The sequence below is a fragment of the Acomys russatus genome, chromosome 3, assembly GCF_903995435.1.
Source record: "Acomys russatus chromosome 3, mAcoRus1.1, whole genome shotgun sequence".
Classification (NCBI taxonomy): domain Eukaryota; kingdom Metazoa; phylum Chordata; class Mammalia; order Rodentia; family Muridae; genus Acomys; species Acomys russatus.
In genome coordinates this window covers 7,611,728-7,683,130 of record NC_067139.1, presented here as the reverse complement: position 1 = coordinate 7,683,130, position 71,403 = coordinate 7,611,728, and the positions used below count along the sequence as shown (strand labels likewise).

The window sequence follows — 71,403 nt, the reverse complement described above, 5'->3', positions numbered from 1 at the left end:
TTTGCTCCTTTTTGCTGTAATATTAATATTTAATATTACGATTATTAAAATAATTTCTTTATTATTTTTTGTATTTTAATGAGTTTTAACACTTACTTTTACTAAATAGTTAATTATTAGCTTATTAGGGGCTGGATCTTAGTTCTGTGGAAAATCTCTTGTCTGGTGTATATTAAGCCTGTATTTAGTTCCCCAACAGTGTGAAAAATAATACTAATTTCATCAATGACCCTAAACACAGAGAGGGCATCAGGTATACAGCAAGGGAATGCGAGGGCAGTATAGAGTTGATAATATTAATAATAATAATGCATCTGTTTGATTCATTAACTGTGACCAACATACCATGAAGAAAACTGGCACTTTTTTTTCATACATGATCTTAGTCTGATAACACTGTCAGGATTCTTCCTAGGGAATAGTTTTTCCAGCTTCTAATGTTCTTTCAAAAAGCAATAAATCACGTCATCATACCTGTTCAAACAACACTTACTACATGTGTATGCATAACTCAGATGCATACATTTATTGTTTCTCATATTTCTGATAGTCTCAAATCATTGTGGGGATTAGTCGTTCTTTGAATATTTGATAAGATTATTCATTAAACTGCCCATGCAACTCCTAAGAGATAGACTTAAATACCCAATTGCTTTAAAAAGAAATTATCAACTGAATTAAACACTTTCTTATGGGAAGCCAATTTTGTTATTTCTCATAAAACAAAAAGTTAGTGTAGATTTAAGTCAAACTATGAAAATATTCTGCTGTTTTCATCAAGTCAATATGTCCGTTTATGGTGATTACTGGCTGTTGATAAGCACTCGTTCTTGTCAATAGATCAATAAAGGGCACGCCATGATTTGAAATCATTACAAACTTTTTAAATGTAAAAGTACTTCTAGAATCTAAAAGACGACAAAAATTTTTTATCAGATCCCAATGATAAGCTAAAATAGTTAGATATCTTATTCAAAAAACTGTTTCTGACCATGTATCCTCAGAGTCTAAGGGAAATATACCATTGAGTTTTTTTAGCTATGTCCCACTGGTCCTTCTGTCTGGACAGAACAGCAAACTTGTCTAATTGCTACAGTGGAACGCATATTCCCAACGGCCTCAGTGAAGGGAGTAGAGCATTTTTAGTTCTCCAATCTGTGTTTTATGAAGATTTTAGATATAAATTGTCTTTACTGCTGCAGTATCTTTCTTTAGGAGTCTTTGGGTCACCTCCCAGACTCCTGGTGTGGAGCATGTGAAGCCCACACAGGGCTTCAGGACTGCTCCGCCAATGAGGGAACTGACTTCATGAGAATCCTGCTCTGTGCCTGGCCCAGCGTCCTTGAGAATGTAAAGACCCTGAGGTCGGGATGCAGATGGGAACAGTGCATCTCTTTGGTGACTGGTTGCTCACTACACTGACCATCTTGTAAGATTTCTTCATGCAGGTTGTAAAGTGACGTCACAGAAGAGAAGATCCTCAAGAGCAGAGACCACTGGCAAGCTTCCTAGGACTAGACCTAATTATCAGAAGAGGAAAAAGGATCCAGAACAGAGAAGAAGAAGAAGAAGAAGAAGAAGAAGAAGAAGAAGAAGAAGAAGAAGAAGAAGAAGGAGAAGGAGAAGGAGAAGGAGAAGGAGAAGGAGAAGGAGAAGGAGAAGGAGAAGGAGAAGGAGAAGGAGAAGGAGAAGGAGAAGGAGAAGGAGAAATAAATGCTGACATCACTTCCTTATGGATTAGAAGAGGCAAGTAGTAAACAGATCCCTCATTGCTTTCTTTTCTAAGAGTAAACTAATAGTTTCTCTTATTGTGGCTTACTTATCTATCAACCATAAAACCGTGTCTGACAGCTGTGCTCGCCTGTGCTATTATGGATGTCTGGTCCTCTGAAGTGGCTAGGGAAGGACGAGAGAGATGGTAGAATGGAGTATAATGGCAGCAGAGTCGGCCTAGATGGTCATGAAGCAATAAACAAATTCATACTTAGGAGTCTCCAAGCGTTAGAACTCAGAGCCAAGGCTACCGTACAGAAGGTCAAGACAGCAAGTCCTAGGGTGCTGCTGTGTGAGTTCAAGGTCAACGAACCAGCAAGGATTTACATAAGATACCATACTCTCCTCTTTCTCTCAAATACAACCCCGCCACACACACACACACACACACACACACACACACACACACACACACACACACCACATACACTTTAACTTTAAAAAATCAAGAATTCTGCACACCCATCAGCTACAGATGGTGATCCCAGGAGCACAACTTTATACTAAAATTCCCTAACTTTCAAGTTTATGTATCATGAAAAGTATATTAAATAGCAATGTTTTGAAAAGTTGGAGATGAGCTGGGCATGGTAGCTTACTCATGTAATCCTAGTACTTAGGAGGTCAAGGTAGAAAGATTGTCATGAGTTCATAGCCAATCTGGGCTACATGGTTAAGTCCTAAACTAGCATGAGTTACAGCGGGAAACCCTGTCTCAGAAAGATAAGAGCCCCGCAGAGATGGCTCAGTGGTTAAGGGTGTTTGTTACTCTTCCATGGGACCTGAGTTCTGTTCCCAGTACCCACAAGGAGGAGTTCATAATTGCCTATAGCTCCAGATCCAGGAGATCTGAATGCCACAAGCATCTACACGTGCATACACACACACACCCTTGCACACGCGCATGCGCACGTGCACACACACACACACACAAACACACAATCATACAACTAAAAGGAGAAATGACTTTTTTAAAGTAAAGTAAAAAATGTTACAAGAATCTAGACTCCCCAAGATGCTTTGTACTCTTCTTGGAGCACAATTAACCTCATTATTACCCAAAAGTTAGGCTTTCCATTTTCCTTCCTGTGTACACACCTCATGCGACGTCTGTACAGCGGCCAGAGACAAACCCAAAGACCTTCTCTTCTTCCCGAGAAATGCTCCTGGCTGTGGATTCTCTTTCTAGCACGGCTTACCCACCTAGACCCTTAGTACCTGATGCTGGGTCATAATTAGTAGGAGGGGAGATTATATTACTGACACTTGCTCACTGACTATACAATGTATATGATATATCTAAACTTCTGACTTCGTTCAGCATGCCCACATATCACCGATAAAGATTCAGATTAGTGACTATCTTTAGAGAAAACTCTGAGCACATACTACTCAGTACATCTAAAGAAAACAGGGGCCCAATAAGCGAAGAGAACCAGTAGTGTATACTACACTCACTCTGTGTATCCCTCTGCTGCCTGTGATACGTATTCTACCTGCAGCTGTTGCTTGGAGGTATTTGTAAATTTCATCTACAGGGGTAGTAGTTAAGCTGCAAAGTGCCTGTTGCACATAAAGGCCTGGACTCAAAACCCAACACTACAAAAAGAAATGATCCCTGGAGATTTTACATTTTGACCACATTTATTTATTGCATTGGTGTGAGTGTGTACATTCCACACGTGTCACAACATGCGTGTGGCGGTCAGAAGACAACTTGTGGCAGTCAGTTCTCTCTTTCCAGCATGGGAGGGTTTTTTTTGGTTTTTGGTTTTTCATCGTCTTTAAATCCAGAAATTTTAGACTTAATGAATACTGGTGTATCCTTTATTTGCCTTAGAAAGCCAAGTTCTGGAGACAATTTGAAGGAACCATCAAGTGAAGTGCTCGGAGTCCTCTGCTCTCCTTAGTGAAGCCCAGTACTGCAGCTGGAGGCCTCTAATTAAAACGTGTTCTTTCTGGCTTAGCACCTTGTGATTTGATACTCAGACAGGCCTGTGTTCAACTGCCACAATTAAAACTTCTAGCTGTATACACATTGGTACATTGCTTACCATCTGTGTCCTATTGTGAGTCTTGATAAACATTTTTCTCCCACAAATCTATACATCAACGAGGTCAGTTGCTATCTATTTTAATAATTATTATATCACTAAGATGGAACACATGTTTAATGTGTAACAGGAGATTGATAAATATTTGATGAATATTTATATTTATCAATATAAATCTGCTCATAAACTGAATTGTATATTTGTAGGATACTATTGATTTCTCTGACCTAAGGCTGTATCAATACTTAACCTGCAGAGACCTTTTGAAGTCATTCAGAATGTAACTTCCACACAAGGCTTTCTTCTCTGACCTCTTACAGTTGTAACTAATTTGAGCTGACCAAGACCGGTTAGTCTTTGCTGCTCTCTCTGCTCCCTGTACCACAGGACAGAGCCTCCTGCTGATAACCGGTAACACAGACCTGGCATGTCCTGTTTATCATAGTCACCACAGGTAGCTGTAACATTGTTTATCATGTGCAAGACACTTTACAAATATAAATAACGGTGTGGAAACATAGCAGCATGTGTGAGACACTGTATCAAGGTGGGTCTTTCCCTCTGACCGGACTCTCCGTGGTGCTTTTTATACTCACATGCCTAGAAATGATGGCTTTTGCAGAAGGAACTAGTCATGACTACTAGTTAGCATAGTTACTGGTGGGACCATAAAGTCCTTTACCTGGAAGAGACCTGGCACTGAAAGCGCAACCTTACAAAATAAAGTAATGAACTTGTGGTTTAATTTAATAGGCTGTTGAACCAAATTCTTCTGGCTTCTGCCTCACGTTCTGTGCTTAGGAGCCTGAGAAGAACTCTTCCAAACACCAAGTGAATGTGTTGAGTAACAACTCATATGTCAAGCCATTGACTTGTCTTTGTCTTAAATTATCTGATTTAGGCCATTTCTTTGACATGTTCAAAGGAACCTAAAGCTTTCATGTCTTCTATTATGTCATGCAACCAAAGAGACGCTTGGTTCCTGTGAGTACTGAATGGATTTAGAGATTTCCAAAATCTAGGTCCACAGCTTTGGATTAGCCTCCATTTTTAAATATGCAAGAATGATTTCCCTGGATTTTTTTTTTTTTTTTGTTCTGTTTATTTTTTGACAAATAGCTCTCTCTTCATGGAAAAGGCCTGTTATTTTTCAAGGTAACATAATGGAACTCTCCAGCAATGTATTAAAATCTCTAATTCAAGCTTATTTGGGAATGTTTGTCATTTTAAAATTCAAAGATAAGGCAAGTCATGGCCGTACACGGCTTCTTGCCGGGCTCTCAGGGGCAGAGGCAGGTGGACCTCTCAGTTAGAAGCCAGCCTGGTGTATAAGGTAAGTTCCAACCCAGCTAGGGCTACACAGTGAATTCCTGTCTCAAAAAAATTCCCATGAAAGTAAGTGTATATTTATAAGAAAAGAAAGATAAGAATTTTATAGGAAAGGTAAGATAGAATTTATCACATTCAGAAAATTTTATATATTGCTGTGGATTCAACGGGCAAATAACTGAAGGGTCGTGCCTTCTACTCCAATAAATAAAATTAAATCAGACATTACTCCTGGTTTCATTATGCCAAAAGCAGCTTTTGAGCTTGGTTGGTAGACTTTTATAGAACCTGTGACACGCTAGTTCAATGATGAAATAGAATGTTTTCTCAGATACAAAAAGCAAGTAGGCATGAAGAATTTACACACCTCTCCACAAACAATTTCACGCTGAAACAGTGTATCTCTTTGATTCAAATACTTGCCATATATTTAAGAGAAAGGGCACAATAAAATAGGCACATCCAGCCAGGTGTGGTGGCACACGCCTTTAATCCCAGCACTCGGGAGGCAGAGGCAGGTGGATCTCTGAGTTCGACGCCAGCCTGGTCTACAAAATGAGTCCAGGCCAGCCAGGGCTGTTACACAGAGAAACCCTGTCTCAAAACTCCCCACCCCACCCCCACCCCCTGCCACAAAAAAAAAAAAAATAGGCACATCCATAGACTATTCAGATATCTAATACACATGAAATATTGACAGTGACCAACACCAAGAAAGAGTAACACTGTGAAGGAATTACCAAATACTGTTTTTTGCAGAAATTTAAAACTAAAGAAAACTCTGATACAATATTGAATAAAAGAGAACTCAGACATGGAGCTTCAGAGCTGGCTCAGCAGTTAGGAGCCAGGTTGCTTTGGTTCCCAGTATCCACTTGGCAGGTCACAGTTGTTTGTAACTCCAGTCGCAGGGACCTTATACCCTCTTCTGAACTCAGAGGGAGCTGACATGGATAGTGCACTCACACACACATGCAGACAAACATTCTCTCTCTCTCTCTCTCTCTCTCTCTCTCTCTCTCTCTCTCTCTCTCACACACACACACACACACACACACACACACACACACACACACACACACCCCTCCAAAAATAAAATCAGATGGTAAACTTTTAAATATACTCTTGTTTAGGGGTGTGTTATATGTGCACCTAAGAAATGGCTGAAAGGATATGCATCAATAATGAAGTCGTGGTCTATTCTGAAGCATCAGCCATCTTTTCCTGTTCTTTCTACACAACTGTATTGTTCAAATATTCTATACTGCTCTGTACATCTTTGGTATCCAAAAATACAGAAACTAGGCCAATGAGAAGATTTTCTCCCACAGGTGTTGTGTAGGTCTTCTCAAGATGTTGAAATGTGTAACTCTTCGGGGTCTTGTCCCTCTGCAGATGACTTAGCTTGCCTCTCAAGAACTTGATGTATTTCCCATGGCTTTCCCACAGGCGTGTACCGACCTTTGATGCCATGAGCAACCAGAGCTGCCAGGAACAGTTCATCTTGCTGGGCTTCTCGGACAGACCCAGGCTGGAATCTATCCTCTTCGTGTTTGTCCTCATCTTCTACCTGGTGACTTTAGTAGGCAACATCGTCATTATCTTAGTTTCCCACCTGGACCCCAGCCTCCACACGCCCATGTACTTCTTCCTCACCAACTTGTCCTTCCTCGATCTCTGCTTCACCACCAGCTCCATCCCCCAGTTGCTCTTCAACTTAGGAGGCCAGGACAAGACCATCAGTTACATTGGCTGTGCGGTCCAGCTGTTCATGTTTCTAGGGCTAGGAGGCACTGAGTGTGTTTTGCTGGCCGTCATGGCTTACGACCGCTTCACGGCCATCTGCAAGCCCCTTCACTACTCAGTCATTATGCATTCTCAGCTCTGCTGGAAGTTGGTGTCTGTGGCCTGGAGTGTTGGGCTCCTCAACTCCCTGGTCATGTCTCCCGTGACCATGAAGCTGCCGCGATGCGGGAGGTGCCGGGTGAGGCACTTCCTGTGTGAGATGCCAGCTCTGATAAAAATTGCCTGTGTGGACACTGTGGCTGTGGAGAGCACTGTTTTCATTTTATCCGTGATAATTGTGCTGGTACCCTTGACTCTCATCCTCATTTCTTACAGCTACATTGCTCTAGCCGTGATGAGGATCAAGTCCGCCTCAGGAAGGAGGAAGGCTTTCAACACGTGTGGGTCCCACCTCACTGTGGTCTCCTTGTTTTATGGGAATATCATCTATATGTACATGCAACCAGGACATAATGCTTCTCAGGACCAAGGGAAATTTCTTACCCTCTTCTACAACTTGGTGACGCCCATGTTAAACCCTGTCATCTACACACTGAGAAACAAGGATGTGAAGGGAGCACTAAAGAGGCTCATGACTAGGAAGTAAGGTGAAAGAGCTTTCCCTAAAGTTGCTCTTTTCACTTACTCAACACAAAAATATAACTAGTAGAATGGAAGCTTAAAACTCATCCGAACACTTTTTCTTGTCCAATAAAACCCCCAGTGGTGAGGCCGGAGAGTGTGTGCTGTACAACCTCAGGTAGATGCTAATTATTCCCTACATGTCAGGTAAGATCTCATCTATAGAGCACCTTGTGCTGACATGCCAAACATGTGTCCTTTGCCCTTCTAAGTTGGCTACATCTGCTTAAAACAGCAAATTCATGAGTCAGTGGTATGGATGAATGGATTACGACAGAAGTTAGACGGTGGCGGGAAATCACATTGATGACTCTTCTCATTACCCATTTGTGTACTGTTTGATGGTGGAACTGAGCCAATGGAATCCCACAACACTTACTTTTGTCTTCTATTAACTATAAATTTCACTGCATGGATAAGATAGAACATCTGTCTAAATGTGGCCCCTAGCATCATTTTAAGAGACAGCTGTATAAGTGTCCCACCCTAGCATTCAGTAAGACTAAGTGTTGGAGGCCAAGTTGAGCTATACAGAGAAAACCTGATAGAGATATGTTCTTAGATAAATTTATTTATTTGTATACATACATATGCGAGCATGTACACACCGCAGTATACATGTAGAGATTGGAGGATACCCTGCAGCATAAAGTTATTTTCTTCCACCACGTGGGTCCCAAGGATCAAACACTGGCCTTCAGGTCCAGTGGCAAATATGCTTATCCACTGCACAATATCCCAGCCCAGAATATTTTTTCCCATAATTTGTGAAATGGAGACAAGATAATCAGGAGGTCAGAATAAACCTGGCTCCATGAGCGCCTGCTTCATGAAAACAAAACAGAAAATTAAATACCGTGTCTTTGCTATGCTACATTAAAGTACTTATATAGTTTCCCAAGTTTGAAACGCAGAAATTCTAAGTTTAATAAGTATAGACCCTATTGTGTCATTAAAACTCCATGTTTGATTTTAATATGGACTTATATTTTAAAAATAAATAATCTACTTCATGTCATTTGATTTTACAGATTAGGAAGCAGCTACCCTAACACCACAAGTCACGATGCTAAGAATTTATCACAAGTGTTTTGATGTATGTGGGAGAGTTCTCATTCTTACGGTTTTGGTTCTAAGGCTAGCCTTGAACAGCTGAGCCATCTCTCCAGCCCAAGATGCCAATCTTTAAAAACCTATTTTATTTTATTTTATTTTATTTTTTGTTTTGTTTTCAACTTATATTTTCTTTTTTAATTTTCTTAATTTCTTCCTTCCTTTCTCTCTTACTTTTTCCTTCCTTCCTTCTTTCTTTCTTTTTTCTTCCTTTCTTTCTTCACTTTACATTCTACGCATAGCCCCATCCCTTCTCTCCTCTCAGCCCTATGCTCCCTCCCCCGTTTCTCAGAAAAGGGGAGCCCCACTTCCTATCCACTCCAGCTCATCAAGTCACATCAAGGCTGAGAGTGTCTTCTTTGCCTGTGGCCTAGAGAGGCAGCCCCACCAGGGGATCAAAAAGCAGAGAACAGTGTCTATGTCTGAGACAGCATCCACTTCCCTTACTAGAGGACTCACATGAAGTCTGAGCTGCCCAGGGGCTACATCTGTGTAGGGGGCATAGGTCCAGTCCATGCATGGTCCTTGGTTGGTGCTCCAGTCTTATCAAGCCCATCTGGGCCCTGGTTAGTTGGCTCTATTGGTCTTCTTGTGAAGCTCATGTTGCCTCCAGGACCTTCTGTCCTTCCCCCCACTTTTCCACAAGACTCTCCATGTTTTGCCCAATGATTGGCTGTGAGTCTCAGCATCTGTTTCAAACCACTGCTGGGTGGAGCCTCTCAAAGGACAACTATGCTGAACTCCTGTCTGCAAGCATAGCAGAGTATCATTAATAGTGTCAGGGGTTGGTTCTCTCCCATGAGCTGGGTTTTGGGTTGAGCCAGGCATTGGTTGAATAGTCCCTCAACTTCTGTTCTGTTCTCATTCTTTAAAAACCAATCTTCATTGAGGGACATTTTTAATATGGCAGCCATAAAAGTGAGTGTGAAAAGTGTGTGTGGAGTATACAAAGTAACAAGTGATTAATTTCTGTAATATATGGAAAATCTTAAGGTCTGATACTTTTCATACTAAGAGAAATATTTCTTATCTGCACCTATCACCTCACCGTTACCATCTTTAACACAAGGATCTAGGATGAAAAGAAGGCACAGCAGTTATAAGCATCTGCTGTTCTTGCCAACAGCATCGTTTGGTTCCAAGCACACACACTGGGCAGCTCACAGCTGCTAATATCCACTTGCAAAGGATGTGGTGCTTCCTTCTGGCTTGCATGAGCAGCCACATGAAGATTGTATGACAGACAGTCATACCAGCACACACGCAGACAAATAAAAAGTAAATATGTTAAGGAATTTTACCCTAATGAGTCTTTTTTTTAAAAAAAAAAACTATATTTCCATTAAAACCATTTCCAGCAGGTCAGTGAGTCTGAGGCTAGCATGGTCTATAAAACAAATTCCAGGAGAGCCAGGGATACACATAGAAACCCTGTCTTGAAAAACCAAAAATAAACAAATAAAGTCTTCAGTAGATATTACTGAATATACCTTTGACTTAATAAAAAATCTAAGTATTTTCTTTTTCTTAGAGGCATTGTTCTTCATAAAATGTTTATTAGATTGATATAATATAAATTTGCATCCCTTGTTAAAAAAATGGCAAGTTTAAACTAATAGAAAAACTCTTAAATTAATAGGAAAAAAAGGTTTTCTTGAATAAAGCTCAATAAGCAAAGTCAGTTTGGCTTTCAGGTCAGAAGATGTTTCTGTCTTTAGAGTGATTTAACGACCTCTCTACAGCCATTCGCACCCAAACGCCGGTCCTTGTGCCTTCGCATTTTGCCCTTATGCCAAAAACCTCCAAATCTAACCTGAACTCTAAATACACATTCCAAATACTGTGCGTTTCATCCCCAGACACTTTCTGGTCTAAATTTGACCTTTATAAACCCCACTGGGGTAATTCCTGTGTTCCATACCTTAGGTTGATCACTCACCACACTCACCTACAGCTCTCGCCTGTATGATGGTCTTTGTAACTCCATATGGCTGTGGGCACAACAGGAACCAGGAGGAAGAGATAAGAGTCTAACTGCTTGCATCATGTGATCATTTTCATAATAAAAATTAGGAGTAGGCATATGTTGGGTATCTCTGCCAGTGGTGGGCTAACTCATTTCCATTGCAGGATTCCAGATGAAGAAAAAGGCAGGAGCCAAAGTTTCTCTTTAAAACACAATTAAACGTTTTATCTGGAAAAACAAAACAAAACATGTGGAGCAGTTCATGACTTTATCTGTCATCTTTGCATTGGGAGATGCTAATCTTTAAACTGTTTCAGCTTTGTGTGTGTGTTACTGAAGAGACATCAAAAGGCATTGCTAATGTGAATTTTTCTATATCCTTTCTATTGGAGGAAGAAGATAAATCAAGAAAAACATGTTGCTCTCTGTACGATAAGTTCGAATGTGGTGTGTGTGGTTGCTTTGTGTGTGTGTGTTTGTGTGTATATTATTTGTGTGTGTGTGTGTGTGTGTGTGTGTGTGTGTGTGAATTTGTGTGTGTTACTAGTCACTGAACTATGAGCCTCATTTGGGATAGGCAAACACTACCACTAGATTATATCTTCAGGTTTTTTGTTTTTTTATTTGGGATATGTCTTCACTAAGCTCAAGGCTGACCTTGAACTTGCAATTTCCCTGAGTAACTGGAATGACAGTCCTGCTTACCTGGATTTGACTTATAAAAGTCGAAAATTTCCAAAATGTACATAAGTTAGACCAGAAAATGTCTGGGATGCACTGCATGGTATTTGGAGTGAGGTTAGACTCCAGCTTGCATTTGGAGGGTTTCAGCACAACGAGAAATGTGCCTACTGAGTGTTCTGTCCTATGTACCTGTACCACCATGCCAAGCTTCTCCAGAGAACTCCAACTGCACATTGTCAAACTGTCAATGTTGGTATTTGTGGTACAACTCACACTATGCGGTCTGAGAAGTCTAAACAAAGAAAGTTCCAAGTCTAAACAAACAAAGTCATGTGTAAACAGATTTTATTTATACAGAAAAGCGTTATCTTCAGAAAGCATTCAGAGCCTTATCAGTAGCTCCCCTTTAAAAGCCAAATAAGAGGACTGCTGTGATGGGTCAGTGGTTAAGGACACTTGCCTCCAAATCTGTCACTCTGAGTTGATTCCCTACAACCCACACAATGGAGAGAACAGACATCTGCAATTTGTCTTCTGGCCTCCACAGGTGCCATGACATGCACGCATACAAAAAATAAATCTATTTTTTAAATGTTTAAAACCAATCCAGAATAATATCTTGAACAAGAATCAATCCCAAACTCCTTTTCACCAACTAATCCTGCCATCTCTCTTTATGCATTCTTCTCTCTTTGGGTGTTTTGTTTTCCTTGTTGCCCTGTTGGGCATTGAACCCAGAGCTGGTGTGTGAGGTTAGACCAGTAGCACTGAGCCTCAACTCCTGCTCAGTTCTTGGGGTTGTTTGTTGTTTGGATGGCATTGTTTTTGATAGCATCCCACTGTGTAGCCCAGGTCGCCCTGGTATGCACAGTTCTGCAGTTCAGCCCCCTTAGTGCTGGAGTTTCCAGGCAGGAATTGAGTACTTATGTGACTTATTTTAGATCTTGCTTAGCAATTACTGCTGTGACTCCTTTGAGGGACTTGTTCAGGCACTGTTGACTTGACTTAGATGAAGGGATGGTTCATGGAGCAAGCAGACATCTAACTGAATTCTTAAAGTTGAGAGTCCCATAGATGAGGAAGGAAGAAAGTGTGTGGACTTCTTCACAGGGCTGTGCAGAGAGGGACAAAGATCATTTCAGACAGAAAGAGCACCCTGCACACAGTGTGATTGCAGTAATCCAGTGAGCAGGGTCTTGGGAGCCTCAGGCTTTAACTATAAGACAGCAGCTTCACAGCCCCAGCCCATTGCCTGTCTCCTTCCAGCCTTCCTGTCCAGGGATTCTCAAGTAAAGACATTACCATGGCTATGGTCTCCATTCTGAAATCAGGGAAGATCTTCCAGTTCAGTTGAAGGAGAAATGTACATTATCATTTTTATAGAGTAAAAAGAGTCCTTAAACTATGGATAAGTAAATCAACAAAGTGTTTTGGGTTTTTTTTTGTTTGTTTGTTTGTTTTGTTTTATGTTTTTTGGGTTTTTTTTTTTTGTTGTTGTTGTTGTTGTTGTTTTGTTTGGTTGGGTTTTGCTATTGCTTTGGGGTTTACTTGCTTATTTGGTTGGTTGGTTTTGAGTCCTTGTCTTATCCAGCTCAGGCTGGCCTGGAACTCCTGACTCCCCTGACTCCACCTCCAAAGCAGGATCAGTGACCTGTGCCACCATGCTTGGCATCATTATTTTTCAGGTTTTTTTAAAATGAAATTTTGTCATTTGAAATAGTACGGATGGAACTGGAGATCAGGAAGTGAAAGGGCCAGAGGCAGAAAGGTGAGCACTGTAAGAAAAATGCAGAATCCAGAAATGGTGTTTTTATAGAAATGGAGACTAGAACAGAGTGGCCACCAAGGACTTGTCAGAGGCAGGACTTGTGAGAGACAGATAGAGCAGAGGGTAATGAGAGGACATTGGTCAGTAAATTCAAAGTTACAATTAGAGGGAATAGCAAGTCCCTTGACTGAAGGACATCTAGGTTGTTTCCAGATTCTGGTTATTACAAATAAGGCTTCTGTGAACACAGTCTCCCTATTCAGATCTAGCCAATGGGCAGCACCTTCTCCAGTCCTGTGGAGAATAGGAACTGCCTCTGACATGAACTCTGGTGCCCCCTATTTGACTGTTTCCCCTCGGTCGGGAGGCCTGGTGGCTCTCAGAGGAAGGGGAAGCAGGCTATCCAGATGAGACCTGATAGGCTGTGAACATATAATTGGGGAGGAAATCCCCATCTGTCACTGGTCTAGAGAAGGAGAATAGGGTGAAAAAGAGAAGAGAGGGAAACAGGAAGACACAAGTGAAGGAACAACAATCAGGATGTAATCTGAATAAACTATTTAAGTTTTAAAAATTAGAGGGAATATGTCCTGGTTTTCTGTTACAAAGAAGGGTAATGACAGTTAATATTAATATATTCAAGATATCTAGAGAACGAGAATTCAGTTGATCTCATTACTATGTCTGATCAAGATTTGAGGTGATAAATATGCTAATTACCATTGTTTGATCATTGCGTAATACACAGACATTGCAGCCCATATATATCTTGTCAATTAAAAGTAAAATTTATGGACTGGGTTCAGCCCATAAAGTGCAAACATACGGACCTGAGTTTGTATCCCCAGGACCCACATACAAGAGCTCCCAGATCCAGAGAGACAGACAGGAAGGCACCTGGGCCTGTCAGCCAGCATCTTGCCAAATAAGTGAGCTCCAGCTTCAACGACAAACCCTGTCTCAAAAAAACTAAAGTGGAGAACAAGTGAAGACGACACTGGGTGCCAACTTCTGCCCCAACCCTGCACACACATAGAATTCAGGCAGGCATTGCGGTGTTCAGTAATAATCTCAGCTACTCAAGAGGCTGGGGCAGGCGAATCAAGAATTCAAGGTCAGCCTGGGCAACTAGTGAGACCATTTCCAACAAGAAAAAAAAAAAAAATTAAAGTGCTGTGGTATCACTTCATATGAGAGCACAGCCCTAACACTCACAAAGCCCTGGCCTCAGTCCCCAGCACCAAACATAATTAGAATAAACCAATAAATATTTTGACATTTGTGCTGAGCAAAGAAAAAAAAAAAAAAAAAAAAAAACACAGGTAATTCTGAACCCAAAAAATGACAGAAAGAAAAGCAAGCTGTTAGCAAATAACATGACTTTTTGAAGGATGGGAAAGCACTGACATCAGACTACATCGAGTGTCTGCTCTGTGTGACAGGAAAGGTGTTAGAAGCATCACTGTAAGAACCAGGACCAGAGTAACATGCATAGAAATAATGACAATGGGATTTTTGTTGGGAGGAGAAGTGTACGAGTACTATTGCTTCTACTGAGAATCATAAGTCACTGGGTGAAGAGACCAAAGACAAACTGAATTGCGCTGGACACAGTGGTCCAGACCTCAGACCTCGCACTGCAGTGCTCTGACAGGGTGAGACAGGAGGATTCCCATGCATTCAAAGTCAGCCAGGACTCTATGTAAGAAACTGTCGTTTCAAAAAGAACAAAAGCGATCGGGTGGCTTTGATTCTATTCTTCTTGTCTGTTTCCTTAGTTTGACGGCTTGAACTTAGAGCCTCGTCGAACACGTGCTCTAGCACAAAAGTTCACATCCAGCCCCCTTTTTATATCGTTCTGATACGAGCTACATGAACATATTTTTGGCTGTGGATATATGGTTGGTGATGGTAGAGAGTGGACCAGGTATGACTGACTGGCAAGGTCTCAAAAAATGCTGGAAGACAGTGCAGTTGGTAGCACCATCAAAAACTTACTGGATCAATAGCACAAGCACTAAGTAATATGGGGTAAAGAACCAGATTTTTATACTTGAGGACCTCTTTCCTTTTATGCAGAAAAAACATTTCTGAAAGAGTTTAAAGGTTGACCCCTGAAGTGCAAACAATTACTCTAGATATGTCAGATAGAAATGGAACAGAGGAGATAGGATAACCACTAGTTTGAAAGGAAAAGATGGATTCTCTGTCGATGTCACCTCTCCTGAGCCTTCCGCTTTAGCTGCTCCCTGGAGGCCATCAAGCTCTGGATACTTGAATACCGGCTAATGAGTTACAGGGGGCAAGACACTCTTGGGACCACTGGAAAACAAGCACATCCCGATGCATCTCACTCCCCTAAGTGATCCTGGATCTTGGTGGCTCATAAAAAGATTCCCTCCAATACAAAATTGGCCCTTTTATTCATGGCCAGATTCATATTCAACTCCTGTTTGGTAGTTGGACTCTAAAATGTTTGGCCAGGCTTCCTGGGAAACCCAAAGGGGTGACAGAGGTTACGCCAACAGTAACTTTTGAAGAGGTTGCTATCAAATTCGAAGGCCTGAGTAGCATTTGATCATTGTCCATTTTCAAAGACCATCCAAAGGACAACATACTTGAAGCATACTTTCAAGTGAAATTTACATGAACTCTAAGAGTTCTATTTGACCTACCCCATCACGTAGCCCTGCCCTGCAGTTCCTCAGCCAAGCTCAGAGACTGGTAATCTCAGAATGTGCCATATTTGAAGATGTTATTTTATTTTGCCTGATATTAAATCTCAACTCAATACCAATCTCTGGAGCTCAAAGGCCATCTTTCTTCTTCTAGAAGGCAGCTGGATGTCTGCAACCTTTGTTACTTGTCTGCAGAAGAGTCCATATTTTTGATCCAACACGGCTCGGTTGCTCCCCAAGCCAGCTAAGGTTGTTCTTTTTGCTTTTAATTTAGACCCAATAGTATCCTTAGTGCTACCTGGAGAAATAATATCAGTACATAACTTTATTAATGGAATAATTTCTACACTAGAAAAGGAACTTGATTTCCAGATAATAAGATATCCTTGCATGCAAGAAGTAAAAGGGTATAAATATTTTCTATTCCATTCAAACTAAACTCCATGGGGAAACTTCACGGGTCTTAGAATGTGCACTCTGTATTGATTTCAGTATTTCAGTTATAGCAAAGATGTGTTTATGAAAAGATTTGGCTGGGTGTCCCTGGCAAGTGACTTTCATAATATGTGCACCAGAAGAAATAAATACTATCTAATTCATAGTGTCAGCAGTGGTCATGGTCAGTGTATCTCATTTATGAACTAATACCTTCAGCTTTCTTCTTCCACTGCTCAGTGGGAGTGAGTGTATAATTAGAAAGCACTGCAACTTGACATATGTAACTAAGGTATTTTCATGGGTTCACACTTTCCTGCCCCAGAAAAAGCCCAACAGAAATCAATTCTAAACTCTGCTCACTGTCTTTGAATTTCTAGATAAGATAACATTATAGTTAACTTAGTTAGCCTTAATCCAATATAACCACTAGACTTACAAGACAAAAAGAAAATGCAGTTCGACATGAAGACAGAGGTTGAAGCTCCACAGGTACAAATGACAGAACTCTAGGGAGTGTCAGCAAACCACCAGAAAGACAAAATGATGCAAAAAAAAAAAAAAAAAAAAAGATTCAAGTTTTTAGAGGTTTCCAGGGGATCCCAGCCCTCCTCATACCTTGATTATGGATTTATAGCCTTCAGAACCATGAAACATCACATTTCTGCCATGTTGAGTCCTCCTATTCATTATGGGCAGCCCTAGAAAAACACATAAAACTATATGGAAATATATCTTGAAATAGCCTATGCCAAATTTATTGTGTCTTATGATTACAACGAATTACATACATCTCATCAGAATGTATGCATTTCTTGATTCCGATTATCTTCTGTGGAATACTAGGAACAAAATCATCTGAACAACATGTTCTAGAGTAATTTAATGAGCCATTTAAGAAAATAATAGAAAAATAAGGGGCTCTACTAAAATGCTTTAAGAGGCTTCAGCTGGACATCATGGTAGGCAGAAGATGCTACTTCTTTTTTAAAATATCTTCGTATATATACATGTATATTATTACACATATATTAATAAGCTACATACAGCAAGAAGAACCGCAGAACAATCAGGAATTCTATTAATATTACACTCCTAATGCTTTGGCTATTTGTATTTGGTAACCTTGAAGAAAACATCTTTCCTATCTTGGTGAGTCTAAAATTCTGAATGTAAATCAATATCTATCCTATCTCATCTCTAGCAACTTAAAACATCTATCTAGACCTAGAAACATCTTAACTCCTAAACAAATAAGCATAATTTTAAAACTACCTATCTGGTCTTCAACCCCATCAGAGACTTGAGAAGGAACAAAATTAATTAGCTGAGTAAACAGGAAGTGCAGGTTAGCAGCTTGAAAAGTGTAAAAAAAAAAAAATGACACACTTTGCTGCCTGAAGAGTCACACAAAACCCTCTATAACGCTGACATTTAAAGGTAAGTGCCAACAGCGTTCACCAAAAATCAATTCTTAGGTTCACATTGTGTTTAGAATTCTGGATGTCTTGAAACGACTCCATTAATCTGAAAGAGAAAGAAATTATAAACCTGTTGTCACTGGAGAATGTGTTTTTGCTGATGAGTTCTTGATTGAGATAGGATGTGAGAGCTACTGAGCCTGCCCAGCTTTCAGTGAAGAATGAAAAGGCAGTGACACTGTCCCTTCTCTTCGGAAAGAGAAACAGCTGGGAAACAGGCGTGGGCATGCAGACTTTAAAATCTCAAGACTTATTAGTGGCAGATTTATACTTAGAATGCAAGCATTTTGCTCCCGTTTTATTGGATTTTAGAAGTAATCCCAAATTATTCTTTTTGTCATGACAGTACCTGCCACTAAAGAGTCACTGACGAGAGTCAGGGAGCCAAGAGGCCAACAAGAAAGGCACAGTAGACAAAAGGTAAGGTATCTCCTCTACCAGCCAGAAACCTTGCAAATAGAGAGATCTCATTTATAAAGGATTAACAGAGCTCAGTAGGATTCCACACAAAGCAGTAATAAAAACACAACGTAACCTTGACTATGCGCAATTGTTCATCAACATCCATCTCTAGTGTATGGGAAGAAATTGAAATGAAACCTCATCTTTCCAAACAGACTGAGCTTTGCAGGCACTGACCTTTCCCTTCTACAGGAGAACTTGCAACTACTGCTTAGCTATTATTGTTCATAGTTTCCCCCAAGACAGCTAAAACTTTCAGTAATGTTAACTTAGTTACCAATAATCTATGTCTATGTCTAAAGGCACAGCCTCATCTAGCCCCACTCATCCTTGGCTGTTCCATGCAACTGGAGATGGCTTTGAAAACCTAACCCTTCTACTCTCCGATTAGGTGCATGGACTACCATGGCGAGCCAGCCTATGACCATTTTTGAGATAACAGTTTTATTTTAATCTTTTTAAAATATTTTTTATTCTTTACATACACATTTATATTGTTACACATATATACAATAAACTACTTACAGCAAGATGAACCATGACACAATCAGGAATTATATACGTTACATTCTTAGTGTTTTGGCTATTTGTATTTTGAAGCCTTGAAGGAAACATCTTTCCTATCTTGGTGCATCTAAAATTCTGAATGTAAATCGATATCTATCATATCTCATCATTATCAACTTAAAACATCTATCTAGACCTAAAAACATCTTAACCCCTAAACAGCTAAGCTTAATTGTAGAACTAAACTATCTGGTCTTCAACCCCATCAGAGACTTGAGAAGGAATAAACTTGATTACCTGAGTATGCTGGGAGTGCAGGTTAGTAGCTTCCCAAATGAGAAGATGACAGAGACAGTTTGCTGCCTGAACAGTCACCCACAACTCTCTATAACATTGGAGCATCATCTTCAGCCTTCTGGCCCAATTTATCTGACAGACATATTTGTGAGGCATGAACTATTGAGGACTTGCTTACCCTGTCTTGGCAGAGTTTGGCTATCAACTCTGCATCCAATTAAGCTTTTTTTTTTTAATTTGCTCAAGAAATTTACCCAGATCCATTTCTTTTTATTTTCATGCCATGTTGTATTGAAAGCATTTTTAACTTTTTAAATTGTCATGAAAAGCAATTGGTTTCTTTGTGGCATCTTCACACATATATGTCATTGTATTTTGTTCTAATTCATCTCTCTCCTCTGCTGCTGCCCAGACCTGTTTGTAGGTAATAGCTGTGCTGCTGTTAGGGCTGGAGATGGAGCTCAGGGGTGGAACTGTTCAGCGTGCTGGAGGCCCTGGTATTATGTAGTATTAATTTGAATCATGGGAAGTCTGTAGAGGATGAAATGCATTGAGGGCTTCGGGAGCAGTTACTTAAATAGGGAAGATGGTTCTTTTAAGAAGCTGATATTAACGTTCAGCGTAATTTTTTAAATCATAACGTGAGAGAAAAGAACGAGCATTGGCCAGTCCCCAGCTCTTCATTGGATGGATGGCACCAATGAGGAGCCAAGCTTGGTACCCTGATACCTAAATCTACTTGCAGTAATGGCTTTCCAATCGTTAAAATTATTCTAGGTTATGGGACTTGTCCTTGTTCATTCGCATATGGATTAAAATGCATTGCTCTGCCATAAATTGCCAAATGCCATCTTTTCTATGTATTTTCAAAAAATAAATGTTTTCTTTGGGCAGAAAAGAACTAGAAACCCTATTCTAAAATATTTCAGGTCTCCAGTGAGACCTAAGACAAAATTAAGACAAAAGCAGATTTGTATCTTACTGAGGAAAATTTGATTTAATTTTGAGACACTCAATGCTCTTTAAAGTCTATCCAACCACAAAAAATATGCAGGTCCTTGCCAGTCATGAGACTGTACTGTAAATTCAGAATAAACCCTTCCTCTGCCATTTATTAGGTGACTTGACCCAGATAAAGAGCTGAGCCTGTTAGAGCGTAACACACTCACATTCTCAGCAAAGGTAGCAATGAACACACAAGAAAACACGTAGAACATGCTGCTGCTGCTGCTGCTGCTGTGGAAAACAGCAACACAGTAGCTTGTGACGTGACGAGTTTCCCAACGAGGCTGCATTTGTTCAGGAGTAGAAGACGACAGAATAGCCTCCAGATGAGAGCTGGCTCTCTTGCTTCCCGCAGGCCGACTGCAATGGACAGAGCTAACGGCAGCATCTTTTCTGGGTTCATTCTTCTGGGCTTCTCCAACAGGCCTCAGCTGGAAACAGCTCTCTTCGTGGTCATCCTGATCATCTATTTCCTGAGCTTCCTAGGCAACAGTACCATCATACTGCTGTCGGTTGTAGACCTTCACCTCCGTACCCCCATGTATTTCTTCCTTTCTAATCTCTCTTTTATGGATCTTTGTCTGACTACTTGTACTGTCCCTCAGACCCTGTTCAACTTCAAGGGGAAGGACAAGACCATCACTTACGGTGGCTGTGTGACTCAACTCTTCATTGCCTTGGGACTTGGGGGAGTGGAGTGTGTGCTCTTGTCTGTGATGGCTTACGATCGCTACGCCGCTGTCTGCCGCCCACTGCACTACCTGGTGATCATGCACCCACAGCTTTGCTTACAGCTGGTTATAACTGCCTGGCTCACGGGATTTGGCAATTCCGTGGTACAGACAGCATTGACCATGACCCTTCCCCTCTGTGGCAGAAACCAATTGGACCATTTCTTCTGTGAAGTTCCGGTGATGCTGAAACTAGCCTGCACTAACACCTTCCTCAATGAGGCTGAACTCTTCGCTGTCAGCGTCTTTTTCTTGGTGGTACCACTCTCACTCATATTAGTGTCCTATGGCCACATTACTCACGCAGTTCTGAAGATAAAGTCAGCCCAGGGGAGGCGGAAGGCCTTCGGAACCTGCGGCTCTCACCTTCTGGTAGTAACTATCTTCTTTGGAACACTCATCTCCATGTACCTCCAGCCTCCCTCCAGTTACTCCCAGGATGTGAACAAAAGCATTGCGCTTTTCTATACGCTGGTGACTCCTCTGTTGAATCCCCTGATTTACACGCTGAGGAACAAGGAAGTCAAGAGCGCCCTGAGGAGACTGACAGGAAGTACAGAGTCAAGAAAGAGTTAAGGCAAGGCTGCTGTCCTAAACACTTAGGCTTCGGGAGACTTCTGTGTATCTAGAAACTGGTTTTAAGTTAAGCTAATAAATAGTCATGAATCTTCTATGTACCAAGCACTGTTTTGGGAGCTCGATTGGGTTGATAGATGAATAAATGACAAGAGATAGATGAGAGGTAGTTAATTGAGCGATCAAATCAGAGAGAAGTCTTGTCACAATGAAGTTGCCTTATGGAGAGATATAAATAAGATAGGGTAACATAAATTAGATATATCACAGACTGCCACAGGGAATAAACAAATTATAAGTATATATAATTTCTGTGTAATCATGTGGATCTTTTTTCCAAAAATGCAGTCTGTCATGTGTTATGGAACATGACATGGCTGTGATCCCAGCACCAGGGATTGCAAGTCAGAAGGATCATTAAGTTCAAAGCCAGAAAAAAAAAAAGTTCAAAGCCATCCTTTGGCTATAGAGTGAGTATCAAGCTAGTCAAAGATTCATAGTAACCCTATCTTTTAAAAAGTGCAATCCAGTCGGTAAATCCTGAAACAAAAAATAGAGTGAAATGTTATCATTTTTAAATTAAAATTTTACTATTTTAATTGCCATGAATTGACTATATAATTTCTTAAAACAATACTTAATGTCTGTGTTTGTATGTCACTATGTGAATGAATATTTTCACAAAATCAAGATGTATTAAAAATTTAAAATTATTTTAATTAATCAATGATTCTAAGGTATTTAAACATTTTACATATATAAGTACAGTACTATATACTGAAACAGATTTATAAAAGTTAAAAAAACACAATCAAATCCTTTTGAAAACCGTGTTTATAAATATTTTTCTTGAATGTTTCTTATTATGACAACAGCAACTTTGAAGGTTTGATATTATTACATTAATTAAATTATGGGACGAAGATTCCTTTGTATCAATTAAAATCAATTAGCAAATTGCTGAGTGAGTTCTGTAGTGATTTTTATCTCTGTAAAAGATAATTTAGTGACTTCTGATTTTTCTCAGTGTATGATACAAAAGACTTTTTTCTCTTAAAGACATTTTATTGGTTTTTTATTCTTAACAACTAGTTTCATTGAAAAACATATTAGTTTTATGATACAAAAGTTTCATACAACAATTTTTTAATTTATGGAGACACATTGCAAGACCCTTGGTGGATGTCAATTCACAGATGGAGCCTGAAGCAATGGCTGTGTTTTGACAAAAAGTATAACTTTGACATTTTCACTGACTCATCTATTGTTAGCAGCACTTTAAATTCCAAACTTTTCACCTCCACTTATTTTTTTTTTTTTTTTCATTCCTGGGATAAAGCTTTTCCATAGAGAGACTTCTGCCATCTACACTGTCTGGTTCTGTAGGCACAACACAGAGTTTTTATTTCCTTCCTTATTTTTTGCTGTCATGGTGGAGTTGTTTGTCTGTTTGCTTCTCTGCTTGTTTTTGAGACAAGGTATCACTCTGTAGCCCTGGCTGGCCTGGAACTCGCTATATAGACCACAGAGATTCTACCTGCCTCTGGTCCCTAAGTGCTAGAATTAAAGGCATTGCTACCACATCTGGCCAGAAATTTTATTTCTGAGAGCCTTTGCTCTGTATGTGTGTCCTGAAGCATGTGTCTTCATCCTACGTGACATCATCCTCTGTGCAGCATAGACACATAATATCAGAGCAAACCTGTTCCTTCCTCTCTCCTGTCCTTGTGCTTTCTTTACATTTATATGGTGCATTATGTTGAATGATGGTATTAAGGGCCTATTCTGCTACCCACCCTAGCTCCCAAATAATGACATGGAGACCTAATAGATTTATTCAACAAGCTTTAAGTTCTATAACTGGGCAGATATTCATCTACTCTGGCACAACTGTGCTATTCTGGCTACCTCGCACCCACATGCCCTTTTACTTGCTGTATCAGTCATGCTTTGCTTTCTGCTGTAATTCTCTATGCTCAGACTAGGAACAAAAGTCCTAGCTGCTCTCTCCTCTGACCATCGGCTCATAAGCTTCTTTATTAATCAATTCAAGAAAATTGTGGCGCAGTGTTTACACACCGTTGATACAGAAGACTCTTCAATGAGCGTGACAACGTCCACATCTGGACTGTAGCCAGATCCTCAGAACACAGAAATCAGCATCTGAATACACAGTCCACAGAAACTCCCTCCAATGCAATTAAACATCTTTTCCAGAACCGTCCAGTTGTACGACAGCTGAAGTCTTTGCTCTGTTGTGGGTGGTACCCTTTCTCAATCAATTTCTTCATCCCCCGAAATGTTCTCTCTGGTAAAAATCTATATTTCTCAGTTCAAACTTATTCTTGACTCTATATTACCATCTGTCACAGTAAGTAAAAGTGACTTGGTTTGGGGATCTTTTGCTGTCTTTACACTAGTGCTTTGGAGCATTACATTGTCATTGTAAACATGACAATCCTGTCTTTCCTTCTACCCACAAACCTGTCTTTCAATTTCAGCTCATTACTTAACACACATAATATAGCTCTATATTTTTTTCAATCCGGGGTGTAACAGTAAAACAAAAACAAATCTTCTTCATAGTTTCACCTGATTAAAATTGATTTTTATTGTAGAACCTCACCATACAGTTTTTTTTTTTTTATTAAGACCATAACTGTCAGCTGTAGTAGATGTAAACATGTTTTTGTTTTGATCCCAAGTGTGGGGTGGGGAACAGACTTGTGAGAGAACAGGTGATGTTTATCCACTAGAAGACTAAACCACCTCCTGTGGGGGCTTGGTTTTTGCCAGCTGAAACACATCTTAGTGCAGATTCTGAGAGGAGATATATATATGAGCCCAAAACAGGAGGTGGGGCTTTTTGGGTCTTGGCATTGTTTGCCTGTTCATCATTCCACTTCGAGACGCTCTTAGAGAGAATGCTTCAGGCTCTGGGTTCTAGCTGCTGTTCCAGGCTCCAGCAGCAACTTTAGTGGAATTGCTGGTCTGCTGAAATCCTGCTGACTACACGAGGGGAATCACTCCCAGGAACTGAGTCCAAAAAGGTCTACTTCTCCTGTTCCCATTAACCTCTTTTCTCTCCTATCTAGCGTAGGTGGGTTGGAAGGGAGGTGTAAGCATTAAAGAACCCCAAATGAAGTAGGTTTAGAAAAGGTTGAAGTGTACATTCAGCTTCTCACTTAAGGACTGTATTTTATAACTTATCTTTAGCAAGTCCCTCTCTCATATTGTCAGTTTGAGTACTCTTGAACTTTGAGACAATTGGTAAGTAAAATAGGGGTAGCTTAAAGACAAGCACTACAGTATTATGTCAGTCCATGCCATAACCAATGGAGCTATTAAGTGAACAAGGGGTTGGTAACACACAGAGTGTATACGCTTGTGGTGATTTGAATAGGTTTGGTCCCCATAGACTCATGTGTTTGAATGCTTGGCCCATAGGGAATGACAGTATTAAGTGGCCTTATTGGAGGAAACGGGTCACTGTGGAGGCGGGCTTTGAGGCCTTCTATATGCTCAAGCTACACCCAGTGACACAGTCTCCCTTTGCTGCCTTTGGATCAAGATATAGAACTCCCAGCTCTTTCCTCAGCACCATGTCTGTCTGGACTCTGCCATGTTTCCCTGCATTACAACAATGACAAACAAAGGTTATGTCTCATGCCAAGCAGGACACCATGAGACACAGAGAGATGTCGTCACTACTGATAATAGCACCAAACTGAAAACCTATGGATTGTTTGTTTCCACATCTTTTCCACTCATACCCTCAGACTATAAAACCTAAAATGACAGAAAGCAACCTGAATGTGAGTTGAATACTGGGGTTGATTCAGACAGACTGTCCTTGTCGTGAGAGTAAAAGTCAGCACAGCACCAGTAAGGTTAGCATGACAAATTGAACACTTAAGCGTTCTTAAACACATAGCCAATGTATATGGACGTTTGCTGAGCTCTGGAGATACATACGAAGCTCAGGTCTTGAGTAAAAGCTCTGCAAACTGAGTTGTTTTGTGTCTATGGAATAGAGACTCACTAGGGGAACGAGTCTTGTCTCTTTATTACAGTTTCTTCTATTATGACATTTGTATCTAGGGAGATGGCTTGCACTAAAAGCATGGGGAACTAAGTTGGTTTTCCCAAGACCGTGTTTCACATTAGCACAGCGGCCACAGAAATGGTCCGTTTCTATGATTCCAGTTTTGTAGGATGGAGACAGAATCCCAGGGTCTTACTGACCAGTGCAGCCAAAATGACAAGTTCCGGGTTTATGAAGAAACCTTGTCTATAAAGGAAAGAAGGAACAAACGAAGAAACAAACAGATAAGGTGGAGAAACAGCTGAAGAAGACATCCCGACTTTACCATCTGACCTCTACACATGAGCACACACATGCTCACAAACATACACAAAAAGACAGTTGGCAACATTTGAAGTCATGTGAATCAGAGGGCAAGACAAATAAGAAGACTGAGGAATAACAACAGAACCCGGAATTGCAGCGCATGTTCAGGTTCTGTTTTTACACCATTGTTGGTTAGCTTCCGGCTGACTGTGTCCCACTGTGTGATACCTTTCTGATGACTGCCCCATTTCCCCCTGTGCCTAGTGTATAAGGTGTTACACTTCTTCATATCATAACAGGAAGTTTTACTCATGGAATCTCCATTTCTGTTTTACAAAAGGAGAGCATCTTATCTTCATCATTTAGAAGCACTGAGAAAGGTTTTTATCGATGGTCTCCATTAATGTTTTTTCTGTTTTCAATTTCATTTCTTTCTACTCTAAATTGATTTGCTTGTTTGTTTTGTACCGACTTTGGATTTCAGTTGCTTTTCTTTTTCTAGTCTTCTAAGGTAAAACTTTACACTGTTGATTTTAGGTCCTTTTTCTTTTCTAGTGAGGCATCTGTATTTTTCCCTGTATGCACTGCTTTCACGGCATCCCAGAAATTTCAATAAATTATCTCTTCGCTTAGCTCACTTGTATTTCAACTTTCTCTTCACATTTCTTGTTTAGTATGGACGTTATTAGGAAGTACAGATTGGAACTAGAGAGATCACTCAATAGTCACGAGCTTTAGCTGCTCTCCCAGAGGACCAGGATTCAGTTCCCAGCAACCATGGCAGACAGCTCCCACAACTGTAACTATAGCTCCTGTCTAATCTATAGCCATGTGGGGCTCCTTCAGTTATTTTTTTTTTTAATTAGGTTCCAGTTTACACTTGTTTGTGTATGATTCCAGAATTCACATTGTACTACTTCTGTTTCTTTAATTTATGAAAGTATGTTTATAGTTGAGGGTATGAACTATCTCCATGGATGTCCCATATGAAATTTAACAGAATGCCTAGTCTCATATTCTTAGATAAAGTAGCCTTTATCCCTGTGATGCAGTCAACTGACAGTGCTGTGGAATTTAGCTTTCAACTAACTAGAACTGCCTTCTAGAACTGTCTGCCATGATATCAAGTATTGTGATTAACCTTGGTTGTCAGCTTGATTGTATGGAGAGAAACTTAGAAAGTGGGTAAAGAAAACTCCAGGGTATGTTAGTAAGGGTACTTAGAGAAGACTGACATACCAGCCAGTAAAGATGCACTCTCATATGGTTAGCATTGTCCAATAGGCTAGGGGTCTGGGTGAGTCAATGAAACAGAAGGGAAGACTTCACAGTCAAGCACACTTGGCCCTCCAGCTGCTACGCTTTTATAAAGTGCTGCTACAGGCTCCATGGATGTCTGATTCCAGCATCTTCAGCCTCTGAACAAAGTCTCTTCGGGCCTTCTGTCTTCCTCTTCAAGTTGGGATTGTATCATGGGTCCCTTTCAGTCTCTAGCAGCTCTCTCTCCCGCCTTTCGGGTAGTCATTGTAGAACTTCCCAGCCTCTAATCCTATGAGTCAATTTAATCAATTCCCCTCATAACTATCTATGTATTCTGTTGGCTCTATTCGTCTGGAGGACCTTAATACCATCAGCAGTAAAGATAATGAATTACCTGGCTATAACAGTGGATTCACCAATTTCATCTTACGGTTTGATCACTGTTTCCCTTGTGTATTTTAAAACCTTGTTGTCAGGTGTGTGCACTCCAAAGAGTTAGGTCTCCTTGGGTATTTCACCACATTCCTCGTTATTTCTGGTAATTTTTATGCTTTGAAATCTCTATCTGAAATCAACATAGTCACTGGAACTATGTGCTTCTATGCTTGAATTCATAATCAGTGTGGGATATTTATAGATAATATAGTTGAGTCTAATCTTTTGAGCCACCCTGGCAACCTTAGTATTTTCATTAGCATACTTATTCATTGAGGTTTAAAGTTATTATCCACATAGTTGGGTGAGTATCGATCATATTTGCTAATGTTTTGTCCTCACGGCCCTGGTCCTTTGTTATTGTATTTGTTTTCCACTTTCATTTTTCCTTGTATTTTTTAATTACACATTTTTATATCATGACACTGGATTTCAATAATAAACTTTATGGTTGAAATAGTTTATAATCTTCATCAGCGATATACAAGTATCTAATAATAACAAAATAGTCCTAATTCCTCCTTGCTGTCCCTGTACCATTGCTTTAATTCATTACACATACACATCAGCATGTATAATACATATGCTATGTGTACATATACATAGATACTATGTATATATGAAAGTAATCATTGTTGCTCAGTTGATAAAGCATGTACCTACCATGCATGAAGCACTGCATAAACTACGAAGGAGGGGCAGAACTATAATTCCATTACTCAGAATGTGGAAGCAAGAGGAACAGGTGTTCAAAGGCATCCCCAGCTACATAGTGAGTCCAGCATCAGCCTGGACTGCAAGAGATCTTATCTCTAAAAAATACATTGCTGATTCTCAAGGTATAAATAAATAGCCTGTATACTAAAAACTTAGCCATTAGCTATTAAAAAGTAAAGCCTAGAGGGAGAAATTTAGGTAACTAGAGAAGTTCTTTGCAGGAGTTATTGAAACACGTATACTCTCTCTTCCCTCCTTCCTCCTCCCTCCTCCCTCCTCCCTCCTCCCTCATGTTTCTCTCCCTCTCCCTCTCTTTCTCTCTCTCCCTCCTCATCCTCCCTCCCTCCCTCCCACTCTCCCTCCTCTTTCATCATATGAAGATGCCCAGGTTATTCTACTAGAAGACAGGGGACAATATCAAGCAGACATAAGCCATCCAAGACCAGTGACCCCAAGCTGACCCTGTACCTAAGTCATACAAATAAAACAAAAAGCAGAACTACTCAACTTTGTATAGCTCAGATTTTTGATGTACCTAATTGCACACTGTATAAGTGACTGGTGTTAAGCCATTTAGTTTTCCAGAGATTTGTTATACAGAAAACCACTTGATGGTGTAGACCTTTTGACAGTTAGAGCTATGCTTTATAAGAATAGCAGCAGCAGGGAAGCACCACACAAATTGGCCATCTTCCCCTGTGTATCCAGAATCCCAGAACAGAATATTTCCAAAACCATTGGTATTAGCCCAAGGAAAATCTATGCACTTAGCCTAGAAAAGCTCATTCCACTATCGCAATAGTGCCAGGAATAGAATATATGATAAAAATACATGAAGCCTAGCCACATATGCAAGTCCTCATCTCCTTTGTCACAAAATTGATCCTTGAATGTCAGGTACCATTGAGAGTTCAGGAATTTGTGAACTGGAGGAAGATAATGCTGATAGACTGCTTCAGTCATGGAGCAAGAACTCTACATTTAGGAGGTCAACCCTGCTAAAGAAGAAATTCCTCAAGCTGTTGGGATGGTTGTTGTTTGAGTGTGTCCTGGGAGTGCACAGACAAGCTACAACCTCCTTGGAAGCACACAAACAATCACTAGATACTTTCTCTGAGTCTCCCTGGAGAACCATCCTCTGCAGTACTGTCCCCACAGTTACAATGTGGAAAACCACAAAGGAGGTACAGTAATCATTTCTGGAGTTCTGGGACTTCGTCAAGATTGGGTCCCCACAGGGCTCCAAGAAGCTGTGAGCTTTAATACGGAGAACTCCTTTGGTCACTGTCATTCACACTGTACCATTTGTGACCCACTTAAACACTATCAATTCTCTGAACTGTGTGCATTCTGAGGAAAGGGCAACAGTGCCACATTCTGTATTTTTCATTACCTCCAAGTGAGACTTAGAAGTTAATTCACTGAAACAAATCATATGAGCGCCTGGTAAGTGAACATGGGAAACGAGCAGACCTGGAAAACAGGAAGAAAACATGTCATATTTTTTAGACAAGCACAGCAAGTTGAGACTGTAGGTAAGGCCTTGCCTAACCTATAGTTGGTACTTATGAACCACCTACAGAATTCATTAATCAAGTAGTGGATGCCTACCTCTAAAGATATGAAATGCAAGATCCAGGAGAGATGTAGCAAAGAATGGACTAGATTTCAAGTGCAGAAATTCTGTCAGAGACCGTAAGAATAGTATCTTAATGTCAGTGAGCTTGCTTAGCATGTGTGAGGCCCTGAGTTCAGTCTCCAGAACCCCAAAAGGAAGGGGAAGGAGGAGGGTGGGAGGGAGGGAAGGAAAGGAGGAAACAAAGGAAGGATGGATGGAAAGGAAAAAAATCTTGCTTCAGGTCCTGGCTCTACTAAAACCCATTGCCTACATAATAAGACCCCAATACACATGTGACGACAATGCAAATGAAGACATGATTATAAGGTTGCTGGGATGATTAGCAAGAGTTGAAAATGGGTGGCGTGGCAGAATGATGGATGGTGGTGACCACCACCATGTTTTACATCTTGGTGAAGGATTTATGATTTCCTGCATTGATGTAGAATTTACTCAGCTGGCTTTGTGTGCTCTTAATTGCTTTATACTTCTAGTAGAAAAAGATACTCTTTCTTAAGGAAAAGTGAAAGGTGTGGTGCCCTCAATGGACTGTGGTCGCTGTTCCACCCTTTATGTCTTGACATGGCCATATATGACTATGCAACAGAAGTATCTACAGCGTAGTTCTGCCTCTTCTTGTGCACCATGAATTTCTGAGAAGCTGCTTTCATTCCTTGCAGGAGGATATGGTTGTAGAACAGTCCTTTTATGCATGCTTTGCAACCACCTGCTTCGGTATTTAGATACATCCTTTCATAATTGAATGAAGGAGACTGTGTCTTTAGAACTAACCGGAATTGGAATCTAGTTCAACATGGCATGGAGGTCAAAGGCACACAGAGAGATTGAGGCATGAGGCATGGATGATGCACATACTGTAACTTTATTCTCTTTTTCTGTAAATCTATTTTTCCTCCCTCTCAGTAAGCAGGTGTCATCTCTTGTACAGTTCACACAGCATAAAGTGACCATAGTTTAAATCCTAAATATTCATACTTGCTCTATCCAAGAACTAACCCCACTTCACCTGGCTAGTCCCTGCCTACCACAAAGTCTCCCAGGCAACAGAGCAGAGACTTGTAAAAATGAAAGAGAAGACAGAAGTTGTATTCTCTTAGAACTTTCTCTTTTAAGTTGAACTGAAGAATTCACATGCTGGAAGTAGCTATTCTCAAGGCAGAGAATACTAAAACCTATATCCCAGGGACTGGTGCTGTGGACAACAAAGATCACAAGGTTGCCTGTCAACCATGTACGTGGAAGGAGTGATGCCACTGGCATTGAGATTACAGAAGCAGGCCCTGGCAGAACAGTAGCAAAGAGCAGCCTGGATTAGAATAGTGCAGATAACAGGTTCCATTACCAAGAAGAAGGCAGGGAGCTCAAATGAGAACTCCCTGGGACCATAAATGAAATTACAGTAAGAGGTAAAAGCAGCCATTTCTCTTGGGACAATGTGATGTGAAAATGGAGCAAGGCACAAGGAAAGAGGTTTTCGAGGTTAATATTTTATTAGTTCTGTTTCCTAAAAAGCTCATAGCTTGCCTTTTGCTTCATCTGTGGTCTCCTGAGAATCTATTACAAAAATCATATCCTTTATGCTCTTGACATATGCTAGAGAATGTGTATTCAACTGAAATTTTAAGTGCTGCATGGGGAAAAAAAACTGCCAAGTGATATAATTCTATCTTACCTGTGTTTCCTGAAATCATATCTGTCTTCTAGCATATGAGCACTTATAAACAGTAGGTTGGAATTTTATCTACTATGTTAAGTCTTCAGACTATGGAAAGATGTTCTAATCATTTCTGGGAACTCCTCCAAAATTCTCCCTTGATCTGTGTGTTCTCTGGAGTCCAAAGCCCCAGTGCTCTCTTGCATTCAGATTCCCACTTCATGATTCAGCCAACGGCAAGTGATCTGGGAGAGTCACTTCATTTTCTTTAGCTTTCACCAACAGACTTCAACCCTCTACTGCAGACACAAGGCCGTGGACTGGGGTAGCAACCCACAGTCCAGCAAAAGAGTTTCCTATGGTTTTTAACTTACCTTCTGTGGCACGCAGTTCATTCCACTAGAAAAGACCTTAGTCTGATTCAATTAGTAATAAAAAAAAGTGCTTATAAAACTTAGTGTCTTTAAAAAGATGAATAAGATTCAGTTTATATGCTTTCCAAAATCCACTATAATGAAAACAAAATGACTCTATAGTACATTGCCAGAGAGGCAATCACCATAGATGTACACTAGGGAACACATTTCTATCTAGTAATAGCAGAAAAGGCTCCTGAGTCTTAAAAAAATTCATTGATTTATTCAACAAATACATATTAAAGACCTATGCTAGATACTATTCTATGTATTAATAGTTTAATTTTTATGCATATGAAGTTTACATTTTACATGATCAGGTTCAAATAAAAAGAATGGAGAGAAAAGAGTATTCCAGAAAATAGAGTTATATGAAAACAGCGTTGTAATTCAGGAAAGTTTTAGATAGAGTAGTCAGAAATTTCCAAAATGGAAAAAGTCATAGAGAGATACAATTTCAATGTGTGTCAGAAAGTTCTAAGAGCAAAAAGTGCTCACAGAAAGATATAAGGCTTGAGAGGCAAGGAAGGAAATGGAAGAACACTGAGCTGTGATAGATACAGAACTAGGAATGCCTCTCCTCCCATGGAAGGTCGATTACAAACACAATAGTCCAGGTGGAGTCCCCCAGTCCGAGCTTCCCGAATTCCAGGCCCAGGATGCCTCCACCCAGTCTATCTCAAGGTTAATCTCAGGGAGTATCCAGGGTGTGTCCAAGGGCAAAGCCTGCCAAGACTGCTTTCACAAAGCTTTCAATCCTTCCACAAGATCATTTGGTAAATGGGGCTGAGACTGGGTAGATAGTTAAAGAAAACGATACGAAGGGAAGTTGTGTTTTACCAAGTGAAACTTTGTTTTCTGTATAATTCTTCACACAGGTACATCCAATGGAAAGGGGAAACCAAACCAGCATCTCTGAGTTCCTCCTCCTGGGCTTCTCAAATTGGCCAGGTGAGCAAGGGCTTCTCTTTGCGCTCTTCCTGTGTCTCTATTTAACAGGACTATTTGGAAACCTACTCATCTTGCTAGCCATTGGCTCAAACAATCACCTCCACACACCTATGTATTTTTTCCTTGCCAATTTGTCCTTGGTAGACCTCTGCCTTCCTTCAGCTACAGTCCCCAAGATGTTACTGAACATACAAACCAAGTCTCAATCCATCTCCTACCCTGGATGCCTGGCCCAGATGTACTTCTGTATGATGTTTGCTAACATGGACAATTTCCTTCTCACTGTGATGGCGTATGACCGCTACGTGGCCATCTGCCATCCTTTACACTACTCCACCATTATGACCCCATGCCTCTGCACCTCTCTGGTGGCTTTATCTTGGGCCATTGCAACCTTTAATCCTCTCCTGCATACCCTCATGATGGCCCGATTACATTTCTGCTCTGAAAATATTATCCGCCATTTCTTCTGTGACATCAACTCTCTCCTCCCTCTCTCGTGCTCTGACACCAGTCTCAATCAGTTGATGGTTTTGTCTGTGGTGGGACTGATATTTGTGGTGCCGTCATTGTGTATCTTAGCATCTTATGGCCGCATCGTCTCCGCTGTGATGAGAATTACTTCTACAGAAGGAAAACTCAAGGCCTTCTCAACCTGTGGATCCCACCTTGCCTTGGTTATTCTTTTCTATGGTGCCATCGCAGGAATCTATATGAGCCCTTCACCCAACCATTCAACTGAAGAAGACTCAGCCGCATCAGTGATTTTTATGGTTGTAGCCCCTGTGTTGAATCCCTTCATCTACAGCTTAAGGAACAACGAGCTGAAGGGAAGTTTAAAAAAGGCTCTTGGCCACGGCAAAATACTTTGCCAGTGATTTATAGAGCTTTGAAAAGAGTCCAAAAGGCAGGAAGGCCTGCTGACATCATTGTTTGTATTGTCATTTTAAAAGCTAACAGTAAATGCTTAATGAAATTTGTTACCGACCTCTGTCTGCTACAAATTCTAAAGACTGACATAACCATGGATCTTATCCATTTGAGCTCCATAATATTTTATTAATGTATACAAAAATTTAGAATTTAGAGCCCTGAAAAGTTATAATAAAATATGAAGTCAACATTTGAGTGTATTGTTAAAACAGCCCAAATTGCCAGATGTGGTGGTACACCCCTATAATCCTACACTTCAGGAAACAGAAGTAGGAGGATCATTAAGGGTTTAAAGGCAATCTGGTCTATAAAGCAAGTTCCAGGACAGCCAGGGATAGATCTTGTTTTTGTTGGAGAAAAACGAACAAAACAACAACAAACTGAAAGAAAGAAAGAAAATTAAAAGTCCAAATTAATAGAGGTAGGTGCCACAGGGAGCACAGAATGGCTCATTCCCCAGGATTACATGCCAGTAATGATTGACAGAAGTATGTAACAATATTTGTTATGCATTTTAAAAAACATTAAAGAATAAAGTTACTGTTGTGAAAGGCCCGGACTGGAAGGACACTCATATGCTCTATCCAGTAGTTCTACTCCTTGGAAAAATGCTCATGCATGCGAGACAAGAAGATTCATAGAAACAGATGTTCTCTACAGTAAGGACAATGATCTAAGATAGCCAGTATTTCAATTTTAAATGACTGAGTTAATTAAGTATATAGCAAGCAAAAGTAAAAGGACAAATAGCAAGTGGCAGATAGTAAATGATCTTCAAATCAGGAGTTTACAACATCTGCAGCGTTGATGGGAGTATCATGATTCAGAGAACAAGCAAAGGTGATGTGAATAAAACAAGAGCGTGCAAACAACTAGCAGAAACAAAACAAGGACATCTGAGCAGCCAATTGGAGTCCCCAACTTAGCTTTCTCTTCGTGGATAAGCTTCTTCCTTCCTGTTTCCGCTGCAGGCATTTTTATATCATGGAATAAACACTTGTGCATTGTGGAAGACTCTCTGGAGATCATGTACACTGTTGGCTTGTTTTGTTTGGTTTTGGTTTTGGTTTTTGAGACAGGGTTTCTCTGTGTAGCCTTGGCTGTCCTGGACTCACTTTGTAGACCAGGCTGGCCTCGAACTCATAGCAATCTTTATGCCTCTGACTCTCAATTGCTGGGATTACAGGTGTGTGTCACCACACCTGGCTTACTGTTATCTTTTCAAATGTCCTAATGAGCCTATGTATTTTGGGTTTCAGTCTAGGTTTGTGTTCTGGAAGTGTTTTCTAAGACAATACTGCTTCCACATGTAGCTAAGCATGTACTGTAGCTGCAGCCTTAATCCAGGGATAGCCAATTTGTGGGTGACTGTTGGGACTCTCAATAGCAAAAGGATTTGTGGTTAGAGTTGACAATAGATTTCCTGGAAACCTTAATTCATTGATCATTCAATAAATAATATATCACTTGTGTAAGGCGCTAGGAATAGTGAGCAAAGCAAATGTGATTATTGCTTTCGTGGAGACAGTTGTGCTAGAGGCAGTAAATAAATATACTGATGAGTTATGTAATGTGGAGAAGGTAGTCAGAGAAATTCTTTAGAGGATGTCACATGTGTGCCTCACCCTAAAAAAACAGAGAAGGAATTTAGTCATGAAGTTAGTAAGTAGGAAAAGCATTTCAGGTCACAAAGGTTATGGAGTTCTGTCCTGTGGGTATGGCATGCCTGTTGCCACCTTAAAATTAGAGAAGCTGTAATAATCCATACTGAGGACATCATAAGATTGGGCCCAATAATACTTCTTAATAAGTAATATCCAGTACACACACACACACACACACACACACACACACACACACACACACACATTATAAATTCCATAAAAGTAAGCACATAGTCTTCTGCTCAACACTAGTTCTACTTTTCCAAATAGTGTCTGTCATAGAAGGCATTAAATAACATTTGTAGCAGAAAATGAAAAGGAGAAGACAAAATCAAGACAATATTTTCAGTTATTGGATTGGCAGAGAAAAAAATATAACACTGAACTGACAAGTATAGGCAAATAAGAACATTGCCAGTGTATTTCATGATGAATGACTTGGCACTAATAAAAGTTTATACTATATATACAAAGTTTTCTGCTTTTATAGAAAGATAATATAATTATGGAAAACAAAATACTTTTTAGATTTTCCTACCACTGTTCCTCAGCACATATCAAGTCACGGAATATCTTCGGTTGTATCATGTTAGAATGCTTGATGTATTTGATTTCTGTTTGAGTTGCTGGCTTGAGTTTCACTTTTTTTTAATTGTGATGTTGATCAGGCACTGTAATCCCAACCCTCGGTGGGTGGAGGAGGAGGATATAAAGAGTTCAAGGTCATTCTCAAATACATAGTTTGAAGCCAACTTGGACTTTATGAAATTTTGTCCAAAAGAAAAAAAATCTTAAAATGGATTTTGGTCTGTGTTTAAGACAGTTCCTAAAATGGCTCCAACCATTACGTGTGCTATTTTGTACCACATGCTTTTGCAAAGTGAAATTCTTAGTATTGTCAATTTTTTAAAAATTGAAATAGTGGTCAATTCTGAAAAGCACTGAAGATGCTATACGTCTGTGTCTTTATCCTTTGGCCTTTCTTTCCCCAGTGAACCTCTGTCCAGCAGTCTCTCTGGTTCCTTATCCTCTGCATCCTTGGCATATTTGCAGTGTCTCCACTTAGCCACAGTGTAGTCTTGATAAATAATCCATTGGTCCACATTTTTGTCTCTTCTTCCCAACAAATTCTCAGATAAATTATCCTCCCGCTACCTCTCTTTCTGGATTCTTGGTGGGTTGTTTTTTTTTTTGTTTTTTTTTTCCTATATTGAGACAGTATGCTGGAATATCACCAAAACCAAAATAGTACCAAATATGTGACAGTATATATTACTTTTTATTGTTTTATATTTATATATTTTTTCTTCCATAGACTTTTTATTTCTCAAACCTGGAAGACAATCTGCTTAAGTACTGTTTGTTATTGGTGATTCTTGAGGCCTGCCTTAACTTTTTGCATAACCATAGTCCCTCTGTTGAGACCTGCTTTAGTTTTTAGCATAAGCATAGCCTCTCTTCTAAGCTTTTGTCTTTAGCATAATTGAAGCCATTTTCTCTTTAGTCTCCAGTTTGATCATAAAGTGAAATTGAGTTCAAGTTCTAAGGCTTTGCCTGCCTGACTCAAGAATAGCCTTTTACCTACAATTCAATACTTGCTATTTAGAATAAAACAATAGATGATAAATGCATGTTCTGCTTGAGTTAAAGATAAATGTATGTTCTATGAGAGTTAAGCTGCAATACTCTGCTATGTTCCTTTCTCGCAGAAAACTGTAGAGTGCCCAAAAGTTCCCCAGCCAATCAGCTTAAAACACTTTGTCCAGCTTCCTAGATACAAACACCTGGAATAGAATTGCTTTTTCCTGCTTGATTATAGTCTTTTTCCTTTAAAAAGTCACTCTGAGAACAGCTCTGCATCACAGTCTTGGTTCCCGAATCCAGACTGTGTTCCTGACAGATTCGACTTTGTTAAACGTTCAATAAACTTCCATCTATCCAAGTCTGGTGTCTTAGTGGTCCGTGTGCAGCTATTCCTGAATCTCTACAGTGATAAAGCCAGGAATGAGAATGAAGAGTCATCCTAGAAGGAGATATGCTCACAGATACGGATGTCCTCTGGGGTTGTAAACAGACTGAGCAAAGATATCAGTCAGCATCCTAAATCTGAAAATGCTGGTGAAATGAAAGGTGATTAAAATGGTGACAGAAGGAATAATAATAAAAATGTGATGAACATGACAAAACTTTTCAGAAGTAGCTCAGAGAACTCACACCAGGGAGAAGCTCTGTAAATGTAATAAATGTGGAAAAACCTTCATTCAATGATCACATCTTGTTGAGCATTATAAAGTACACACTGGAGTGAAGCCCTATAAATGTTCAGAGTATGGGGAAAATCTCAGTGGCCACATAAGTATTATTCAACATCAGAGAATCCACACTGCTGAAAACCCTATGCGTGGAAGACCTCTGGGTAAGTTTAGCTCTTATTAAATATCAGAGAACTTATATGGTAAATAAGCTCTACTAAAAAGAGAAAAGGACTGAAAGTTCTTTAATGATCAGGCCTAAGTAGTGGTCAGAATTTACCTCAGAGCCCACGAGTGTCCTTAATGTGGGCAAAACATCAGTCATTATTTAAAAACTCTAATCAAACAATATGGGTCAAATATTCTTTATTTCTAATTTAGTTCAGTTTTGAAAGAAGAATCAACTGTTACTTCAGAGGACTTTAACTTAGTGTGTTGGCTTATGTTTATAATCACAACACTTGGGAAAGTAAGACAGGAGATTCGCCCTGAATTTGAGGCCACCTAGGCCTACAGAGAGACTCTGTCTAAGCAAACTAACAAAAACAAAAACAAAAAGTGGGACTATCCATTGTTCATTTGTGACCCAACCTTGACAACTCCTGGTTGACTATGACCCCTACCATCTGTTCTAGGTTTCACCTGGCCATTCAATATATGACACTAGGTTAGACAGTCAAATTTCCTCTATCTCATCTCCCCCTACATGAGAATGAGACCCACCAGCTCCGTTTTGACAAGGTAAAATAGATTAAAAAGTCGTCTTCGAAATTAAAAAGTAAACCAGCGTCCATTGCTTTTCACCATTAGAAACAGCCTAAATATTCTCTTTAAATCTTAAGTGAGGGAGTGTGGTTATTTAGCAGAAGCTTTGTTGTTTCCAGTGATAAAATATCGTGAGGCTGAGAATACGTCACAATCAAAGGGAAAGCAGTGGTCAGTGGGAAGTTTGTAATGTAAGATGCACTACTACTGTTCCTAGGGACTATAATGGGTTAAACTCCTCAATTTGCAGTGTGTGTTGGAAATCTGGAATAATTCATGAGGTATTAACAAGAAAGCACGGGGTATCCAAAAGGAATAAGGAGAATCCGTTAGGTATACTCTTGAGCCTCTGAATCTATGATCGGCCACACAACTGTTACGCTTGCCAGCTGAAGCTCGAAGCTGGCCAGGCAAAAGCTTAGGTGACTTAAAGCTATGACACCTCTCAGGTGTCATATCCACCAGGGCCTCCACCTGGCGCCCCTGACAGCCAGGAGGCGCGGCGCTCCGGCCCTTCGCGGGCCTACCATAGAGCTGTGAGACCTCCGAGGTTCCTAGAGAGCTTCCGGAAGTGGCTGTGGGGCAAGATGCGTGCTGGCCGGCTCTGCGGCTCCGAGGGTTTGGAAGTTAGCGGCTGGAGGGGTCCCGCCCGGGTTCGGTGTCCGTCGCGTCTCCTCGCGCGCTTCCCGGTCCGCGCTGTGCCGCCTCCCGCCCTCGGGCAGCGTGCGGAGCTCTCGGTGAGTGCGCTCGGCCGAGCAGGGGCGCGCGGGCGGCGGAGGCCCGAGCGCGGGGAGCGAGCGGGTCGGCCGCGGGTCTGCGGCAGCCAAGCAGGCCCCAGCACCGGCCCCAACTTCCCTCGGGGTCGCTCGCTTCTTCTTCGCCAGTCGTCGCGTGTTGTTTTGCAGTCGCTCTGACTTGCAAAGCCCTCCCGTGTACCAACTGTTTCTACTCACAGTTCTACCTTTCGGCCTCAACATTCATTTTTTTTAAAGTTTTTTTTTTTCTTTTGAAACCTCTGCCACTTGTGGGGACCTTTGTTTTTGTTTGTTTGTTTGGGGGTTTTTTTTGTTTTGTTTTTTTAACTTTTTTTTTTTCTGCCCATAAAAGAAGTGTATTCAGAAAATGGTAGCTGGTAATGGCTGGGCAGTTGTGTGCAAAAGAAATACTTTAAGTAATTCCGGGATAACAAAATTAAACCGTATTCAGAATACGTTGCTTACTTAATTTATTAAACTAAAATAGATGCTTGAAAACGTAGTGGGTTCTCATTTCCAAAACTCAAGTCACCCGTAAGTAATGTAACCTTTGTCAGACATCTAAGCCGTTGACCAACACCTGACAACATACTTCTTTCTGCTTGACAAATTCACAGCAGTCATTGCTTTAGCGAATGTGCACGTTTTGAGTTCCTTGTGGTTAAATATAAAAATGTAAGTTTTAAAGGCACTCCTTTAAGGAACCCATCCCCACGATCGTGTGTGTGAGGCCCTCTCCTGAGTACCTTTTCTCCTAACCCTCATGCTTAAGCCTGTATTATAATAACAAAATATCCAAAAGGAAAAAAATTCAGTGAATGCCATTTGAGATAACTACAAAGCATAGGGTTTGTTTCATCTTCTTTTCCCTGGTCTCTAAAACCTGGAGATTATCTTTCCTGGTTTGCATTCAGTGTGCAGACATTTCTCAAGTTTAATTAATATGAAAGGAAAACACATCTCCTGCAGCTGTTGAAAAGCCAGTATTGTTTGAGTTGTTCCTTCCTTGGTTGTCAAGGCTTTAACATTTTAGATCCAGGAGAAGCTTAAGACTGGTGCCTTTACTTTCATAAATCAATAAATCTGACTGGGTGTGCTTTAAGGATAATATGTAAGGATAGTGTTCATAGGTGCTTCCCAACGTTGCAGTGTGTATGTACAAAATTATTAGAGGGGAGAATACCTAGAGGACTAATTATTTATTCTGCTCTGGATTTTTAAAAATATTTATCTATTGTATATGAGTGCTTTATCTGAAGAAGAGGGCATCAGATCACATTATAGATGGGTTTTGAGGCACCATGTGGTTGCTGGGAATTGAACTCAGGACCTCTGGAAGAGCAGCCAGCACTCTTAACCACTGAGCCATCTCTCTAGCCCATCTGCTCTTGATTTAAATATTGAGAAGGGAAAAGCTTGCTGGGAAAAAAAGACTTTTTAAAAGTTTAATATTAGTCATTTGAAAGAATGAAAGAGGGTCATGTGTGTTGGCGCATGCCTGTAATTACCTGTAGTACTCAGGACACTGAGCTTGGGAAATCACCAGTTTGAAACAAGCCTGAGTTACAAAGTGAGACCTTGGGTTGGATTGGAAGGATGAGTAAGGTCCACTCGTGACAGTGCCGCAGTGCTCTACAGCAGATGAGAGCACAACTTGCAGGAGTCAGTCCTCCTCCCACCGTGTGTGTCCTGGGAATATAAAGGTTGTCAAGGCTCGGCAGCAAGTGCCTTTACCTCCTCAGCTGTCTCCTAAATCCGGGTCTTTTTAACAGTAGACTAGATAGACTGGATTATGGTCCCAACTTACTCCACTTACAACTTCATGTTAACTTGATTATATCTACGTACTGTTAGCAAATAAGGTGACACTCGGGTACTACTTAGGCCATCTTTTGTGAAGATAGAGCTAGTAGCACTGTGGGACATGAATGAAAGAAGTCACCACTGCAGCCTATCTACACAAGAGCAGAGACCACTAGTGTACGCCTCACAAGAAAGCGGCATTCGGAGTGAGCTCTGTGCTCCTGGACTTCTGGCTGTAACCTTTGCTCTTACTACAAATGTAGACATAGTCTGGGTTGTGTTGTGATGTAAATATGGCCCTTTAGTGTTCTTTAATTCTATCAGTAAGGTACAGTTTTCATGAGGAGTATAAAATTAAGAGAGCAAAACTTTTTTGCAACCAATTAGGTACGATTATGAGAAAAGTAGCATGTGTAGATATAAAGAGTAAGGAAAATAGTCCAACGCTTAAATGAAACGAGCTATCGATATTCACGGACCGGAGAGCCCTTATTAAGGTGTCATTCCTAATGTGATATCAATACTGTTAAGATAGCATCTCTCAACTGCACTGTAGATTCAACACAAGGTCAATTCCAGTGTTATTGGGAATCAATAAGCTTATTCTAATATGTGTATCAAAAGACAGACAACCAGCTTAGCCAAACAGCTTCAGAAACAGAAAAGTTGAAAGATTGGAACTAATTGATTTTAACACTTGAAAATTCATCTCCAGATAGCTTTGTATCAAGAAAAGGTAGATTTACAGGTCAAGATAACAGAATAGAGACTCCAGAAATAGTGTTTAGGGTCTGCTTTTTGTTTTTTCTTTTTCTTCTTTTCTTTTTCCTCTGACAGATGAAAAGGCAAGCAACTCAGGGTATAATCCTTTCTGTGAGTGGTGCCAGAGCAGATTGTCGTCTGGGTGCAGGAGGGGGACCTTAGCCACACCCCACTGCTGCAAAGAGTGACTCAAAACAGACCATAGACTTTAAAGCCTAAAACTACAGACTTTTAGAAGAAAATCTGTGTGATTTGGAGTTAAGCAGACATTTCTTAGATTTGATATCAAAAGTACAGTCCTGTAAAATTTTTGATATGTTATGCTTCAAAAAGTTACAAATATTAAGTTCAAAGAATGGAAGGGAGTCAATATTTGTAAATCATGTATCTGTATCGAGAATATACAAGGAATTCTCAAATCTTAAACATACGATCAATATATAAAACCTCAGTTGCAAAATAATACTGGGCAACGTGTGATGGCACATGCACGCAATGCCAGTGCCTGGCAGGTGGAAGCAACAGGATCATCAGTCAAAGGTCAGCCTGTGCTACACGTTGGGTTCCAGACCAGACTGGGCTGCACGATAAGACCCTGTCTCAACAGCCTAAGCAAGTTAAATAATAAATAATTTCTATACTACATAAGTAAGTAATTGATGATTAATGCCTGTAGTCCCAGAACTTAGAGAGGTGAGCTGTGAGAATCACAAGTTAGGTGCTGTATCTGACAGAATGAGACTGTCAGAAAACAAAAGCAAGGTGAGCCAAAACGTTTAATATCTACATATTTCACCAAAATATATATGTTCAACATTGTTAGTAAGGAAACAAGTTAAAACTATGACACGTTAAAACAAGTTAAAACAAGTTAAAACAAGTTAAAACTATACACCTGTTATAATATTTAAGTTTTTAAAATGCAGTGTCAAGTGATAGTGGACTACAAAATATTACAGCCCCTTTGGAAAACAGCTCAGCAACTTTTTAGATACTACACTTAAGACTCAGCAATTTACTTCTTAATTCTGGGTTTTACACCACTGATTTAAAAACTGTTCACACAAGAACGTGTGTACATAATCATGTGGTTTTATTCATAATCAAGAATAGCAACTCACCGGTGGGGGTAGGTAAATACTCGTTTGTATTAGAGTAAACAGGTACAATATTTATTGATACCAAGTATCTTCTGCTAAGTGGAAATTGTCAAACTCAAACACGGCTGTATTTCTGTAACATTCTGGAAGGCCATTGGTGTATGGGTTTAGATTTGGGGATTATAGATAAGACATTCTGGTTCTTTGCAGACCCACTGCTCCAAATAAATTTCTATGAGTAAGAGATGAAGTCTAAGGGTTGGTCCTGAGGCAGGAGGGAGAATACAGAGCATAAATGGGACACTGAATCTTAGGTAGTGAAGAGGAAAGGGTTAGAAAGATTCTTGAACTAGAGGATAGAGAAATTACTCTCATCTATTGAGAATAAGAACAAGGTTGGCCAGGTGGGGGTGGCGCATGCCTTTAATCCCAGCGTTCAGGAGGTAGAGGCAGGTGGATCTCTGCGTTCAAGGCCAGCCTCGGCTACAAAGCGGAGTTCAGGACGAGAAACCCTGTCTCGAAAAACCTAAAAAAAAAACAAAAAAACAAAAAAAAAACCAAGGTTGAGAACTGAAATACAAAAAACAGTTGAAAGTGGCAGATATACAAGGTCCCACAAGGAGTGCCATGAGTGGGCCTGAGAATGGCCTGACATTAAGTACGGAATTTCAGTTAGGCTGAGGCTCTATGCTCTTCATGGTCCGCAACCCTAAACAGAAAGCCAAAGGAAGGGTTCCAACCTGGGTGGGTTTGCTGTGACAGATTATTTAGGGGCTCTGGTTAGGTATGACTTGCCTTACCTTAACATACTTACCATTTTCTGTTCCAGAAGAAGTACCCTGGAGGTCCTCGGCAGACTTTTAAGAAGATACAGAAGGTCGAGGAAAGGGGCCTTTTAAGCTTTTCTGGCCCTCAATGGCTGCAGAATCAAGAAAGCCTTCTTCGGCCCCATCTCCACCAGACCAATCTCCTGAAGAGGACCTTGTCATTGTCAAGATCGAGGAGGATCATGGTTGGGATGAAGAATCGAGTGTGCATGAAAATAACACACCTGGACAAGAGCTGTTTCGCCTGCGCTTCAGGCAGCTCTGCTACCAGGAGACATTAGGGCCCCGGGAAGCTCTGATCCAGCTCCGTGCACTTTGCCATCAGTGGCTGCGGCCAGACTTGAACAGCAAGGAGCAGATCCTGGAGCTGCTGGTGCTGGAACAGTTCCTGACCATCCTGCCAGGGGAGCTGCAGACTCTGGTTAAGGAACACCAGTTGGGGAATGGAGAGGAGGTGGTGACCCTGCTGGAAGACTTGGAAAGGCAGATTAATGTCCTAGGACAACCAGTAAGTAGCTGTGCGTGCTGTGACTGCATTCTCGGAAGCTGGGTAGAGACAATTGGCTTACCTTGAGGAGTAGATTTTGTTGGTTGGTTTTGGTTTTGGTTTTGGTTTTGGTTTTTGGCTTTTGAGACAGGGTTTCTCCACGTAGAACAGGCTGGCTTTGAACTCACAAAAATCTACCTCCCTGAGTTCTGGGATTACAGGCATGTGTCACCATACCTGGCTTAAAGAGTAAATTCTACTCACTGGTTTCTTGTGAATATGGATGAAAATTACCCTAATTTTTCTTTTTGTAAAGGACAGAATCATTTTTTTATCCTCATAAGATCCCCACAGTTGTATTATTGCCCTTGCTTGCTAAATGGGACCATGATACACAAACTTAAATTAGTTTTCTTCTGAGGTACCCATTGTATCAGTGGTCAGGGTTTCAGCCAAATGTTACCATATTTTTGGCCTCTTATTTAAGGCATTGAAATAAAGACCCACACAAATTGTACAAGTAGCAAGGAAACACTATACAATGACAATAGTGCAAAGCAAGAAATACAGTCAAGAGCGGCAGACCACCTAATGATTTGGGGCCGCTTCTTATGGGGTTTAAGTGAAAGAACACTGGTTGCTAACAGGCATGGTGAGGATGGTTCTTTGTTTTCTCAGGGAGACAGTTTGCCTAATTGCTCATGCTCTCAGTCTTGGTCTGCTTGGCACCTTTCCTTCCTTACCCAGATGTAACTGGGATATGACTGGATACAAGCTAAGTTTCATAGTTTTTCGGGGAAGGAGAAATTTATCCCATTGTTGAGAGTAGAGTGTAGGCACAGCTCAGTGCAGGTAGGGGTCCTAGATCACTAGCAGGGGCTGCTGCGTTCATTGTTCAGAGGGGGTGGCCCTGTTTGAGTTATCTGTGTTACCCATTCTGTATCCTAGAGTTAGAGCGCAAAATATTGGCGTTTAATATAGTAGAGAAATATCAACAGAGTTTTTTTCTTCAATACTGAACAGAAACCAATGCTTTCTTTCCGTGCTAATGCAGTGTTCCTTGCCGCTCTAGGAAGTAAATGCCGTCATACTGCCTCCTTTCCCAAGTGTGAACACCCACCAAAGGCATTGGCTCCACTACCGCCTTCCCTTCCCTTCTCAAAGGAATTCTTTGTAACTCCACTGTCCCATTGTTTCTAGGTCTCAGCTCATACGCAGGGGCACAGAGTGCTCTGGGAGGAAGTCATACCTTCAGAACCTGCACCAGAACCTTCAGGTGTTCAGCTCCAACCCATGGCAACCATGCATAAATCTCCAGTGTTCCAGAAGCCACAGGACAGAGGAGAGAGGCCAAATTTCACTTATAAGGGTGAGGAAAGTAGAAAGGAAAGAGACATATTTGGAGTACCTGTGTCATTGAGGAGCTGGCACCAATGTTTGAGCAGTCCCAATATTCTGGGTTTGAATGTTTATAGAAATAGTAGGTAAACTTTTCCTCTGCAGCTAAACATCTGTTCACCCCAGGTGGGGCACAAAAGACACACCAAGGAAACAATTTACTGAAGACTAACTTGTGAACCAATGATTAGTTAGGCGTTGGCTGAAGAATTTTTTACAGGAACATGGTGGCTTAGCAGCAGCTACACCATTGAAGAAATCTCTTAGTACCAGTTAAGTGTCTACTTGGGAATGGAGGAGGGGCTCATGACCTTCCCCACTTGCTACAGAAGTTATTGGGCCCAGTCTTTTGCAGGTCTTAGGTCTGCAGTCTCAGGGCTGAGAGCTCAGGAGGGTGATGGCCATGTCACGCCCAGAGGACAGTAGGCCATCAGTTCTAGTGGTAAACTTACGAACAAAGAACTTAAGGGTTTTTGTTTTTTAAGTGAATTTGCCGATTTGTTAACCTAGTACATTTACAGCAGATATTTTTTTTTAAAGATTTTGCTAGTATCAGTATTTTATTTACAAGTACTTTTTTTTAATGGCAGCAGTTTTGATAACCAAAATAAGTGACACGGGAATTGTGGTGCTGTCCTAATCCACAGCTCGTGCTCGTGTTTTGCCAGTTGACCCCATGTTTGTTCTGGTCCGCAGCCCACCTCCGGCCACAGTGCAGTTAATCATAACTCTCCAGTGTCCTCTAAGATGGCTTTTTTTTGGGGGGGGGTTGGTTTCTGCATTATTTCTTAGTCATTCTTTTCATGACCTTAACAGTTTTAAAGAACATAGATTAGAATTAGTAGAATGGATGCAAATTAGGTTTGATATTTTTCTCATTTGGGTTGTACATATTTGGCAAAAAAAAAAAAAAAAAACTCCGATATTTAGTCTATTGTGATGTTATCTTTGATGACTTAAGATCAGTCGTGCTAGGTTAATCACTATAAAATTACTGTTCCTCCCTTTATAATTAAGTAATTTAGAAATTCTCATGAAGCTGTGTAAAAATCTAAGTCCTAATCAAACATGTTACTAAAACATTAGTTTTTGTATTTATTGATTTTTTTTTTTTACTTTATTGAAGCTTCTCAAGTGAGTCAGTGATTACTAAAACAGTTAAAAATGGCACTTTCTCATTCCTTCCGTCCACATTGTTGCATTGTTAGAGAAAACATTCACTTCTTTCCCTTCTAGTTTACCAGTGGGTGCACATGTGGAGGCTAGAAGTTATGTTGGGTACCTTCTGTTTCTCCCCACCTTACTTTATTATTGTCATTGGTGTATATACATAGGCATGCACCTGGAGGTCAGGGTTGTGTGTCCATCCACCTTGAGCACCGTTACCCCCAAGTTCTCTCTGGCCCCTCTACCATATTTTTTGAGATGGGATCTTTCCCTGAACTTGTAGGTCCATATCAGCTAGGTTACCTGACCTGCACTGCCAGGATCTGCCTGTCTCTGTTCTCTTCCAACCCCCAGCTCCGGGGCTACAAACATAGGGCTTTTATGTGGGTGGTGGGATTCCAAACTTACGGCCTCATCCTTCCACAGCAAGCACATTACCACTGAGCCATCATTCCAGCCCTGAGAGTGTGTGGAGGCATGGGTGGCTGTGGCTGTGTTGTTTTAGACAGTGCTGAGTACCTTAAGTCAGGGTCTTATTCATCCAAGGCAAACATTCTTCTCATTGAGCTGTTTAGAAATAGCTGATTTTTAGCAGAACACCGTATTCTAGGCTGTTTGTCATTGTTTGGTTTGGTGGGTTTTTTTTCATTTATGGGATTTATAATACTTTGTTTTATATAAGTGAATTTTTTTTGCATTTTGAATCAGGGTGTGTGTAGTCTTGTCTAACCTGGAACTCACTGTGTAGGTCAGCCTGGTCTCCAGCGTGTGGTGGGCCTCCTGTTTCTACCGTGAGTGCTGGGCTGACACCTCTGCCACCCGACCAGCATATAAGTGAATTTTTCATATTTCTAAAGAAGCAGCATGGAAACACTGGCTAATTCTATAGTTCGTGGCCAACAGCCTAAATCCTGTTGCCCAAGATATCAGTTGTCTAACTGCAAGGCTGGCATTGGTGACAAGATGCTTGATATCCATGAAAAGCAGGCAGCAGCAGCCGCGGCAGGTACCAAAAAGGTGGCAGACTTACTAGAGGTTGGTTGGTTCTCACATTCAGTTTTCTAGGACATCAAGATCTAAAGGACTGCTGTACACAAACACGAAGACAGCACTATTGGTAGAGAAGAAATTAGAAAGCAGATCCTGCTAGGAAATCAGTGTACTTTGTTCATTTGACCCTGCTCTATGGGCATTCGTGGATATGGACCAGAGTCCAAGATGTCGGCACTTTATGTGTAAAAATCTTGGCATATAGATGCTGAAAAAAAAACAAATAAATAAATTTGGATAAGTGAATGCCAACCCCCACACCTATATAGTAAGACTAGTCAATTTCTCCTCTCAGCCATGTCTACTTCTCAGAGTCCTACTCCTTCCCACAAAGGAAGTTCTGGAGATCAGGAGGTGACAGCTAGACTTCTCACTGCAGGGTTCCAGGTGAGTTGTCCTCCCTCTCACTAAAAGCCCAAGTCTGTGTCCAACAATATCACAGCAAATGCCCATATCTGTCTGTAGTGCTGCGTGTTTAAGAACTTTTTCTGAATCTTCTTGCTTAGTAACAAACCAGTCTGATTCCCCACTAAATCTAGTGCCCTTTCCTCTTCCTTCCAGTTTTTCACACCCCTTTGCATAACACATTCCTGCTTCCTCTCCTCTCTAGCACTGTAGTTATCTCCAACACGGGTTTTGAGCTATGGAACCTTTTTAGGCCCCAAATGAGGGTCTTGTTTTGTTTCAGACTTTGGAAAAGATCGAAGACATGGCTGTGTCTCTTATTCGAGAGGAGTGGCTTCTTGATCCATCACAGAAGGATCTGAATAGAGATAGCAGGCCCGAGAAATACAGAAACATGTTCTCCCTGGGTAAGGAGAGCTGTAGTTATTATAATTTAAGACACTTTTCTTTGTTTTGTTTCTGGTAGCTTTATAAGATTTCTGGAGGACTTAGTTGAACTTACACTCAGGATTCAGAATTGTAGAGATGGCTCAGTGGTTATGAGTGCTTCCTTCTGGGACTGGAGAGATGGCTCAACAGTTGAGAGCACTGGCTGCTCTTCCAGAGGTCCTGAGTTCAATTCTCAGCAACCACATGGTGGCTCACAACCACCTCTAATGTGATCTGATCTGGAATGCAGGCTCTATATTGCAGATAGAGCACTCATATACATTAAATAAATCTTTGCTGGGCAGTGGTGGCACATGCCTTTAATCCCAGCACTTGGGAGGTAGAGGCAGGCAGGATCTCTGTGAGTTCAAGGCCAATCTGGTCTACAGAGTGAGTTCCAGAACAACCAAGGCTACATAGAGAACCCCTGTCTCAAAACAACAAGAGTGCTTTCTGCTCTTCCAGAAGACTAGCGTTCTGTTCCCAGTGTCCACATCAGGTACCTCATAACCACAAGTAACTATAACTCTAGGGGCCTCTGCAGACACCCTACATATGTGACACACATAGTTATAAATTTGCTTTAATTTTTTTTTTAATCTTAAAGAAAGGAAATTCAGAATTCAAGAGATGGACATTAGATTGAGACTTCTTGAGATCTCAAATGAAACATTTTGTTCTCTAACCCAGAATTCTTTGCAGTTTGTACATGTTTAGTAAATACTGCTCGTTTTGCCAGTTAGAAATTGACATCTCTGTAGTACTCCCTGAGTTCACACCTTTTTTCCAGTTCCCATTGGACCATCGTTGGAATGTGTCTGTCACCTGAGCCAGTTGTACTTCCCTGTCAGGACTGTATGGCGCATTCTCTCCCACTCGGTAGATCTTGTAGGGGTTCTTTATCTCCTCCTCCCTCCCAGCTTACACTTCTCAGTTGATCACTTTCCAACTTTATTCATCTACCAGGAAAGCCTTTTTTCCTGACACCTCTTCCCCCGTTGGCATTTGTTTGCTACTTCTGCGTGATCAGCCTGCATTTATCTCTCCCTATTTTTGATAGAAAAATTTATATGCACTTGTAGGTTCCATGAAAACTTCATTTCTCCCTCTCTTCTACTATAAAAAAATAGAAAGTGACCGTAATGATTGTTTACTACATGTTTATTTCAGATGGTGAGACCAGACTTGAGGACAAGGAATTATTTTCAAAACAGGTAATATCTACCAGAATCCAGCCACATGGAGAGTCAGCTGCCAAGTGCAACGGGGATGTTATCGTGGGTCTTGCACATGGAGAATCCCGAGATCTGGGCAGATTAGAGAGGCAGCAGGGAAATCCCACACAGGAGAGACGGCACAGATGTGATGAGTGTGGGAAAAGCTTCGCTCAGAACTCGGGCCTTGTCCGCCACTGGAGAATCCACACTGGAGAGAAGCCCTATCAGTGTAACGTGTGCAGTAAAGCCTTCAGTTACAGATCAGCCCTCCTTTCCCATCAGGACATCCACAACAAAGTAAAGCGCTATCACTGCAAAGAGTGTGGAAAGGCCTTCAGTCAGAACACGGGCTTGATCCTGCACCAGAGAATCCACACCGGGGAGAAGCCTTATCAGTGTAACCAGTGTGGGAAGGCCTTCAGTCAGAGTGCAGGCCTTATTCTGCACCAGAGGATCCACAGTGGGGAGAGACCATATGAATGTAGTGAATGTGGAAAAGCTTTCAGTCATAGTTCACACCTCATTGGACATCAGAGAATTCACACTGGGGAGAAACCCTATGAGTGTGATGAATGTGGGAAAACCTTCAGACGAAGTTCACATCTTATTGGCCATCAAAGAAGCCACACAGGGGAGAAGCCCTACAAATGCAGTGAGTGTGGGAGGGCCTTCAGTCAGAAGTCAGGCCTTATTGAACACCAGAGAATCCATACGGGGGAACGGCCCTATAAGTGCAAAGAGTGTGGGAAAGCTTTCAATGGGAACACTGGCCTCATCCAGCATCTGAGAATACATACAGGGGAGAAGCCCTATCAGTGCAGTGAGTGTGGGAAAGCCTTCATTCAGAGATCAAGTCTCATTCGACATCAGAGGATCCACAGTGGAGAAAAGCCTGAAACCCCAGGAGTTTAGGGAAAGCTTTCGTTATAGTTTGAGCATTATTCAGCATTAGAGAAACTATGTAGTAGTGGGAAAGTCTAGTGAAAGGGGGCAGAGTCTGTAGTGGTAACAAAGCTGAGTAGCACGTGGGTAGTTTGGGCTCAGTCCCTGATAAGAGCTGATTAGCTTGACTGTCTTTGGAGGATTTGATGATGCAGAGCCCCAGCAGCTCTATGTTTTGTCTCTCCCATGAGGAGCTGTTAAGTTCGAGAGGGACCACTCCTAGCTTCTCTGTTTCTTCCCGTTTCCTATGGTCGCTTTCTGTCATCCCTCTGAAGGTGCCCTTGTAAATCCTAATCTAAGAAGCTGCTTGAGTCCAAGGCAACCTCAGTGAGACTAAGATTTGTACCTAGCTTCCTAATACCCTACGTAGAGGGAAATTGTTGGTCATTTAAATACTCATAGATAGATAGAAATCCATATTCCTCTACAAACTCAATGCTATAGTTTTAACAGCACTCTAGAACTTTTCTTCATTTAGCACCTTTGCTGACTCCATTGAATCCCTGAGCATCTGTACATATCCTTCACCACCCCCAGTCTCAGTACCTGTGCCAACAAAGGAAGTGGACGTATTAGTGATGATGGTAGGAGTGACGGAAAGAACAAGGTGAGTGGAGACTCAGCCTGGCTATTCTTGAGCATGCACAGTTGTACCTCAAGGTGACTTCTGACTCTCCTGCCACCTCCACTGTGCTTTGGAAAATATTTGCACTATCAAAGTTTTGGTACCACATAGGAGACAGGAGCTTGAAAAAGACATTAAAAATCTTTACCAATAATAGACACCATCCTTTTTTTGGCCCATTAGGGTACTTATCAGTCTATATAAACTCACTGACTACATGGTTAGCCTGGACCAACTTTCTCAGATAGCCTTTGCAGCTCTATCATCATCTTCCATCTGTTTCCTCCATTTGCATATCTTCAGTATCCATAGTGGTAATCTGTCAAATACCTCACTTCTGATTCCTCATTCTTCTGAATTCTGGCACACTCCATCAGTCCTCTAACAAAGAAACACTCATTGTCACCAGGCACTGTATTTCACCTCTGAAGCCTCAGCAAAACATAGGATCCTGTGTAAAGTAATGAGGATGTTTTAGAATAACACACCAGATCCTGTGCATCTAAAATATAGTGTCTTCTCAGTTAAGTAATTATACTTATTACTTAATAAATACTTGTTAAAATACATATTTTAAAGTACTATTTTTCTAGTAGTGCTACTAGTCCTCCAAATATTGGGAACTATCTTAGAATTCTTATTTAATTAGGAGCAAGAAAACCATCTTGTGTTTGACCATTTGGTTAGATAGTAGGCTCGGAGCTGAATAACTTTTTCTTTACAACATTAACCCTCACACTTAAAATTATTCCATTAATCTTACTCAGTAGACACATAAGTAGGTTCTGATGACATCTCTGGAGGGGGGACTGACCTTGTGACTATCCTACAAAAGGCCATCTTAGTTTCTGTGGTTAACTTTCTCAGAACAGTCCTTTGATTATTCTTTATTTTTCCTATCCTCCTATCTGTTTGCCTCCTTCCTGTTTAATAGAGTTTACCATTCCTAACTCTTCTCTAACACTCTCAACCACTGAGCCATCTCTCTAGCCCCAACCAAAAAAAATTTTTTTTTAAGATGGTCTAAAAAGTTTAAGACATCAGAAGCAGGTAAATCAGCCTATATGTCTATACCCTTGCTTCCTGCTTGGGTTGTGCCTTTCTGTATGACAGAATTTCTATGTAGGTCAGTGCTCCCTTGTGTGAAAGTTACATGAGATGAGAGTATTGTCAGAGAAGGTAGGTGTCTCTGTGTGTGCACATATGCACGCCCACACCTTTCATATACTCTTCTGGAGCATCTGCCTTCATTTCCAAGAAATTGCCCTTTTATAGCAGTTGTACCCAGAGCAATGTGCACCAGCTCACTTCAATCTCAGAATTACTAAGCATCTAGCAGAAGTCCAGAGAAAAAAGAATGTAACTGGGGATATTAATGTTATACTGGGATAAATATGAAAAAAATTTCCTCATTTTAAAATGAGTTATTGGAGCCATTATGGTGAGGCACACTTTAGTCATAGCACTCAAGAGACAGAGGCAAAGGGGCGAGCCTGGTCTGCATAGTAAGTGCAAAGCCAGTCTTAAATATAGTGAGCTCAATCTCAAAAAGTGAAAGAAAAAAATCAGGGATGGAGAAATGGCTTAGCATTTCAAATTCAGGCTGTTCTTGCATAGGACCCTTGGGTTCAGCTCCCAACACCCATATTGGGTGACTTGCAACTTCCTGTAATTCCAGCTCCAGGGTGATCCAACATCTCCAGCCTCCACAGGCAACTGCACACAGATAGACATATACATATATACATTAACATAATTACAAATAATAAAAAATATAAATGAGTTATCAAAGCTAATTCAGCACATGTATAGAAAAGGCCAACTGTTATAGCCTATGATGATAGAAAAGGCTGTGAAGTCTTCGAAGAAATACCTAGAAGTCATTTTCGGTCTTGAATTCAAGCAGCAATCAATCTATATGACATTATTTAGAGCTCTTAACTATCAGTTCCATTCGTTGCACTTTTATCCTATAGAGCCAAATTTTTCTTTCCTTCTGAAATGAGCTGTTCACCAGTGCTACCTCCTCCCATCCTTAGTTTCTCATTTTAGGATCTGGCATGGCAAAGTGGTTCTTCCCTAACTCACTTGCCATCAGCATTCTACTGGGAGAAACTTCTGAGGTTTCAAAGAATTTCTCCACGAGGCCAGATAGGTATGCAAAAGTGTGGCAGTTGGTTCTAATATGGACCAGTATAGCTTTGCTCTTGTTTTTACATGTCTGTTTTGTTTTGCTTTGGAGCAGTTGCTATGAACTAAACCCTAAGTTTAACATGTATCTGACTTAAGAACTAATATCACATGCCCCATTTTTAGATGATAAAACAGAAGATTAGAGAACTAACCAACATCACATAGCCAGCAAATGGCAAGATTCTAACCAACATCACATAGCCAGCAAATGACAAGATTCTAACCAACATCACATAGCCAGCAAATGGCAAGATTCTAGCCTATACAGCCTGGTGCTAGACACTGATGACCAACTGATTAAGCCCTGGCCAGCCAAATAAAACCATGAGCCCCTGGTCATAAGAGAAAGTAGGTACAATAATGTGCAGTAGCGTAGAGTGGATCCACTGCAGTTACTGGAAAATTGGCTTTCAATACTATTTGGGATGAGAACTCTTTAGACATGGATATCATGATTCCTAGTACAAGAAAGGTAACTTCTGTCAGTAAAACATGCATAAAGGAGTAACTAAGAGGGCAAAGCAGTAACAACTTACTGACTCAAATACATTTCTCTGTAGACTGCCTAAGGGGAAGAGGAGTGTGTAGATTCCATGGTGGGCAAGTGGCAATAGTAAGTTCATCCACAGCTTACAGTGAGAAACCTTTTAAGCGTCCTGCCCATTTCCAGTCACCATTCTGTGTGTCTTCTATTCTTAATTTTTCAGATATGTTACTCATTTTAACCCATTTCTGCCTTAGCTCTTAAAATATTTCTTATTGGTTTTCATAGTCACTGTTGCACTAAAATATATGTTAGAATGGCTAGTGTATACATTAAGGCTTTTTATTATTGTTTTCCTTCCCCTTCCCTTTGGTTTTTCGAGACAGGGTTTCTCTGTGTAGACTTGGCTGTCTGGACTCACTTTGTAGACCAGGCTGGCCTGGAACTCACAGTTATCCGCCTCCTGAGTGCTGGGATTAAAGGCGTGTGCCACCACGCCCAGCTGTTGGCTGTTGTTTTCCTTCTTAATCTCATTTATATGTCATAATGTTGATTTTCCCAATATATGATGGCTATTTGTGGTCGTCATCTTGAGTACTACTAGATTCTTGGGCTTTTCATTGGTAAACAGCCATTGTTGGACTAACTGGACCACAGCTTGTAAGCCATTTTAATAAATCCCCTTTATATGTTTTTTTTTTCCATTCTATAAGTTCTGTTCTAGAGAACCTGAGCAGTACAGATTTTCATACCAGAAGTGTCCTATTTTTAAAGTATTTGGAATGGCTTTCCAGTTTGCCAATGCCTACAGTTATTGAGACCTCTCAGAAACTCAGTGTATTTTGAAAGCCTATGGTGTGAGCTCTTTTACAATGCATTTGATTATCCTGATTCATCAGTTATGAGAGGCAAGAGATTTGGTGGCTGTATATAAAACTTGACACTTTGTAGAAAATTAAAGAAAATGATGGTACTGGTTGGTTGCTTCTGGAGTCTCTGGATAAACTGACAAAGGAAAAGAATGTACTGCTTAGTAAAATTAACCAATTTCTACTATCTCAGAACATAATGAAAAGCAACAGTGTACTCAGTGATAAAAGTGGCCAGCTCCAGATACACCTAAACAGTCTAAAGGTTTCTAAATGTGCGCTGGAAGAGATCCTCCAGCTGTCATAGCTCAGAGTGAGGAGAACCAAAGCTAAGCTGTCATTATAAGGTTGACCAATTTACAAAGAAAAGTAAGTCCCAGCCTCAGAGGGTAGCAGTGGGTAAAGTAAGAGCATTAGTTGGTAAAGAATGTAGCCCTGTAACTTAGGGTGGGGTGTGTGGAGGGCCTGGTGAAGGCTAAGAACCTTCAGCTCTCATATTCTCACAGGGTTATCTCACCTGAGGGAGTATCTTTCTACCACCAACAGAAAATGTACTCCCACTCCTCAAATAGTGCCTTTTCTGCCTTTGAGGAAATGCAGAATGAGTAGGAGAGGAAAGTAGTTATAAATACCAACTAAGGCCATGTGACCAGCTTCAGAAGTGAGGATTATAATTGTCAGGATGGTTTCTGTCTTATTTTATTAAGAATGTGTTTGTACAAATATTTGTATTTTCTTTCTCCAACTTCTTTATCATGTAATGAAACATCAATTAAGAGAATATCTGTAGCTACAGTAGTTAGTCTTGAAATACAAAAAGAATGTCATCAAAGGACCTTGCCATTGATTCTAAATTTATAACATGTTTGAAGTTGTGCAAGGAATGGTTTTAACATGTTAGGCATGACTATGACCTGATTAAATATATAATGTATTTGCAGGTGTACATGGGATAGTTATATCATGTTAGGTGTAATTATGACCTGGTTAGTGTTTTCATTTGGAAATTAAGCATGGCATAAGGAGATATGATTGTGTCAAGTTGTCAAGGGGTGAACATGAAATGGCTCTTCTTAGTTGTCAACTTGACTGCATTTGGAATTAACTAAAACTACTGGGCACACCTGTGAGGGCTCCCCCCCCCCCCCAAACTAAATCGTTTCAAGTGAAAAGACCTACCTTAATCTGGATCTTTTGAAATGGGAAGATCCACCGTTAGTCTGGGCCACTTCTGATGGCAGCCTAGGTAAGGGCATGGAGAAGGAAGCTTTTGGTCTTGTGTCTTTGCTCTTGCTGGCAAGGCCACGCCTTCGCTAGAATTAGAGCCTTCTTCTCCAGGTTCTGGAAATAATGAAGACCAGCTGAGACATCCAGCCTAGTGGAATAAACAACTGCTGGGTTCTTGGACTTTCTATTGGTAGACAGCCGTTGTTGGGCTATCTTGACCACACACTGTAAGCTGCTCTAACAAATTCGCTTTCTCTACCTACATGGAGACTCATTCTCTAAGGCCTGTTGTGTAGCGGCCTTGACTAGGCTGCCACACTTCAAGATTTCACCTTTCTTGTCTCATGGTGTCTTTTAGACCATTTCTCTTCAATATCTAACTTTTCTATATTAGTCCTTTTTTTCTCCTCTATACTAAAAGTAATCTCCATATCCTGCTTTTACTCATTTTTTCTGTGTCCCTGTTTGTCTGTTTTGTTATTTCATGTATTTGAGTGACTTCATATTCCCCACTTTGTATGTCATCTCATTGCTTGGGAAATTTTCCTCAGTTACCTACACAACCTGATATTTGAAACGAAAATTTGCCATTCTTCTCTTTCAGTTTGTATTTTACTTTAAAATAGACATTATTGCTAAATGCTGGTATCCTAAAATAGAGTCATTGCCTTTCGTTTCCCATTCTAACCTTGAAGTTATCAATTCACCTTTTTCTACCGTCCGCTAGAGGGCTAGAATCTTGCTAACCTCACTCATATTCTTCTTGAGGCTTGTTTTTGTTGTTGCTTAGGTTGTTTGTTTTTATTTCTACTATACCTTATAGTCTTCCACATAGATCCACATGTAGTTTCAGGTTACTATAATTCCCTTCAGTATTGCCAACTTACATAACATTTCTAAAATGATCCTCAAACTCCATTTTCATGGTATCTCATTTTTACTCAGCCCCTATCAGGTAATTCTTACCAGTGTTCTATAACCTTGTTCTTAGCTGACTCAGCCTTCATCACTCTCTGGCATGTTTATATCACATTCAAACCTCCTACAGCTTTCTACTGTTGTCTCACAGCCTTTGCCTCTGTGCCTTTCTCCAGTCTCCCACCTCCCCTCTACCCCCCCCCCCCCCCCCCACTTAGATTACTCTTTTAACTCACTTGCTTTATGTCTTTTGAGACAGCACCTTCTGATTGAGTTCACCTCACGCCAAGATCTTTCCTTATTCTGTTCTGCCTGAGCACTTAACTTTCAAGTTTTACTGTGATCCATGTACTTAACTAATACCTTGCTCTGTAATTATTTTCTAGCAGTCTGTATAGTAGTTTCACATTTTTATTTATTTCCAAAACTAAATTGTAAGCTCCTTGAGGGCAGGGATGGTAACTGTAACATTTGTATCACTGCACTCTCTTAGTGCCTAGTACAGTGCTGAGCACACAGTAGATGTTTAATAAATGCTTGTTGAATTATTGTGTGGATTTTGTGGTGTTAAAATGTTCAAGGGTTTTCAGTGATGTGTACTATTTAGTGCACTGAAAAACTGCAGAACTGTCTCCGGAAAGTACTAGAGTACATCAAAGTCTGCCTGTATCAAGGAGTAATGTGGGGGGTAAAAAAAAAAACTAGGAAGGTCTATGTAAAATTTCAAAGACCTTGTTTCCAAAATTAAAGAGAAAAGAAAATAGGAAACACACACACCAAAAAAAAAAAAAAAAAAAAAACCCTAATCTGATAAAGGTACATATAAAATGAGCTGACAAATAGATTTTTGTATCTGCTGTTTGCTTAGTAGTTTGAAAGTTTAACTATTTCTGGAGGCATTTGGGGTTATACCATTGGTGAGCAGCTGGGATGCTTCTGGAATCTAGTAGGTAGAGTTTACAGACTCTACACAGGATCCCTGAGGCTGTCCTTCACAACAAGGCCAAGGTTCAATACACTGGTTCTCAGTCTATGGGGCACAGCCTTTTCATGGGACTGCATGTCAGATGTTTACATTATGATGCATAACAGCAGCAGAATTACAGTTATGAAGTAGCAACAAGGTAATGTTATCATTGGGGTCACCACAACATAAGGAACTATTTTAAACGGTCACAGCGACAAGAAAGTTGAGAATCACTGCTTTAAGAGCATCTAAGGGGTGTGTGTGTACTCTGTGGTATGATGAGTTGAGGAAAGAAAGCCTTACTCTTTAGAGTTCATGGTAACAGAATGTCGGTAAAAAAAATGTTACTAGTGCTTTTTAAATTGGCACATAGTAACGCATGGGGTAGTGCCATTCAAATACCTACACTGCCTAATGGTCAGATTAGGGTGATTGGTGTGTCTGTCGCCACACTTTTGTGTATGTTGGGAACATTTCAGAGTTCTCCCTACTAGCTATTTGTAAACATGCGGGTAATTGTCAACTGTAGTTACCCTCCTGCACTGCAGAACACAAGAAGTTTCAAGGCTGAAGGTGAAGCTCAGAAGGAGAGCAGTCACCTCCTCACCAGCACAAGGACCTCCATTTGGTGGCCAGCACTTCAGAAAATAACCTATGTACATACACTTGTGCCTGCTCTGATGGTGTTTCACGGTTGTTTTCAACATCAGATCTGCCACCACTCTGCCGAGTGGCAGGGTAGAAACACAAGTCTAGCTTTCACAGGTTGACCCATTACCATACATAAAGATAAAATACTTAAGCAAAGGAAAGGAGACTGCAGCAGTCTATCAAAGGTTTAGCTTTGGGGACAATGTGACAGTAAACACACTCTGGCGGCCACTAGACAGAATTTGGCAAAGCCATATCTAATGGAAAAAAGCAGAAGTCAGAAAGCCAGCATAGCTGCTTGACAAAGACTGAGCAGAGCTAACAGTATAATGCGATGGACATTGTGCCGGCCTTCGTTTTGGTCTTGATCACCACGTTGCGTACTTGGGGTGGCTTTTAATATTTGTACAACTTGGGGATATTGGTCGTTGGGAAGTTTCTTACAAATCATTTATGCTCTCTCCCAAGAGTCCTGCTTCTCAGCTTTCCCAGGAAAGGTCTCACAGTCTGACCTTGACATTTTTACTTTAAAGTTTTCTTATATTTTAGGAAAGTATTTTATTGTCTTCTCTGCGTGATTAAAGAAATAAAATGTTATGTAATTTTAATTTTTTTTCTAAAAAAATGAAAATAAAATGTTGTCAAATGCCTCCTTCCTTCATGCCCAGCACTGACCAAAGTGGAAAAAAAAACCTCCAGCATCCTAAAGAACACCAAGATTTCTGGTACCAGCAGGCCTAGGGCCTTTCTAGGCCAGCTGAGTCAGCCACCTGTTATTTAGGTCCTGGACTCCCTTTGTAGACCAGGCTGGCCTCGAACTCACAGCAATCCACCTGCCTCTGCCTCTGGAGTGCTGGGGTTAAAGGCATGCACCACTACACCGAAGCCTGTTACTTGCTTGCTCCTCCAGTCTTCCTCTTTCTTTTGTTTTTCCCCTTCCCCCTCCTCCACTGAGCCGGCTGCAGACTTATCGCGAGGACGGGGAGTGGGCGAGCGGAGCCCAGGCGAGGGCGGTGTGGGCCCAGGACCCGGGTGAGGCTGGTGCTTAGTCTAGTAGTCTAAACCTCAGAACTGCTGCTGTCTGTGGAGCCACCCGCTGGGTCGGCTGAAGATGGAATTTCTGGAGGAATGAGCGCACAGAAGCCTGATTTTTTTTCTGCCCTGGGGGGAGGGGGGTCCTCCTTTGGGTTGGTTTCTGTTAATTTTTGTAAAATGTGACTCAAGGGGGATTTAGTGTTATGTCATTCTTTTCATGGTATCATATTGGGCCTGCATACTGGCAAGGATGCATAGTGCCACTGTAGAGACTGTCTGTAACATGGAAAAAGACAGAAAGGTAGTTATTATAGTAGAGTTTAGAGACCAAATTAGGTTTGCTCTCAAGGGGTGTGACCAGTAGCAGTCCATGTTCTTCAAACAGTCTGAATTTTAAACACAGAAGAGTAAACTTATAAAGCCTTTTCTCTGTCACAGTTTTCACGGGAAACAAGACAACCCTTTTGCTAAGTAAGACACTGTTTTTCATAGCACCAGCCACTACAAGAGTAGTGTTACAGTGGACCATCTTGTTCAAATGAACCAAGGATCCCCCCGAACTCCTTGCAGTTGAAGTGATGGAATTGCTGGATGGTAGGCATTGCTGGCAGTGATGTCATCATCTCGTTTTCCAAATTTAAATAGACTTTCTCTTCTTTATTCTTAAACTCCTTCATTTACCCTATTTGCTAATCTCTTCAACATCGATTGTGTTTTAATTTTATTTTAATGTGATTTTTTTTAAGTGTTACGTAAAGTGCAAACAATACATTGTTCTTTCCAAACGCCTCGGTTCAAACCCATGGCCTTGCACACATTAAGCAAGTGCAGTACCCCCGAGCTTTGTCCCGAGCCCATACTTATTAGTTTCATATCCATGTGTACTCAGATTGTTTTAAATACCTTTAAGAAAGACACACAGAAATTCTTATTTGTGTCAGATGTTCATTCTGGTAGTTCTGTGGTGTTACTCTCTTAATGCAGGTGAATGAAAAAATATTTGATCTGTGACCTGGCTACTGTTTGGTTAGCTTGTCCTCCAAAGACTGAACAGATGTTTGAGAGTTCTGGCTAAGTCTGGATCACATTATATTGCTGTGCCATACCTACGGTGCATAACATATATCCCCCCCCAAAAAAGTTTATTACTTCAAGAATCAAGAGCAGAGTTGTAGGCAAAGCATTAACTTTGAAAGATTTTGTAAGGATGGACCCAGAGCAAATGTCTCTAATGTACATATTAAGGATTCTTTACAGATTCCTGAGAATGAAAAAGTCTCTCTGTATGAGGACCAGTTAAAAGATTATAAAGGCAGACCCTCCAACGGCCGACAGTATGAATGTGATCATGGTGGGAAAGCCTTCTGTGTGCACTCAACCCTCACTGTACATGAAGGAGTCCACACTGGAGAGAAACCCTAACCCTGTAACAAGTGTAAGAAAGCCTCTAGTGTGAGAGGACACCTGATTATACACCTGAGTCCACAATGGACAGAAGCCATAAGACTGCAATGAGTGTGAGAAAGCTTTCACTGTGAGCTCAGTCCTCATCAAACAGAGAATCCTTATGGGAGAGAAGCCATATACATGTAAGGAATGTGGCAAAGCCTTCTGTGTGGACTCAGCACTTACTAATCACCAGAGGATTCACTCCGGAGAAAAACTGTATGAGTGCAGGGAATGTGGACAAGCATTCAGTCGGATTCAAACTCCCAATCATCACCAGAGAATCCATACTGGAGAAACACCCTACAAGTGTGATGAGTGTGGGAAAGCCTTCTGAAGATGTTCGCACCTTAGCAAACACCAAGAGAAAATGTCAACAGATGTATGTGGTGATGGTATTCTAGAGACCTTTGGTTGCATCAAAAGACAAAAGACAAGAAAAAAAAAATCACCATGCCTTTCCTTGAAATAATGGAGAAAAGAAGTCACTGGAATCAGCTCCATCATTGTACACAAGCCTCTGAAGGCACCTGTCCTCTCTCTCTAGAATTTAGCTTCACAATTCATGGGATACATACATACATACATACATACATACATACATACATATATATATATATATATATATATATATATATATATATAGTGTAGCAGGCATCTGTCATGCCAGCTTTCCTGTAGTGAGAATGGAGACAAAGGCAGCAGAGTCGCCCCCATTTTACAGCTCCTGCTCCGGCACCCACAGAAAGAAGAAACCCTCCCTCAGACACAGTGGAAAACAAGAACCACCTCCCAAAAGTTAGACACCCACATGCACACTGGCTTGCTGTGCTCACACTTCTACATCATATGCATAATTATTGTCAGTTGAATTAAAGTATACAGTTTAAGCATTGCCTTGGGCTGGGGAGATAAGTAACAAGTAAAAAGGCTTGCTGATGACCTGAGTCTGGTTTTGAAACCCACATGGTGGAAGCAGAAAACTGGCTCCTACAAGGTGTCTTCTGACCTACACACACACAATAGCACATGTGCACATACATTCATACACAAAATCAAAATATTTTTAAATGTTACAACATGCAAGCGTTTCTTGTTTTGGTGTTACCATTCTTACTGATAAAGTTGCATTAATATTTGAATCACAATGTGGTTGAGTCAAGAAAGGCCATTTATTCCCCACTACACCTAGGAAGTCCTACCTAGTGCTTCTCCATTTCTTCTGACGGTCACTCTGCTTTCCAGAGCACTTAGCCTTCCTTAGTTACAGTTGGGTCACTATCCGTGGGTAGGAATCCCAGTAGGTAAGGTTCAGGTGGTCAAAAAAGCCTTAGTCCTTGTGGCCTCCCAATCAAATAAGCCCCTAACTTGGCTGAAAGTCCTGCGCCAAAACAAAATGAAAACCATGTCCTAAAGAAAGTTTCTGCTTTCTGACCCTTGCAGTTAGTGTTTCTCTAGCTGTATGCAAAGGTAGATGTGATTGTGGAACAAACTTGGGGAATGCTTGCTAGATTAGAACTAGCGTTGGTTTTAGGATAAATTTCAAAGATTTATGTAACTGATGTGTCGTCAGGTTCAACTAGGAGAGGTCAGATTTCAGAGATGGAAGTTTATGAGCCAAAGCTTTATTGCTTATAGGAATCCCAGTAGTCTGGGTAGTGATCCCAGAAGTCTCTACAGTCTATCAGGCCATAACCTATCTTTCTCACCTTAATCCATAAGCCCTATTTGTGTACATGACGAGTTTGTACTTTTAAATTATTTTGTTTAGTTTTGTACTTTAATTTTCACACCTGTTTAACATGACTAAAATTCTTCTCACCCCTGAAATGTATATGAAATTAGAACTAAATTCCAACTACTGTAAGTTGTGGGTTGTAGACTGTAGAGACAGCTCAGTGGCTAAGATAATGCATTGCTCCTGCAGAAGATCCAAGTGTGGGTCTTGCTGGCTCTGAATAGTTTGCACTGACGTATGATAATTCTTAAGACAGTTGGAAAGATTTAAGAGAAGATGCAATACTAGGAAAAATCAGGTTTGTTTTTTTGTTTTTGTTTTTTTCAAAAGCAAGGTTTCTCTGTGCAGCCTGGGCTGTCCTGGATTTGCTTTGTAGACCCAGGCTGGCCTCTAAACTCACAGAGATCCACCTGCCTTTCCCTTCCTTAGTGCTGGGATTAAAAGCGTGTGCCACTGTACCCAGCTGAAAAAATCAATTCTTAAGCCACATGAAAAAGAGAAATCAAAGTAAGTTGCAATGGCAATAGCATATGGAAATGCATGGTACCTCCTAGGAAAAGAAAGTTTTCAATAACTGCATTAAAAAAGTAGTACGGCTATGACCAGACCATGAGACATTTTGTTTCACTATACTAAATATGAAATGTAGGCTCTAGGCCAGTGTTTTTCAACTGTGTGCAGTAAGGAATGCATTTTATATGAGTTAGGGAGGTGGCTTGGTGGGTAGGAGTGCCTTCTGCTCTTCACAGGATCTGAGCAGGTGCTCATCAGGACCTGTTACTCCAGCTCTAGGGAACATATTCTAGCCTCTACAACACCTGCACTCATATGCTCATGCCCACACACAGACACATAGACAAAACATAAAAGAAAAAGAAATTCATTTTACATTGTAACTCAGTGTACCACTGTTGGGAAAATCAGCCCTCCTTAGAACTCTTGCTTTTTTTTTTTTTTTTTTTTTTTTTTTTTTTTTTTTTGGACAAGGTTTCTCTGTATAGCCTTGGCTATCCTGGAACTCACTATGTAGACCAGGCCGGCCTCGAAGTCAAAGATCTATCTCTATCTCCTGAATGTTGGGAGCTATTCTTGCCTTCCTACATGTCTTGCTAATGTCTACACTCTAACTGGGAGCAATTCTTACCCTGGCTACTGCCTAGTCATACAGCTGGTGACTTAGAAGATGAAGTAGCACCTCTTGGACAAAGAATAGGCTAGTTAAGGGCTTATATATTGATCACTTGGCATTCTTCTGGAAAATTCTTGTTATATGAATCATTTATATATTCTGGATATGAACCCTTCAACATGAGAATTCACATAGCATTTCCAAATCTATACTTCCTCCGTTTTTTTTAAATGATGTCTTTTGATACACACACACACACACACACAGGGTTAGAATAGTTGCCATGTATATACAATTAGATGTGTATCTAGATGAATCTTAAATAAATATTTTTTTCTGTAGGGAAAAATAAAAGATTAATAAGGCATAGAACATGTATGAGGTACTACTTTCTGATTTTGTTTTTGTTTGTTTTTTCCTTTTTCCTTTTGAGACAGGATATCTGTAAGTAGTCCTGGCTGGCTCCCTGGAACACACTGTTTGGACAAGGCTTGTCTGGAACACACAGAGATCTCTCTGATGGCCTTTGGAGTCCTAGGATTAAAGGTGTGTGCTGTTTAAAACAAAAACAAAAAACAAAACAAAGCAAAAAGCAAAGAACAACAACAACAACAAAAACCCTCTAAACAATCAGGATTGAGACAGAAATGTCATTTAAAAGCAAAAGGTGGTAAATCCCACATATGGTCAGAGTGTGTGTGTGGCCCCCAAACATAACAGAGCTGAAAGGAAGAGGAGAGGCTGCTACGGCAAGCGCCTTTCAACAGAAGGCATGTTGTAAGTGAGGGGAGGTAGCACATGCCTGGGATCCCAGCACTCAGGAGGCCTAGGCAGAGGATCATCAGTTCATGCCTGGCAGCCTACACCGCCAACCTGTGACCCACAAGCACCATGCCCTTCAGGACAGCTGTGAGTGCAGCCCAACACATCTGGAGACCACAGCATCATATTGCAGTATCAAAAGGTTGGACAGCGCCTGGTCCAGGCAGCCTGGGCTGTATAGTGAAACCTGACTCAAAAACAGAACAGTTTTTAAAAACCTCATACTGTATATGCCGTTACACATGTTAAAGACACTGACCAAATGATCCAGAAATATCATTTAGAAGTGACCAGAAACCATGTCCCCTTGATGGGGAGGCCTGATGACACTCGGAGAAAGGATAGCAGACTACCAAGAAGAGACTTGATACCCTAGCATCATATTCAAGGGGAGGAGGTCCCCCTCAGTCACAGTCATAGGGAAAGGGAACGAGGTGAAAGCGGGAGGGAGGGAGGAATGGGTGGATGCACAGGATGGGATAGCAATTGAGATGTAATAGGAATGATTTTATTTTTCAATAAAAAAAAAAAAAATAGTATCATTAAAAAAAAAAAGAAGTGGCCAGAAAAGCAAAGATTTTCATGGTAAACCTGGCTTGCAGCTAGGAAGGCCATGGGCCTTAGTGAGGAAGCTACAAATGCTGTTCACAGGGAAGAGAAAGAAGAGAGTAATGGAATATATGTGAGATAAGTGTAGAAAGAAGCCGGGGCGGGGGGGGGGGGGTGCAGCAAGGGAGGGGTGTTGACGCTTGTTTGCTAACTCTATTTTATTTGGGGTGTTGAAGCCTCTACCTCCCTTCCACCAACCACTTAATTTTGGGTGAGAAAGAAAGAAGGTTAAGGAGAGAGAGGGGTGCAGACTCCTTTGCTTCTTCCACTGTTTAGGGTCAGTTGGGTTCTTTGGGGGCCATATCAATCTCCCTCAACAGCAAATGCAGCAAGCAGTCTCCTCGGAGCCCTGACACGGTTGAACCGGTTTCTCTCAGTCCTCCACACTGTCCATCCCTGGTCTCTCCAAACTAGACACATACCACGACTTCATACCCACTTTCTCTCCTACTTATTTCCCCCAGTGTCCTAGACCACGCCCCTCTCCTTGTGGCAAAGACCACGCCCCCATTCCCTCCCCCCCACCCCCTTATCAGCTGCGGACAAACTAAAATCCCACACTAGGGATTTAAAACAAAAACATATTTCCATAACACAACTGAGTTTAAAAAGAAACCAAAACTTCCCTTACAGAGGGGTCAAGGTGAAAAAAAAAAGTAATAAAAGGAGGAGGGCATGACTAAAGTACAGAAAAGATTTTTATTGTACATGTAAGGGAGAAAGCAGGCAGAGGAAAGAGTCTGCCTGAACATGGCTGGCAGACTAAACCAGACCATAAGAGAAGAAAGCAGGAGGGAGGGCAAGAGAGGCAGCAATAGGCAAAATCCAAATGGCTGAGTGATTTAGGGATCAGGCTAGGTAGGGGGAAGGGGGCGCTTTAGGGTAGGAGCGGTAAGGAGTGCTGGGAGGTGTTGAGGGAGGCTGGCCCAGGGGTTTTTGAGACCTAACACAGGGGAGACTGGGGAAAGGAGTGGAGAGAGTGGGCCAATGGGAACAAAGTATGATAACAGTTCATATGCTAACTTTAAAAAAGTTAGTTGGGAACTGTGGCTCTTGCCTGTGTCTCCACACCTTAGTGCCTGAAGCAGGAAGGTCAAGGTGGGTTCAAGGTCAGTTTGGGCCACAAAGTGAGACTTGGTTTCAGAAACCCGAGGAAGCTGAACACAGGGAAGCATGTCTCCAATGGCAGCACTAGATGAGGCTAGCCACAAGTTGAAGGCTATTCTGGTGCACATAGTACGTTCAGCTACACGACATCCCGGGTTAAACAACTAAAGTCAAATGCTGACAACGGTAAGTGCTGGCTGAGCTGAACACAATACGAGCTTCATGGGAAGTTAGAAGTATAATTTTTTAATGAAACTATTCAGCAGCATTTCATAAAGCTAAATATAAATGTGTGTCTTCAACCCAGAAATGTCTTCTATCTGCCTGTCAGTCTGACAGATGGGTGCTTTTGTTCACCCAAAGTCATACGCAAGATGGATCAGGTAGTAATTTTTACAATAGCCTTGAGCTGCAGACGATCCAGCATTGGGATAGACAAGCGCATCGTACGCGATCTGTCAAGTGGAAGTTGCTGAGAAAGAAAGAAGACGTTGTTGCTGTTGTTGTTGTTGTTGTTGTTGTTGGTTTTGATCACAGGCCTGAACCACCCCACCAGCTTGGACAGTCTGTTTTTACAGTCATCAAGACAGACAAGCCGATAATCCTAGTTTTAGAAAAGGCTGGAAGGTCGGGTCTCAGGGTCCCTCTCTACCACAGTCTCCAACAAACACACACCCACAAAAGGAACAACAACAACACAAACAAACAACAAAGACAAATAAATAATAAGTAACACAAATCTCAGAGACAATATTGGTTGCAAGTAGCCAGACACAGAAGAATGCAGACTCTGTTTGATTCAATATATACAAGATTATTAAATTAAAACAGTCACTACAGATGATGAAAAGGCTCACAACTGTGGCTGCCGGGGGGAGGGTATGAAGTGAGAGGGGAAATGAAGTCACTGACAGTGACAGGGACATAGGCCTGTAAACTTCACTAAGTGGGACACGCATTCAGAATGGACTCTGTAAATCATTCTCAGTAGAATAGAAAAATTTAATGCAAAAGAGATCTGGGTGCTCATTGAGATAACGGTAGATGACGTCATATAATCTGGGAACACTGTCAGAGCTGCGGGAGGCCTTGAGTTCCAACTGTGGGGACTATTTATTACAAATCTTCCCATCTTTCTTTCTCCCTCCCTTCTACTACACTTTGAAACTGAGTAAGGTACTCCATTTTCTAGCTTTTCAACTTATTTTTTTTTCACTTTTGAAAAACCTTAATTTTGTTGACATAATTATTTTTTAATTAATTTTCAAAATTATTTTATTTTTAATTAAAATAATATTGGGTACCCAATTGGGGGCCTCATCCTTGGGAAAGATGACGAATACCACTTCTCTCATCAGCCTTTAATTGCGTGTAGTCCTTCATCTATTGGTAGGTCTCCATGAGATTTCCTCCATCCGTGTTGGCATGTCAACTGGTGGTGTTTTTTAGGTCTTCTTTGGACTGCCACACTGCTGAGAATTCATAGATATAGCTTCCCGGTCACAATCTGTATTGAAGCCAACTTCCAGTGTGGCTTTCTGTAATGGTTTCTGTCTGTTGTCCAAAAAGAAGCTTCTTTGATGAGAGGCAAGAGCTGCCCTTATCTGTGGGTGTATTTCGAATGCCCTTGGGGGCTGTCCTGGCTCAGGGAGTGGCAGTGCTTGGTTGTCCTCTAAGATCAATGACGTCACCCTCTGTGTGTAATTAGCTAGGTTCACAGAACTAGGCGAAGGTTTCTCTAGTCGAGGAGATCTTAAGTAAGGCTGTTGGTTCCTGCCAAAATACAGGCATCGTGGCTGGGCACGACTGTCTGTTGCTTTCCTCTCCGGGCTGTTCACACAGCATCTTCCAGGGCTGTGAAGCTGGTTCTCAAGGCTGAGCAGGCTCGTGGGTCAGCTAGGAGAAGCCCGAGTCCTGAAGCGCATGCTCTTTCCCCATAGGGACTTAACCTTCGACCTCTGGAGCCACCAAGGGCAACAGCCACAGCCTGTATTGTTGGAGGAGGTTTCTCGTACCTGCTGCTGCAGTTTTTGTTAGATAGTTTATGTCTTTTGGGAGAATCGTTATCATCCAGTGTGTTGTGATTTCGTTTAAACACAGAGACACACTCATAGGAACACTCTGTAACTTTAGGTAAACATAAAATAATATGGTTTTTTTTTAAGTCACAGTATTATCTATCCCTCCCCTCATCTCCTTCTGAACTCCTTTCTGAACTCCTTTCCCCCTTTCCAACTAACCCCTCCCTCCGCCGTTTTTAGAATTTTTATCCCTTTATATTACCTGTTTCCTGCTAGTTCCCTTTTATTTTCAGCAAACACATTCTGTAACGGAAAGTCCATGAAAGGAACTACATACAGACCATAGGAAAATTTTGCTTCACAGAAAGAAGAAAGACACGGGGACAGGGAGAGAGAACCGTTAGACTGGAGAGACACAAAAGAGGGAGAAAGAAAAGTTCGATACAGAAATGTTGGGTTCTGGACTGCTCTAAGGTGATGGGACATAGCCGTTTTGCCAGGGTCAAGCCAGGCAAGGTCAGTTACGGACTGTCAGGGCTTCGGGCAGGGCAGCAGTCCGGGATCTGGAGCTTGATAATCACCCCCGTCCCATATGTATGTGGTCACATGTTCCAAGCTCTGAGATGTAAAATGTTTTGTTTGCCATTCCAGAATATACCTTGCTAAAGGGGAAATTGAGATCTCTTAAGCTCCCTGTAATTCTGCTGTCTGGTGTCCTTTCCTGTCCTTTTCTCCTTCTCGGTTTGAGGGATATAAAAAAGAGCTGTGCCTTTAATAACTCGCTGGCTTGGGTCATTAGACCTCGCAGCCCTCCTGACTCCAGCTTTGGACTCTTTGTTTTCTTCATCTCTTTGTTTCTTTTTCATCCGTGGTCCTCCTCCTCCTCCTGCTCCTGGGGATCCTTGGAGGTCAGGGTCACATATGGCTGGTCAGACAACTAGGGTTAAGCCGAAGTAGCTCAGTTGGGAGAGCGTTAGACTGAAGATCTAAAGGTCCCTGGTTCAATCCCGGGCTTCGGCAAAAACTATTTTTTGTTTCGCATACCTCTCTTGTTCCTTTGTTGAGCAGCACTGCTGACCCCATGATGTAAGAGATTGCATGGTTTTATTACCATCGAAAAAGGCTTTTGAGAATATTCACGTGTCTGGGAAGCTAAGTACTTCTTCAGTTTTCAATAATTCCCGGAAGAGAAGTAAGAAACACACTCACGCACGCGCGCGCGCGCGCACACACACACACACACACACACACACACACACACAGTGCCTTATTCTACTTTGGTGTCAAAGTAGATGCTACCAGACGTATGTATAAGATTCAGGGAAGGGTCAGATAGTGGCCCGGTGTGCTAGGCTCTGGGCTCTGTCCCTAGCACCATCATGGTTCCCCGGCACCTCTGCGTTCCAAGAGGGAAAGCCATTGCCTGTCTCCTATGCACCGTGGAATTGGTAGCCTCAGTTGTAAGCCCAGGTGCTGATGTGTGCGGTTCTGTAGACTCCATTTCCCACCGCCACGGGGCTCTGAGGATTTTCTTTGAACCATCTTGAAAGAAACAGGCAATAAACTACAAGGTATTGAGAAGTTTGTCATTTGTAACCTAGTAGATTGGCTGCCTCTAAAAGTGAAGCATCGGGCCATGAGGGCTTTTTCAGGAAAAGTTCATCAACTGTTAAAGCTTTTGGCCTGAATCCGATGCTAAAGCATTTCAGATTTCCTTGCTTAAGTTTGTGAATATAGCTTTGACGGTTCCTCTGGAAAAGATGAAAACTGCACAATTCAAAGTCTCCTTTTGTGATTTGACTCACAAACATTCATGTCTGGCCGGTTAGCTCAGTTGGTTAGAGCGTGGTGCTAATAACGCCAAGGTCGCGGGTTCGATCCCCGTACGGGCCAGCTTCTGAGCCATATTCTCTCCGGCTCTGCATCCAAATTTTAGAAGTTCTCGAAGGAGAACTTTCTGCTATTTAAAAAATAAAGAGATCTTTGCTTGGTGCAGATCGCCGTAAATTCCAGCACTCGATCTTCGAATTCCAGGACATTCATGTCTGCACAGTTGAGACTCTAACCTGTCTTTAAAATAAATTCAAGAAAGAAAAGCAAAACCAGGCGTGACCGCACACGTCCGCAATCCTCTCGCTTGGGAGACAGAGGGAGAAGATTCTGGCGAGTTTGAAGACTATCTAAGTCGGGCTACAGAGGAAATCCCTGCCTCACGAGACTGCATGTAGTGTGAGAGCTTGGGTGTGTTTTAGAGGGAGTTAGAAGGTACGAAACTCTGTCTCTCTCTCTCTCTCTCTCTCTCTCTCTCTCTCTCTCTCTCTCTCTCTCTCTCTCTGTCTACAGAACGGAGCAGATTCAGGATAGTCAACGAGTTGGTGAGAGAAAGGCGATAATAACAGCAACGAACAGTTTTTGTTTATTGAACAGTCCCACTGTTCAATTTCTTTGTTTTGTTTTGAAAACAGGGTCGTCCGTAGCCCGGGCTGGCCCTAAACTGCTGTGTATCCAAGTCTGGACTTGAGTTGCTGATCGTTCTGCCTCAGGCTCTTTGCCTGGCTTACCTTTTTAGTCTTTCTGGGAAGAGTAAACACTGGGGTAAATAAAGCCGGCTCAGGTGAGGCTTCCCGGTGGCTGCCGCGAAGGATCTTCCTAGGTGTAGCCCTGGCCCGAGCTAGCTGGAGGCCCGCTGGGCTGATGTAGTCTGCAGGGCTCTGTGGGGTCCTCTGGACTGCGGAGGCCTCTGGACCTTAGACTCAGTAAAGAGGGTGCAGTACAAAGATCCACCGAGGTGCAAGGATTCCCCGTAGGAGCAGCTGGGCGCTTCAGGGTTCGATGGAGATTTCTCTAATGTAAGTATCGCTGCCCAGTTTCATCTAATCAGACACTCAAAGAGTTAA

At 41.2% G+C, this 71,403-nt stretch overlaps 4 protein-coding genes and 2 non-coding genes across 9 annotated transcripts; all 6 read left to right on the top strand.

Annotated features, from left to right (window-relative positions):
• Positions 1-3,930: 3,930 nt before the first annotated feature.
• On the top strand, positions 3,931-7,548 carry LOC127208991 (olfactory receptor 2W3-like). Of its 2 annotated transcripts, XM_051168520.1 has the most exons (2): positions 3,931-3,941; positions 6,633-7,548. In XM_051168520.1, the coding sequence occupies exons 1-2, from the start codon at positions 3,931-3,933 to the stop codon at positions 7,546-7,548; spliced, it is 927 nt and encodes a 308-aa protein (XP_051024477.1). The 2 variants fall into 2 exon arrangements, with proteins under 2 accessions (XP_051024477.1, XP_051024469.1); XM_051168512.1 differs by lacking the exon at positions 3,931-3,941 and having other exon boundaries at positions 6,628-7,548.
• A 12,796-nt stretch (positions 7,549-20,344) lies between these two features.
• Positions 20,345-21,286, top strand: LOC127208919 (putative olfactory receptor 2B8). Its single transcript, XM_051168490.1, has one exon. The coding sequence runs from the start codon at positions 20,345-20,347 to the stop codon at positions 21,284-21,286; it is 942 nt and encodes a 313-aa protein (XP_051024447.1).
• Positions 21,287-32,639: 11,353 nt separating this feature from the next.
• On the top strand, positions 32,640-33,587 carry LOC127186911 (putative olfactory receptor 1F12P). Its single transcript, XM_051143193.1, has one exon. It carries the CDS (start codon positions 32,646-32,648, stop codon positions 33,585-33,587), a length of 942 nt encoding a protein of 313 aa, XP_050999150.1. The 5' UTR covers positions 32,640-32,645.
• A 5,301-nt stretch (positions 33,588-38,888) lies between these two features.
• Positions 38,889-52,093, top strand: Zkscan8 (zinc finger with KRAB and SCAN domains 8). Of its 3 annotated transcripts, XM_051168372.1 has the most exons (6): positions 38,891-39,060; positions 43,576-44,078; positions 45,258-45,426; positions 47,968-48,059; positions 48,361-48,484; positions 49,677-52,093. In XM_051168372.1, exons 2-6 carry the CDS (start codon positions 43,659-43,661, stop codon positions 50,633-50,635), a joined length of 1,764 nt encoding a protein of 587 aa, XP_051024329.1. In that variant the 5' UTR covers positions 38,891-39,060; positions 43,576-43,658; the 3' UTR covers positions 50,636-52,093. The 3 variants fall into 3 exon arrangements, with proteins under 3 accessions (XP_051024351.1, XP_051024329.1, XP_051024340.1); XM_051168394.1 differs by lacking the exon at positions 48,361-48,484 and having other exon boundaries at positions 38,889-39,060; positions 49,677-49,856; XM_051168383.1 differs by lacking the exons at positions 47,968-48,059; positions 48,361-48,484.
• Positions 52,094-69,453: 17,360 nt separating this feature from the next.
• Positions 69,454-69,526, top strand: Trnaf-gaa (transfer RNA phenylalanine (anticodon GAA)). Its single transcript has one exon. It is a non-coding gene; the product is annotated as a tRNA-Phe (tRNA).
• Positions 69,527-70,325: 799 nt separating this feature from the next.
• Positions 70,326-70,399, top strand: Trnai-aau (transfer RNA isoleucine (anticodon AAU)). Its single transcript has one exon. It is a non-coding gene; the product is annotated as a tRNA-Ile (tRNA).
• The last annotated feature ends 1,004 nt before the right edge of the window (positions 70,400-71,403 follow it).

What these genes read in the sequence shown, in the direction of transcription:
- LOC127208919 (XM_051168490.1), top strand. Translation starts at nt 20,345, where the DNA reads ATGGACAGAGCTAACGGCAGCATCTTTTCTGGGTTCATTCTTCTGGGC.
- LOC127186911 (XM_051143193.1), top strand. Translation starts at nt 32,646, where the DNA reads ATGGAAAGGGGAAACCAAACCAGCATCTCTGAGTTCCTCCTCCTGGGC.
- Zkscan8 (XM_051168372.1), top strand. Translation starts at nt 43,659, where the DNA reads ATGGCTGCAGAATCAAGAAAGCCTTCTTCGGCCCCATCTCCACCAGAC. An exon ending in GCCAAATTTCACTTATAAGG is followed by an intron (nt 45,427 to 47,967) that starts GTGAGGAAAGTA and finishes TTCTCCTCTCAG; the next exon opens with CCATGTCTACTTCTCAGAGT. An exon ending in TTCTCACTGCAGGGTTCCAG is followed by an intron (nt 48,060 to 48,360) that starts GTGAGTTGTCCT and finishes GTTTTGTTTCAG; the next exon opens with ACTTTGGAAAAGATCGAAGA.